At 41.9% G+C, this 72,089-nt stretch overlaps 2 protein-coding genes across 4 annotated transcripts in view; both read right to left on the bottom strand.

Annotated features, from left to right (window-relative positions):
• Window positions 1-26,071: 26,071 nt before the first annotated feature.
• DYNAP (dynactin associated protein) lies at window positions 26,072-39,899 on the bottom strand. Its single transcript, XM_068993557.1, has 9 exons — window positions 39,816-39,899; window positions 36,947-37,168; window positions 35,978-36,184; window positions 34,499-34,729; window positions 33,161-33,314; window positions 31,059-31,168; window positions 30,384-30,497; window positions 28,971-29,117; window positions 26,072-26,206 (listed from the first exon to the last, which is right to left on the bottom strand). Exons 1-9 carry the CDS (start codon window positions 39,897-39,899, stop codon window positions 26,072-26,074), a joined length of 1,404 nt encoding a protein of 467 aa, XP_068849658.1.
• A 30,723-nt stretch (window positions 39,900-70,622) lies between these two features.
• The window catches only part of C21H18orf54 (chromosome 21 C18orf54 homolog), a 17,622-nt gene continuing 16,155 nt past the window's right edge, over window positions 70,623-72,089 (bottom strand). For all 3 annotated transcript variants that reach the window (XM_068993944.1, XM_068993945.1, XM_068993946.1), the window contains exon 7: window positions 70,623-70,726. In XM_068993944.1, coding sequence (XP_068850045.1) covers window positions 70,654-70,726 — 73 coding nt within the window. In that variant the 3' untranslated portion in view covers window positions 70,623-70,653. The remainder of the gene's footprint in view (window positions 70,727-72,089) is intronic.

Genomic DNA, 72,089 nt, shown 5'->3' with positions numbered 1-72,089 from the left:
TCATGTACTTTAAATTTTGCCTTGACAGGAATAGATGTTTTCCTTGACTCACCTCGCTAACAGTAGGTAAGTTCTAGCTGCAAACTCAGCTCCCCGCACAGCTGTTTCCCCTGCCATTTCAAAGCCCATTATGATTCTGTATTTTATTGGGCTTCATTGAAATAATATTCATTAATTTATTTCTCAAACATTTGTGTGCTAAATGATAACCTGGAGTAGCACAAATATATAATTCTAGGAATTTCCAATCTAGTATAGTTAGATGGTTCACCTACTAGGTGAGCTTTAATATCTGTGCCTTACATCCCAAAAACAAATCCAGGAGAGGACAAAAAGCATCTGCTTCTGTTATGGGTCTACCTTCACGAGAAGGTATGAAGTGTCACTCAGCACAGGAACTGACAATAGAATGAATGTTTTGAGTGGCTGAGTCAATCTGTGTAAATCACTTAGAAAAATCCCCAGCAACACAGTAAGTATTTGACAAGTGTTAGCTACTATTAGTAGTATTATTCATATTATTTACATATAAAATCATAATATTCAATGTAATGTCGAAAAAAATTCAATCCCAGCTGTAAGTATTGACAACATTTGAAACCTAGATGAGTGTGGAGGTAAAAAGCAGAGTGTGATGAACTTGGTGCAGTTGTTCATAACTGGGAATTTATCAGTTAAACTTTCAGGAGCATTAATGAGGAACTCAAAAATTAAAGTGTAATGAATTTATTATGTAAATATATTCCTTATCCATATTTTCACTGTTATCACAAAAGAGCAAAAAGGAAACAACAATGTTCCAATAGGACACATTTAATGAAAAATATATGGAACTCTATACATTTATGAAATATTACAAATGTAAAAGGAAATAAATATTACAAATGTAAAAGGAAATAAATATCTCAAAGTCTCAGAGATTTTTTAAAAATAGACAAATGGTTAAGATGGTAAATTATATGTTATACATATTTCATGAGAAAAAAATTTTAAGTGTACATAAAACAATGCAACATTCTCAGAAGGAACAACAACCATGCCGATACTTTGAACTTTTGTAACTTCTAGATAAACTAAGTTTATGAAAAAGTGTTAGGAGTCCATCAGAAGAGGAACTAATTTTTAAGCAAAATGGGATTAGGAAGAATGACTTGCTGACAAGTTTGAAATGAGAGGAATTTACAGGTGCACAAGCAAGATTTCCTTGGCTTTGAAAGGAAGCCCTACACTAAATGTATAGTTAACTCGACTCTTCTGTTCTAGAAAAGGGGTACTGAGGAGATGTAAAATATGATGTCATAATATGAAACCATCAGCTATTCAAAAAGCAACGTCTGCTCACTAGTAAAACGAGTGGTGCAGATCTTAAGCACCACAGGAGTCTGACATGAGGGCGATGGGGCTGGTGGCAGGGGAGGCTTTTTAGAGGCAGGCTGTGAGCCACGTCCTTCAGGACGACAGAAGGGCAGGAAAGGAGGTGGAAGACGCAAGACTCTGAGGGACAGTGAGCATGCAGAGAATTAACAGATTAAAGCTCACAATGGTGCGGCTGAATTTTTCCACCCCTTTCCATTTCCTTTTCCATTTCTAGTGGCTGTAATCAGGTCCATGGGGTCCTGGGAGACCTACTAGTGTCTTGAGATTTCCACCCTGCCTCAACCCCTGCCATCGACCCGGAGAAAAACAGAGGCTGAGAGAGAAAAGCAAGAGCATTAAGTGAGACTGTACACACATGGTAAACCTGCCAAGCTTTACAAATGCAATCGGCACTCATTGCTTCAATCAGTGCTTTATTATTATATTACTTTTAAAAGAATTAAAAACTGTATTACCAAAGTAGCCTCAGTGGCACGACCATACCTTAACAGCAAAGCAAGTTGGTGAGGAAGAAAAGGTGTTTTTTCATGTTCTGATTGTTGGTGACTAAGCTGTGGCTCCAGAGCTCCTGCCTCGTGCCTGGTGATGGGTTCCCAGCTCCTCCAGGCAGTCGGCTCCAGGAGCCCTCTCCGAATCTCCCCTTCCCTCGCAGCCCTGTTGGACTCTAGTTCATCTTTTTACATTTGTGTTCCCTCCCACCAGCCCCCACCCCTCCTACTAGGTGAGGAGCTTAGGTCAGGGACCCTGTTAAGACCCAGGTTCCAGAGTCAGAATGCCCAAATTTGAATCCTGTCACTGCTATTCTCTAGCAGTGTGACCTCAGGTTAAATCACCCAACTTCTCTGGACCTCACTTTTCTGATTTATCAACAGAGATTGTGAGTCTATAAGTTAACTCATAAAAAGCACTTTAGATAGTTAGTGCATGCTTACAGTGAACATTCAAAATGTTAACTGTTTGATTGCCTCAGAGCCTAGCACAGTGTCTGGCATATAATGTGTGCTCAGGAAATACTCCTGGAAGGAAGGAAGGAAGGAAAGAAGAAAGAAAAGGAAGGAACGAGGAAGACAAGAAGGAAGAAATTTTTTACTGAGTAGAAAAAAACTTGTATTCCTCTTTGCATCTTTCCCAGAACCTAGCACCGCGATGAGTAGATCTGTGTTCAAAGAAAGGCTTCAAGGCAAAGATTCTACACAAAATGAAGAAACAAAGCCACTGCCGGGGTGGAATTCCAGGTCCCCCTGAGAGGTTTTTTTTGACCAGAGATCTTATCTTCAAGATGTTCTATTCAGGCACCAACACAGGAGTTACCCTTGAGAGCTCCCTGAACTTCACCTCCCGCAGGGGAGGGGTGAATATAAATGGGAGCATGAAGAGCTGCACTCCGAGTCCCGAAATATGGACCTGCTACAATAGGCACAACGCTGCTGTCACACCCTTCCTGAAATTCTGGACTTGTCCTTTCATAACAATTCGCAGAAGCATTAGAATTTTGGAGCTAATCACTGGCTTGTGAAACACACCCAAGAATCAGCAATTGGCAGGTGTAAACCTGTCCAAGATTTTATGGGTGGAAAATAGGTGGTATGGATAACTTCACTTGGATTAACACCAGTGTTATCGAAAAACAACTTATTCCCCACAAGACTGCACTGGTTTTCCATCAGACATATGGACTGTATCTCACCTAAACACTCCAACATATTGAAGAGAACTTTTATAAACATAAAGATGAGATTTTAATTTTAAAGACTGAAATATCTTAAAATTTTTGGGGGCAAAAGTCAGGATTCTAGTTCTAGTTCCATTACTTTCTGAACACTGAGGACAAGGACAAGTCAGTCAGCATCTCTGAAACGGAGCAGGAGCCCCTGCCGGGCCTACACTGGGTGGGGCACTGCTATAACCATTTATTCACGCAATAAACTTTTATTGGGTACCTACTATGGGCTTCCCTGCTGGCTCAGATGGTAAAGAATCTGTCTGCAATGCAGGAAACCCGGGTTTGATCCCTGGGTCAGGAAGATCCCCTGGAGGAGGAAATGGCAACCCACTCCAGTATTCTTGCCTGGAGAATCCCATGGACAGAGGAGCCTGGCGGGCTACAGCCCATGGAGTCACAAAGAGTGGGACACCACCAAGATCTGAAAGCACTGAGGCTGTGTTCTCTCCCTCTAAGAAGAAACCCAGGTTTGCTCAGGGCAGGTGATCTGTCCAAAGAACTTGCACTCTGGGTTTCCCTATAGGTCAGCACTGATTCTCGTGCCCAGATAATACCCTCTTTCTCTGGCTCTTTTTCTCTGCTTTTCTGCTGGTCTTTTCCGTCTCTGTAATAAAGCTGTTTAAAAGGCACAAAGACCAAGCAAGAAGAGACAGTGTCACTACATTGACAGAAACAGGATTTGACCTTCAACACAGCCTGAGCTGGGTGCTTTACAGTCGGGTTTGTGTGTGTGTGTGTATTAAACCTGCCTTTGGAGAACTGAGCTCTGGCCCAGATGTCTAAAGGAAATCAATCTGTCGTAGAATTGTGCAGACAACCACAGCTCTCCGCTTTGGTAAAAGAGAAACTTCAGACTGAGGCAATTTGTAAAAACTTCTCTAATGGTGTGTGAGCGCCATCTGACGCCCAGAGGCAGGGGTGGCTTCAGTCTCTAGTTTCAGGCTCAACATACTAACCACAGAATGCAGTTATCAAAATAAGGAGCCACACTCTAAGATCCATGAATTTTCTTGTCAATTTTCTTGTCAATAATGCATAGCTAGTAGCAGCCATTATGACTGCTAAAAACCTCGGTTGTAAGTGGGATGTTGATATTTTTCTTTTTAAGTCTTTATTGAATTTGTTATAATATTGCTTCTGTCCTATGTTTTGATTTTTGGCCATGAAGCACGTGAGATCTTAGCTCCCTGACCAAGGATGAAACCCGCTACCCTTGCACCGGAAGTTGCAGTCTTTACTACTAGACAGCCAGGGAAGTTCCCCCGTATTTTTCTTTATATCAATTTTATGCTATACTTGTGGCCTAAGTCTTATCAAGACATAGATCATATATTTCTATGTATATTATGTCACCTCCAATTTCACTGATTGAACTAACTTGCTAAGTACCTACTATGTGAGACATCCTTTCTTAGTACTTCGAGGAAACACAAATGAATAAGGAGAAAAAAACCTTGCACCTAGGAGTTTCCCTGCTTGCAAAGGAGATAAAACATCTTGACAACTTAGGAGGAAAAAGGAATATTACAAGTGTTATGAGAGGGAATGGAAGGAAGCTCAGGGAACACTCAGACAATGATCCACTCTCTTGTAACTGAGAGGCTGAGAGGGTCTGTGGAGGTTTTTTGAAAGGTGGATATGACATCGTTTGGGGCGAGTGCTGCTCTGTGGTAGCGGGCATTCCTCTCCTTGAGACCCTGGTGGGCTCGGCCAGGGGAGGACTGTGGCAGGTATAGATCAGGCTGCTACACTGAACCCTGGGGCGGGGGCGGTGGAGGGACTCCTGATAACAGACACAAGGGTAAAGCAGGAGAGTGTGCCTTGGGCACAGGAAGAAAGCTCAGGTGCTACTGACCACCCGTTCCCTGCCAATCCAGATGCCTATGACCCTCAGCTCTGGACTCCTCACCCAGCAGATTGATGCCCGCCCCCCAGGTGGGCTGAGACCACTGAACGTGGGCTTTGAATTCAGGAGTGCCTCCCGAGAAAGAACAAAGGTCGGGAGCCACTGCGTGGACCATGAACTTAAACGTGCCTTCTTTTCACTACTCTCTGGCGAGCTCACCAGTGGGGTTTTAACTGCATACAAGTATGCTAGGACCCTGAAAGGCTTTCAGGGGACACGCAGGCATGGACACTAGACCCTCAATTTCTGTGTGCTTCCCTAAAAGTGACTGCCCTGCACATGCTCCGGCCTGGAGCAGGGTCACCCCCACCTCCCCTCCCACAGTCCCAGCCCCCTCACAAAGGAGCGACTCGGCCTTCAGCCAGGCGGACTGGAGCACTGCCCCAGGTTACCAGACCGCGGACAATGTGAGAAAGCACCTCCCCTGACGGCAAAGCAGAGCGAGTGAGGCAGGAAATCCTGAAGGAGGTAAGCTTATAGATCCCAGGGACAAGTTCAAGGCCATCTCGAAGCCTTTTGTCTTCTATGGCTGCGCGCATGATCCCTCCACTCCATGACAAGAATTTAGACGTGGAGTGCTGTCAAAGGCAGAGAAGGCAATGGCACCCCACTCCAGTACTCCTGCCTGGCAAATCCCACGGATGGAGGAGTCTGGTAGGCTGCAGTCCATGGGGTCGCGAAGAGTCGGACACGACTGAGCGACTTCACTTTCACTTTTCACTTTCCTGCATTGGAGAAGGAAATGGCAACCCACTCCAGTGTTCTTGACTGGAAAATCCCAGGGACAGGGGAGCCTGGTGGGCTGCCGTCTATGGGGTCACACAGAGTCGGACACAACTGAAGTGACTTAGCAGCAGCAGCAGCAGCAGCTGTCAAAGGAATGCGTCTGAACGGGACTGAGAAAGAAAACCATTGTGTGTTAGAAAGATTTGGCTGTGTGGGGTGAAAATGAGGAAGCGTTTTGTCCATTGATTACATGGCGGGCATATTTTATGACTAGATAACTCAAAGCAGTAGCTTCAAAAATATCTTTGAAGCACACACGCAATAATCTGGTAATCACATAACTACTGAGCTTATGTTTAAATATCAAGTATGTATGTGAGAGGGGAAATATAGATTTTTCACATCATTTGGAGGCCATTGTTAGGACCAAACCGAAGCTAGGACAGGCTCTAAGGGGCAGGCTAGGCCTGAGGTTTAGTCTCTAGGAAAGCTGAGGCACTGGGAACTCCCGCAGGCAGTGTAGCTCGACCAATTAGAAAAAAATCCCCGTAGCCCCTGCCCGCGCCAGGCCTGAGCCAATCCGGATAGGGATGCGAGGTTTAAAAGTCCCGCACTCATGTATGGTTTAACTAATCAGCTATGCTGTTACAGGAACAAAGACCCGTCTGTATAAAAGCAGATGTGATTCAGAGCTCAGGGCTCTCGGCAAGACTCCGCTGTGCTGGATGAGACTTGAGCCCTAGCTCGAGCTAGCAATAAACCCCTTTATGCTTTTGCATTGCTGTGGATGTCTTATTCTCTCAGTTTTGGGGACTCAGACACTGGGCATAACAGCCATGAAATCAGAAAGAAAAGAAGGGGAAAGAAAGAAAGGAGAGAAAAAGACAAGGGCTCTGGAGGGTAGGAGCAATTCAGAATCTCTTTCCTCTCACCTCACTCCTATTTGGGATTTTTTTTTGGGGGGGTGCTGCTCTGGGTCTTCATTGCATCACAAGGGCTCTATAGTGGGCGGGCTCAGTAGTTCTCCAATTGCGTTCAAGGGCTTAGTTACCCCAAGGAATGTGGGGCATGAGTTTCCCAACCAGGGATTGAACCCACGTCCCCTGGGTTCAAAGGTGGGTTCTTAACCACAGACCACCATGGACGTCCCTATTTGGGCTTTATTGCTCATTTAGGAACCTTTTATATGGTGTGTATTGTTTGTTTCTTTGTTTCAACTTGTTTAATGTCCTTTAATCAGAGACCAGTTGGACACGACTGAAGTGACTTAGCAGTGACTTAGCAGCAACTTAGCAGCAGAGACCAAATAGCCATATCTCACCCTCTCCAGCTGTCCTTCCATTTCTTTTCCTTTGATATTTCAGTATCCCAAGCACGAAATGTGTTAAAGGTATTCCTCCAGAAAGGATTCATGGCATAAGTCTGGGGAACGCAGAATAATCCCCCCTTCCTCCTAGAAGTCACAATGCACAGTAGCTCTGTCTCCCCATCTAGACTCCCAGGACCCATGTCTATGGTGTTCACCACTGTATCTAGTTCATGGAGACTGAGTAGGTTCTCAGTGAATACGATTCGAATGGATCAGGATACCAGAGACCCTTAATAAAAGGACATATATATGAAAACCTCGTCAATGTTCTTTAACCCAATGTTTCCTGGATTATTTCACCCTAGAACTCGTGTGTGTCCTGCTGAAACACTTTTCCTGCAGAGACAATCCCAGCAACAGTGGCAAATGGTTGTCCTATTAGATCTATTTAGAGACAGTTTCTTCACCTGGCAACACATGTTGCCTCAGGTACAGCCTAGCTCTTGGGTACACAAGGGAACATAGGAATACTCACCACCCACATTTTGCTGGCTCTTACATTTAACTGCCACGCAAGACCATGCAAGACCTTAAACCCGTTGAGGCCCCTTTGTGTATTTCTGAGAATCCCCCAAGCCCCATCTTAAACATACTCACAGAAAAGCCTGGTCAGGTATCAGGTGGAGCCCCCCCGCCATCTCCTCTGATGACGTAAGATACCACTGCACCCCGTGGAACCTGCCTTATCTGGAAGGCACTGGTGTCATCCCCTCCAGGCACTGCTGCTGTCCCTAAGCGTCATAACCACGCCTGTTTCTTCTGCCAGCTACTGCCCCATTTGCCAAGCACTTCAGCCTGATAAACACCTTGTCCACTTTGCTGATGTTCTGGAACGACTGAGAAGCCAAAATTACTCTGCATTCTTTGGAATCTTCAGTGTGCCAATGCCACCTTGCATTCCATGTCCAAGTGGGGAGATCCTTGCTGGGGGTTATATTCTGTTGGCTGCCTGCCAGGGAAGTGCCTCATCCCCCAACAGAAGTAGGTTCAGATGTGGTCACCCAGAGAAGAGTTTCCCAGAGATATATCTGAACATGGATACTGCATGGGTTTGAACTATGAACCGCCCACCAAGTCAACAAAGAGCATGGCGTTCAGCTCTATCCTCCCTGCAGAGTGCTCTCTGCCTTCTCACCTCCCACTGGCCCAGCAATCAACCCTCCTCTCCCACCCTCCAGCGGTGGAGCCTCTCCTCAAGAGAGCACTTGAGAACTTCTAATTGCTGACATCAGGGCACTTTTCATTCCAAGCTTTAGACCACTCTGTGGCGTTCACCTCTGCTGATAACACTCTCAACCCTTGAGCTGTCTCCATTCTGGTGGCTTTCCATCTACAGTTTAGCTTCATACGTATTTCCCCTCCAACCCACCCCCCGGCCCCCCAGTTCCACAGACATTTTCAACTCAGTATGTTCAAATCTGAGCCTGTGTTCTCCCCCATCCACCAAAGCTCTTCTTTGTGTATTTCCTGTTCCTGTTCATTTATTCAGAAATTCTTCAAAATGCTCTTATACATATATTATCTAGTCTCTCCAAGAAACTCATAAGAGGTTGACTATTAATTTCCAGATATTCAGGGGAATAAACTGGAAATTTAGAAAGGTGATGTAAATTTTTCAAAGTCCCACAAGAGGTAGGACATAAAGCCAACGTTTGTTTTTATCCAACTCCAAAGTCCGTACAATATAAATGGACTTAAAGGGCCCTAAAGCTGGGGAATCAGGGTTTCCCTGCTGGATCAGTGGTAAACAATCCGCCTGCCAATGCAGCAGATGCAGGTTTGATCACTAGGTCGAGAAGTTCCCGTGAAGAAGGAAACGGCAACCCAGTCCAGTATTCTCGCCTGGGAAATCCATAGACAGAGGAGCCTGGTGGGCACAGTGGAGAGGCAGGAGTCAGACACGACGCAGTGACTAGAACATGAACAATGATAACAGAGCTGGGGAACCTTCTCTTAATCTTTGCACCACAGCTCCCTTTACAGCGTCCAACTCAAAGAAGGTCTACAGTAAGTATTTGGCCCTTAAGTTACTAAATATTTCTTTATTGCCAAATATAAGCAAGCATTGTGCTGCCGGGGTTCAGCCCCGGTGGATCCAGGGTAATTCGAAGGGGAGACAGAATCGGCGTCCTAGGAAAAAACTTATTTAATTACAGATATAAAGAGAGATTAGTAAAGGATAGTGTAGTAGGAAATAGTGGAGAAAAAGAGGCTGAATTACTTGGTTTACGTGGAATACCAATAAAACTCCAAGACAAGGAGTTTGCCGAGTATCCATGCTCCAGATGAGAATTCAGCCAGAAGGGGAAAGAAAGAACGACACGAGGGAACCAGTCTTTCCAGAAACTGATCCAATTTCTTTATTTTTCAGGTTTGCTTATATACTTTTTGTTATACATAGGGATGAACACAGAGTCACATGGGGGTCAGCAGACCTGACCCTTGTCACAATCAGGTGCTTCATATAAAATTATACAAAGGTCTCAGGGATTTTACATCATCTTATGGCCATGAGGCCTGCTGACATTTTATGGCCCTTTCTGGTCAGTCAACCAGAAAACTTATTTTCTCCAGGGCTGATTTTTTTTTAAACCAAGCACCACCCTTCAAATAAAGTTGCATTCCTATAGGGTGAGGGTGCAGTGGGTTACAATCAAGAAAGGAATTTTCTTAGCCTAAGGTTTAACATGATTAAAGGTTAATACTTATTTCTCCTATATACTAGTTATATTCATTATAAGGGTGAAAGGTTGTTGTTGAATCACGACACCGGGATTCTTGGCCCCCAGAGGAGAAGAATTCAATCCGGGGCCAGAGACAAGGCTTGATCGCTCAGAGCTTTTGTGTAATAAAGTTTTATTAAAGTATAAAGAAGATAGAGAAAGCTTCTGACATAGGCATCAGAAGGGGGTAGAAAGAGTACCTGCTTGTTAGTGTTAGCAATGAAGTTATATACTCTCCAGTAAATCCAAAGAATGTCTGGAGGTTGTAAAGACTTCACCAGACCTACTCCCATAATTTACATTTTAAGACAACAGAATTAGCCAGAAGGTTTAATCCAGAGACTGTCCTCAGGCAGAATACATTGTTGTTATATAACCCTTGTAAAGAGCAGGTCTACTCCCATAATTTACAGAATTAGCCAGAGGGTTTAATCCAGAGACTGTCCTCAGGCATAATACATTGTTGTTATATAATCTTAAGGAATGTAGAGAAGGAAAAGAAGTTTGTCCTTTCTTCCTCCTTGAGAATTCCAGACCCCTCTCTCCTTGGGGACCCCTAGACTTCTTATCAACCGGCCTAGGAAATGACTCTCTCAAGGGCAGGGAATATGGAGATTCAGCAGCAAATATTAGCTCAACAAATGAAAACCCTTTACCAATATAATTTCTAATCAATCTACTATACTGTACTAATAATTTTCTAACTTCTCAAAAGAGTCTGTATTTAGAAAGTTTTAAAGCATCTCATGCCTCGCACAGTTGGGAGGCTGTAAACAATCACATGTGGCCAGACGAACCCGCTCAGGCAGGCTAGAGAACCTTCAGAGGAGTTTGTAAGTTGAAACACTCTTGTTATGCCCAGGAAGTTTTATTAACTGGAGCTGCAAGTTAACTCCTTCTCCGAGAGAAATGGTGATGGGGGAGAGCCCCCTGTAAAGTCAGAGGTGTAGGTGAGAGCATAAAACAGACTCTGGTTTTGGGGGTAGATGCTCGGGAACAGGGGGTTTCCTGAGGCTTGATCCCGCCTTTGCCTATGCAGAAGCCTCCTTCCTCATGACCTTTGCCATGGGCGGAGTTCCTCACGCTGGCTCCAGGCATTGTGCTAAGAATCAAGGGATAAAGAATAAAAGAACAAGACATGGAACCTGCTCTCAAAGAGTTATTTTCTTGTTAAAAAAAAATAATACAGGCAAGATTCAGAAAAAGGTGACCCATCACCACTGTTCTTTAACATTACTCTGAAAGTGCTAACCAAAGTAATAAGGTGCAACAATAGAATAAAGAGGCAAACCCTGGAAAGGAGAAAAAGTCACCATTACTTGCAATGATATGATTTGCATAGCTGAAAAATCCAGTTAAAAAAAAACAATTTTAAACAATTTTCTAGAAACAGACAATTCAGTAAGGTGGTCAGTCACAAAATTAATATATTGAGATGGATAGTTTTCTTGAAAATCTGAAGTAATCATATAAAATATAATGAAAAAATCTTCCTTTTACTGTAAAATACAAATACCCAAGCATCAATTTAATAAGAACTATGAGAAAGCTATATAAGGAAAACTATAAAGTTCTTCTGAAATATGTAAAATATGACAATTATTCAAAATATTATATTTCTAGATAGCTCAATATTTTTAAGTCAATACTTTTCAAAGTTTATGTTTCATAACACTCCATTCAAAAGCCCAACATATATATTTTTGCAATATGAAACAATAAAACCAAATTCATCTGAAAGAATAAAAATATAAGAGTAGTTAAGAACTGTAGGAGAAAAGAGAGACCTATCCTTCCAGATACTGAAGCATATCATTGAGCAAATCTATTACACAAAAGACAGACAAATCAATAGAACATAATGGAGAACTTAGAGGCAGAATCAAGACAAAATATTTGGGAGAAGATGAACTATTAAGTAATGCTATTAGGCCACAGGCTAACTCTTGGATAAATAAAATAGAATTCCCTACTTCATACATCAGCTACCTTTTGCTATACAACCAGGAAAACTCCGAAGCTTAGGGGCTTAAAAACAGCTTCCAATTATTTAGTTCACTTTTCTGTGGGACAGCAATTCGGGCTAGACCCAGCAGAGCAGCTCTTCAAGTCTTGATGTTCATTCAACTCCTGCTGTCAGCTACTGCTCAGCTGATACTTTGGCTAGGGATGAACTGGTCTAAGATAACCTCACTAACATTTCTGGAAGTTGGCTTGCTGTCAGCTGGAGTGATGGAGAGCAATAAGGCCACACGCTCACCCAGCAGGCTTGATCACCTGGTGGCCCTGGAGTGTTCCCAGAGAGCTAGGAGAAAGAAGCACCAAGGGTCTCATAAGGTCTAGCCTTGGAACCATACGCTGTCATTGCCACTGATTCTATTGGTCAAAGCAAGCAGTGGGTAAACAGATTCCACCTCTTTATGGGCAGAGCTGCACCCTGACACTGCAGAAAGGAGTGGTCCTGAGAAGGATGGAGAATTGAAGATTGTAGCCATTTTTGCAACCTATCACAACTATTAAACCTGAATAAACATAGAACATATAATGATTTCGGTGAAACAATAAAATCACAGAAAACTTAGATGAAAATACGAAGAAATATTGATGGGAAGAGAAGTGAGAGACAGTTTTTAAGCAAAACAACAAAACTAGATCCTATAAAAGAAAAGATGGATGGTTAATTCTCTAAACATTTAATATTTTCAGAAAAATGCCATAAAGAAATAAAAAGTAAACAAGGGGAGAAAAATTAAAATTCTAGGAAAGGGTTAATGCATAAAGAGTTTTCATAATTTTCCAATGTTAAAAAAAAACAAAGAATAATTCATAAAAGTAAAAACTGCAAATTATCAATAAAGATGTAAAAATACGTCCATCCTCAACAGTAATCAAAGGTATATAAACTAAACCGGTAATAACATACAATTGTTGGCCTGTATCACAGTAAAGAATCTGCCTGTCAGTGCAGGAGAAGCAGGTTTGATCCTTCCCTGGATTAGAAAGATCCCCTGGAGAAGGAAATAGCAACTCACTCCAGTATTTTTGCCTGGAAATTCCATGAACAGAGGAGTCGGGAGGGCCATAGGGTCCCAAAGAGTCAGACACAATTTAATGACTTAATAAGAATCGGCAAAGATGTTTCTTTCTAATAAGACGGTGTAATCAAACACTTGGAGCAAGGCATGAACACACGGTTGATGAAAATGTGAAGAAGAATCTGGATAGTAGTTTGGCAATAGCTGGCCAAAAATTCAGGACATAATATTTGAACCCAGTTGTTCCTTTTTTCCTTTTTTTAAAAAATGAATACTTTTTTTAAAAATTTAACAAATGAGGCAATTTACTAACCCAGCATCACTTGCTCGAACGCTCCTTGCCGTCAACCATCACCTGTCCGGCGGTGCCGTCGGGCCCCTCCCTCCGTGAGGTGTCAGCCTGTGGGCCCCTCAGAGCTTTCCCGCCATTTTCGGCGGGCCCCGCGCTCCCGCCTGCGCAGAGGAGGCAGGACGGGTCCCTGCGCGCCGCCTACGCCTCAGTCTCCAAGCCGCCCCAGCGCCGGCCCACGGACAGGTGTGAAACCGGTTCTCACGGTCCAGAGCAAGCGCTTGAAGCCAGCCGGCTGACAGCGCCTAGCCGCTCAGTGATTTTGGCCTCTCAGACCCTCTAAGGAAGGCTGCCGAGCGCTGACGGACTCCCAGGGGCCTCTCCCAGTCACTTGGCTTCTCGCTGCCTTCGCCCCCCGACGGAACTGGGAGCAACAGCGTTTCCCACGCGTCTTCCGGGCATGGGGTCCCGCGAGGCTTCCCCGTGTTCTACCACTGGTCTCTCTCTGGACACAGCGCTGCGCCTATCCACAGACAGGAATGGGCAGGGAGAGACACTTGTGGGTGGCAGGATTTTTCCTGTTTAGCTAGAATTATTTATTTTCTTTTTAACTTTTTAAAATTATATTTTAATTGAAGTATGGCAAAAGAGTCAGACACGACTGAGCGACTGAACTGATAATTGCTGTTGAATATATGTACCACAGGGGTATAATGTAATGTGGTGTTGCAGAAAACTCCTGATAGTCCCTTGAACAGCAAGATCAAAGCAGTCAATCTTAAAGGAAATCAACCCTGAATATTCATTGGAAGGACTGATGCTGAAACTGAAGCTCCAATACTTTGGCCACCTGATGCAAAGAGCCTACTCCTTAGAAAAGACCCTGATAATGGGAAAGATGGAGGGCAGGAGGAGAAGGAGGCAACAGAGGATGAGATGGTTTGATGGCATCACTGACTCAATGGACATGAGTTTGAGCAAACTCTAGGAGATGGTGACGGACAGGGACACCTGCTGAGCCGCAGTCCATGGGGTCTCAAAGAGACATGACTGAGCAACTGAACAACAAATAATATGAGTCACAATTTTTAAAGGTTATATCCCATTTTTAGTTATTATGAATGTTGGCTGTATTCCCTGCAATGTACAGTATATCTTCATAGATTATTTTATACATAATAGCTTTTATCTCTTACTCTCCTCCTTTCTTCTCCCCACTAGTAATCACTAGTTGTCTATATCTGAGTCTGCTTTGTTAATATTCATTAGCTGTATTTTTTTGATTCTCTATAAAAGTGATAGTGTACAGTATTGGTTCTTCTCTGTATGACCTACTTCACTTGTCATAATGCCCTCCAAGTCCATTTATGTTGTTGCAAACCCCAAACTTTTGTTCCTTTTTATGTTGCATAGTATTCCTTTGAATATATACCATATCTTCTTTGTACGTTCATCTGTTGATGGACTCTTAGTTTGCTTCCATATCTTGGCAATTGTAAATCAAGCTGCTATGAACATTTGGCCACCTGATGCGAAGGGCTGACTCATTGGAAAAGACCCTGATGCTGGGAAAGATTGAGGGCAGGAGGAGAAGGGGACAACAGAGGATGAGATGGCTGGATGGCATCACTGACTTGATGGACATGAGTTTGAGTGAACTCCAGGAGTTGGTAATGGACAGGGAGGCCTGGTGTGCTGTGGTTCATGGGGTCACAAAGAGTCAGACATGACTGAGCAACTGAACTGAACTGATGAACACATTGGGGTAGTATCTTTTCAAGTTAGTGTTTTTTTTTTGGGGGGGGAGGACATTTCCAAGCGATACGATAGTTCCATTTTTAGTTTTTTGGGAAACTTCATACTGTTTTTCACTGTGGCTGCACCAATTTACACTCACCAACAGTGCAGAGGGTTTCCTTTTCTCCACATCTTCACCAACATTTGTTATTTGTGTTCTTTTTGGTGATAGCCATTCTGACAGAAATGAGGTGATATCTCATTGTGGTTTTTGTTTGCAGTTCCCTGATGATTTAGCAAGGATGATTATTGAGAAAGGGACATTGGAACAAAGCCCTAACGTTGTGAGGGAGTTAGCCATCTGACTAGAGCGACCCATGCAGAGGGGACCACCAATAAATCGTCTAATTCTGAAGCATGCCAAGAGTGTTTGAGGCTCAGCCTAGAGGCTGGTGTGGCTGGAGTGGAGTGATCAGGAGGAGCAAGAGTAGTGGAGGTGGAGCCATGAGCCCAGAGAAGTGACGGGGGTGAGGCAAGGAAGGGTGACCGTGAAGAGGAGGGGCATGGAGGGACTTGGGGGCAGCTTGGACAAGTGTGGCTTGGAGCAGTGGGATATGGAAGAGGGTAGGGGCCAGAAGGGGAAGATCTTTTAACTTCTGAGTGAGATGGGGAGTGTCTTGAAGAAAGGATGACATGACCTGCCTTAGTTATGAAAAGGACCTCTCTGACCACTTCAAGAATAGACTGAAAGCAAGAGTCATAGGCAGAAAGAAAGCCAAGTTAAGAAACTCAAGCTAAACAGGACAGGAAATGATAGTGGCTTAGTCTGAGGTGACAGCAGTGGAGGGAGTGAGAACCTGTCAGATACAGAGTGGACAGAGGACGGGAGACAGGAGCAAGATGACTCTGAGCATCTTGGCCTGAGTAAGCAGGACAGAGCTGCCACTGTGACATGACGTATGACATGTGCTCAGTGGCTCAGTCATGTAGGCCTCTTTGCAGCCCCACGGACCATAGCCTGCCAGGCTCCTCTGCCCATGGACTTTTCCAGGCAAGTATACTGGAGTGGGGTGCCATTTCCTACTTTAGGGGATCTTCCTGACCTAGGGATCAAAGCTGGGTCTCTTGAGTCTACTGCACTGGCAGGCGTGTTCTTTACCACGAACGCCACTTGGGAAGCCTGGAAAAGTTGCCATTAACCAAGATGAAAAAGGTTCAAACGGAATTGACTCCCGGGAGAGAAGACTAGAAATTCACCTTTTGTCATGTGAATTGGAGATGTTTCCTAGACAAGCAAACGGAAATGTCAGGCAGACTGTTGACAAGTCTAGGGTTGGAGAGGGAGGGTCTAAAGGAGAGATGAGTCCAGGCAGGGGGAGGGGTGACAGCAAAGATTTCCAGCACCATCACAAATCAAGCTGCTATCCAGGAACTAGGGACGTGGATTAGGCATACTTATCATTTCATCACAGCAAAGTGTGAAAAAGGAGCTTTAGACTAAAGATAGGCTAAAGTCACAATCTTTACCATAGTAGCCCATGTTTAGCCTCACATTGCCAGGAGAAGCACTAGCTTAAAGTTGCTATTGAATTTTTTTCCTGAAACAGCAGGTACAGTTCTCTAAGGTTGTATTCCCAAAACAGAGAATCTAAAGAAGGTGGCAAGCATATCCTTGGGAAGGTTAAAATCTCCAAAGGAAACCAAAACTTTACAAAGTTACCTTTTAACTCCCTCCTTCATTAGCGAGGGCTGGACTTCCGGTTTCCAGAAGTTCAGTTCAGTTCAGTTGCTCAGACGTGTCTGGCTCTTTGCGACCCCATGAATCGCAGCACGCCAGGCCTCCCAGTCCATCACCAACTCCCGGAGTTCACTCAGACTCACGTCCATCGAGCCAGTGATGCCATCCAGCCATCTCATCCTCGGTCATCCCCTTCTCCTCCTGCCCCCAATACCTCCCAGCATCAGAGTCTTTTCCAATGAGTCACCTCTTCACATGAGGTGACCAAAGTACTGGAGTTTCAGCTTTAGCATCATTCCTTCCAAAGAAATCCCAGGGCTGATCTCCTTCAGAATGGACTGGTTGGATGTCCTTGCAGTCCAAGGGACTCTCAAGAGTCTTCTCCAACACCACAGTTCAAAAGCATCAATTCTTTGGCGCTCAGCCTTCTTCACAGTCCAACTCTCACATCCATACATGACCACTGGAAAACCACAGCCTTGACTAGACGGACCTTAGTCGGCAAAGTAATGTCTCTGCTTTTGAATATGCTATCTAGGTTGGTCATAACTTTTCTAAAATGGTTCTGTCACTACCACGCTCAAGTGCTTAGTATCTAGGAAGTCAGCTCTTCAGGCTCCAATTTCCTTACCTGGAAAGGAAAGCAACTGGACTAGGTCACTGAGTTTCAAACCTTTTACTGATTTGTTTGAAGCAGGGCAGGTGAAAGCTGGTAAGGGCTTTGAGCAGACCCCAGTTTGGCTCACCTCTGCTCTGAGTCCCAACTCTGTGCATGCTTAGGCACCGCAGGAGCACAGCTTGGAATTACTCGACTAGCTGGTCCCTTCCCAGCTCTGAAGGTCTCTTTCTCTCTTACTACCTTCCTGAATATGGCTGTAGGGTGAAGTCAAGCAATAGTGAGGACCAGGAAGGCAGAGAGTGTAGCAGCACATGGGAAGGGGCATTGGTGAAGGAAGTGGGGTCACCACAAGCAAGAATTTTCCAAAACACAGTACAAGCCATGTGGCATTCCAGACAGTTGTGGTGACGTCATCGCAGGTGACAGAGTAATCTGGCCTATGACACTTAATGGATCGGGATTTTCTCTCCATTAAACAAAGGTACTTTGGGGAAAGGCTTCAGATACTAATTCGAGTTCATACTGATTTCTTACATGCCTACTGTGGATGCGTGACTGGCATCTGGACCGCAGCCCTATATCTAATCCATCGTTCAGATCATGACATCCTTACTAGGAACTGTCCCCTAAACCCGTCATACAAAGTAATTCAAATTTTCCACACATATTTTATAACAAGGCCTCAAAGGGTGAGTCTCTCTATTCTATTTAACCTTCACATCTTGGGTTTGGGGGATATTTAGTGCCCACAGATGCAGGATTCTCAACATTTCATTTTACAAATCGAAATCGTTCTCATGCCCCAAGCAGAGGCACACGGAGGGGCCTCTCCAGATGAGCTCTGCCTCTGGAGTCGCTTTTCCAATCAGGCAGCCAGGGTCAAGGACTGTGAGGAGGGACTTGCCAGAAGGCTTCAGCAGCCCCTGTACCATAATCCACCCCCGGGACAGCCCTTCTTGCAGTCACTGCAGAATTACAGGAGGGTCTGTATCTCCCTTAGCATCTAAAACCACAGCAACGTTACACTCTTCCTCCCACTTCCTCCTCCATTTCTCCCTGTCCTGCTAACACTGATCATAAATATAAAAAGAAATATCAGAAAACAAATGCACAATTCTCTTGTCTTTGTTATATAACCACTTTGACTGCAACCTAAGAATCTAAGTTGACTTCATTCCAGTGAATCAGTTCAGTTCAGTCGCTTAGTCATGTCTGACTCTTTGTGACCCCATGGACTGCAGCATGCCAGGCCTCCCTGTCCATCACCAACTCCCAGAGCTTGCTCAAACTCATGTCCATCGAGTCGGTGATGCCATCCAACCATCCTATCCTCTGTCATCCCCTTCTTCTCCTGCCTTCAATCTTTCCCAGCATCAGGGTCTTTTCAAATGAGTCAGTTCTTCGCATCAGGTGGCCAAAGTATTGGGGCTTCGGCTTCAGCACCATCCTCTGCCTTTGAGGTCAGAAGAGTAAGTTTGGAAGAGTGTTGAAATATCCTATTGATTTTCCAGATACTGCATTAGTAATTGAAGTAGACACATTCAGACAGCTATTGGCTTTACCTCTGCACAGTGCATGAAAATGAATGAACTGACACATACTTAGTAAAAAGAGGACCTTCAAAACTACAGAGCTACTATTATAAATTTCATTCTGCAAAGAGCCCTGGGGAAAAACTCTTGATAAAATCAATTGCTCAAACTTGAAAGGGTTGTTTCATCTAAGCTATATGTTTGTGAAGTTTAAATCTCTCTCTCTTGAAAATAGCTGCTGTTAAATTTATTTTTATAAAGAACTAGCTCATTTCTCATGGACAAGGAAACCAGGAGAGGGAAAACAGCTATGAACAGCTTGCCAACCAAACAAGTCATCCCTTTATGAAACCTGGTAATATATTCCTCGATCACCTTTCTTTACTTCTCCCTCGGTAATTAAAGAAAAATGACTTTTGTTTGGGGGAAAGTGTCGCCATGGAATTGAACCTGACTGGTGTAGCCAGCATCGACCACATTCCTCCCACCTGATGGACTGGGGTGGAAAGAGTTGGAGTAAGGAGAGTGTTAAAGGAAAAGAAACCTCAGACAAAGTGCTGAGTTTTTAGCACTTCTCTCTTCTTAGATCTCAGTTCTTCCCAGATAACAATCATGTAGAAGAAAAAAAGCAGGGACAGGACCAGCAATCAAGGCCACCAAGAGGATCTGACTTAGAGTCACTCTGCTTATACACAGGTCATGGCTCGCTACACTGAATCAAGGAGGGGACTATCTGAAGAAAAAGAAAAAAAAAAAGACTAAGTGAAGAGGAGGAGCAACAACATGAATGAGTTTCAAAAACATAATGTTATGGAAAATAAATCAAGTCCCCAAAAGCACACAGACTATGATCCCATGCATACAAAGTTCAAAAACTGCTTATCATATTGGGGGTGGTGACTGAAGCTGGCCCCACAAGAGGACTTGCAGGTAATATAATATTTCTTGATCAAAGTGCTAGATGAATGCACATGTTCTGTTTGCAGAAATCACCAAGCTGTACACTTGCAACTGGACATTTGGCTCCTGTATGCTTTATCTAAATAAGGAACTAAAAGTTAAAGAGCTAAGGGGTAGTAGCTAAACATACAGGCCAAAGAAGATTATATCTGGCTAGGAAAGTTTCCCAGTCAAAAGCAAGTATTTTAGAAGAAAATTGAACATGTCCCATGGAAAGGAAAGTCAAGATTTCCAGCCCTTAAAACCACAGCTTTCCCTTTTCTTCTGTGTGTTCCTGCTTCTCTGTCTGTGTATTTAAGAAAGCCTTCCCATACCCAAGCCAGGTGGGAGCTCAGAACTATATAAACTTATAAACCCATCTCCAGTGGTTTCTTTTACAACATTAGAGAAAGTACATTTGAAAGGACAATCCATCCTAGTTGACAGAAATTTCTTCTTCTTGGCTTTTACTATCTAAAACGCCTTACAAAGAGAGACAAAATTATCTCCCAGGACAGCAATCCTCTGAGCAGTGCTGATTCTGGAGGAAAAGTTATCCAGGTACTGGAGACATTTAAAGGCTTTACATGAATCACTTGAGACCAACTTTACGAGTAACTGTTCTATTTTTATTTAATTTATTCTCGACACTTACTAACAGCTGCAGCGTACTGCATGCTTAACACCAAAACAAAAACAAATTAAAAAACACTGCCTCTTAATTGTGCAATTTCCTGAAAAGACCAAAAAAAAAAAACCCAAAAAACAGATACGACTCTTTCCTTTGCAAATTTTTCCTAGGTGATGATTTAAATATCTTAATATCTTCATTGACCCTACATCCAAAGTGGTCTTTTGGGATGTGGGCTAATGCCTTTACTGAAGTTCCCTGAGTCCAGGCTCCCCCTCACTACAGCTGGCCCTTCTGGTACAACATCCATTTAGCTTGCACATCAAAGCCTGCTCCCTTTCATTGAGAGCTACTCCACATTCTGAACAAAGGAAGATGGAATTCAACAGGCTAACAGAATAAAACAATAGGTATACTGCCAGTAGGATGAAGCTGGGCATTCCTGAATCAAGATAAGAGATGTGAAGGACACCTGCTGAGGCTACATGGGGTTTCTTGTTAATGTTTAAAGAACAGAAGTCAAACACTCTTATCTGAATGTTTAAACTGCAGGGACTAGAATGAGGTGCCTTCAACAAAAAAAAAGTAGAGGAAAAGCAATTTCATGAGAGTTATGAAAAATTTGAGGACCAAGAACTGTTATGACAGTTTCTGGAATGGGAACTCCCAAAAAGACTGAGTGTTGCCTTCTCTGGAAATACGAATGCATAATATAGACTCACCTCTTTAATTTTTTTCAATTCTGCTACTATGTACTCCTTATGTGTGTGTGTGTGTGTGTGTGTGTGTGTTCAGTCATGTCTCTGTGACCCCATGGACTGTAGCCCGCCAGGTTTCTCTGTCCATGAGATTTCCCAGGCAAGAATACTGGAGTGGTTGCCATTTCCTCCTCCAGGGGATCTTCCTAATCCAGGGATCAAACCCTTGCATCTCCTGCATTGGCAGGTGGATTCTTTACCACTGCGCCACCTGGGAAGCCCCTTAACATAGTCTAAATGAATAAACATTCTTTTGAACTCATGATAAGGGCTTGGTTCATACAGGGGTGGGGAGGGAAGAGAAATATAGAACTAAATAAGAAACATTTAAATTATAAATTTGTAGAGACCACATCTTCATGTCTCTTGTGTATCCTGGCACAATGATAAGAATACAGTAAAGGCATAATTATTGAAAATGAGTTTAAAAAATTCATAAAAATAAGGCCTGAGTAAGATTGTATGACTCCACTTATATGAGGGGCCTAAAATAGACAAATTTATAAAGACAGAAAATATAGGTTACCAGGAGCTGAGGAGGAGAGGGGAATGGGGAGCTACTGTTTAATGAGTATTATGTTCCTGCTTGGGATGATGGAGAGTTCTGGGAATGGACAGTGCTGGTGACTACGCAACAAGGCAAATATACTTAATGCCACTGAATTGTACACCTTAAAATGGTGACTTTTACATTATGTACATTTTATCAGTGTAAGTGTGTTAGTGTCTCAGTCACGTCTGACTCTGAGACCCCATGGACTGTAGTCTGCCAGGCTCCTCTGTCCATGGAATTCTCTAGGCAAGAACACTGCAGTGGGTCACCATGCCCTTCTCCAGGGCATCTTCCTGACCCAGGGGTTGAACCTGGGCCTCCTGCATTGCAGGCAGATTCTTTACCGTCTGAGCCACAGTGTAAAAATTGTTTAATAAAACTCTAAAATGAAAACACAAGCAGGGAATCCTTGGCTAGATAGGGACAGTGATCTCAGGGGGCTCTGGTCACCTCTTTACAGAAGCTACAGGGGGTTGGACCCTGGGCACGTGCCAGGCTCAGAAAAGGAGAAGTGATATTGGCACAGGGGCTGCTGAAGTGCAGGTGGCAGAAGCCACCTCTCCCACTTGAAGACAGTCCATTCCCTAGTGGAGAGTTCTGCTTCAGGTGGAGGAATTTTTTATATACTTGAAAACAGTAATCAAAAAACTCTACAAGGATACCATGGAGCAACTAACCCCATGAGCGGTAACGACTGCAGCCTGTGCTCCACAACAGGAGAAACTACCGCCGATGAGAAGCCTGAGCACTGCAACTAGACAGTAGCCCCTGCTCCCTGCAACCAGGGAAAGCCCACACGCAGCAACCAAGACCCAGTGCAGCCAAACATAAAATAAATAAAAATAATTAAATAAAATATTTACTAGCTGACCCTTTACAACAACAAAAAAAAAACCTCCCCAGGGGAGGTGGGAAGCACCTCAAAAGATCCGGACTTTGTCTCAAATATCGTACTTACAGTCTGGGTACCCTACCCTTGTCAGGTATCACTTTGTCTCTCTGCACATTGAAGCACTGAGATCACACGATACATGGCCTCTACCAGCTGTACGTCACTGTTTCTACGTCATCCCTTAACTTCTTTTTTCCCGAAAGTTCCAACTTAAGTACACTGAAGAAAACGCAGGTTTTCATCTCTTTAGCATCACTATTCTTTCCTGGACTCTCCAGTGTCCTACTGGTCTGTACAAAGGAACAGTGCTCCAAAGTGAATATATGAGTTTGATGAAGCTATGGTGAGTGCAGAGCATGGAAGAAATACCACTTATGGTTTTTTTTCCCACTTTCTTTTCTTAGTTTTTTTTTTTACAGTAATAATGCTGTATAACTGAAAATCGCTTGCAACCGTTGGTTAAGAATCAAGTTATATAGTAAAAGTAACTATTTTCCTTTTTCTAAATTGGTTGGGTGGTAAAAAGCAGCCTGATTACTCTTCAACAGGAAAGGATAAGAATATGAACAAAGAAACTTTTTATAAACGCCTCGCATTATTTATAAGCAGTAAGGAACACACAGTGGTATTCACCTAACCTTGTAGCTCCTCTAGGCAAATTAATTCACTCCATTCAGTTATTCAAAGCTGCTGTTTAAAAGTTCTAAAGATTTAAGAACTTTTTATGTACAATTCAAACCATTTCAAATGAATCAAATGTAGCTGTATTATAGACTGGGTGTATAAAGTGAGTAAGGTAGGTTCAGTTTTAAAGGAGGTTTTCAGTCAAATGTCTGGGTTTTGCCTGAATGATGTCAAACAGTCTGATTGAGCAATTCACTCTTCAATCTATTGATCTGATAATAAATAAAGTAGGTATACCAAAAAGCCTAAAAGCACTTGAGTAGTAATGGATAAAATTACCCTAAGGAATAAAATGGTATTAAAATTAGACATCAGCTTTCCAAACAGGGAAAAAGGACTGAAATTAGAACAGCCAAGTGAAAACTAAGAATATATCCTCCCCAAGGAATCCCTGGTTGTCCAGTGGTTAGGACTTGGCACTTTCACTGCCGTGACCCCAGGTCCAGTTCCTGGTCAGGGAACTAAGACCCCAGAAGCTAAGCAGTGCGGCCCAAAAGAAAAAATCCCCCCATAAAATAATATACCAACAACATCCAATTAATATGTCTTCATTAGATCATTCATTTTTATTTTTAGTAGTTTTCTTTTTTAAATACATAGTAGGCTGGAAACCTAAGTCAGGAAACCCAGAGAGTTCCAACACCGTAATATATTTTCTTTAGACGATGATAGAGCATATTTCAAGGATGTACAGAAGGAATCCAGTAATGTGCCAAATTCATAAAACTGCAAGAACAGGTTTCATTTAAAATTAAATAACAAAACAGTGGGAATTTGCTGTATGACTCATAGAACTCAAACTGGTGCTCTGTGACAACCTAGAGGTGTGGGATGGGGTGGGAGGTGGGAGGGAGGCTCAGGAGAAAGGGAATATACATACACCTATGACTGATCCATGCTGATGTATGGCAGAAACCAACACAATGTTGTAATTATCCTTCAATTAAAAATAAATTCAAAAAAAAGAAAAAATTAAATAATTTTTTAAAACAAAATAATATGCAGATACACAAAATCTTTATTAAATGACCACATAGTAATCAGATACACTTCCTGATTCAAGAAAAGGGATTATCACCTGGTTTATAGTATATTTTTATAAAGTCCCAAAGTAAAACAAGATTTGCAGATAAGATCTGTCTACACACAGTGCCATTTCCTTTTACGATTATTTCCCCTCTCTTTGGACATCCACCTTCCACACACCTATTGTCCTATGCTCTTCCCTGCATCTTCTCAACCATGCTTCTCCTCCTGGATGCTGACGAATTCCCTACAAAGTCTCTTCAAAGCAAGACTACCACCACAAAATCCCCTGTGCTACCAAGCTCTAATCTCAGCTGGCTCTCCTGGAAAATGGCAATAAGGTAAATATAGCTTGGTAGCAAGGGATGATAGGCCTTTCATGACCTGATCATATATAATATGTAGACGACTACTCCCCCATCAAAGGGGGTTATTCCTGATTCTCTATCTTCTATACAGTCAACAGAGCTAATTATCTAGAGAGAGAAACACACACCTAGAGAGAGAGAGAGAGAAAGGAACATACAAACAGATTCCTTCTTCGGCTAAGAACAAACATCCTTAAAATACCTAAAAATTTCATTATGTGTCAGGGAAATATAACTGAAAGAGGGTGCTGGCTGAAAGCATTAACAAGCGTCTATACTGACTAGAGCTGTATATAGTATAGCCCAGAACTGACAGTGGTACCCAACGAAAACGCAGAGGTGCCAGATACCTATTAAGATAAACTGTAAAGAAAACTCAGGGCTTCCCTGGTGGCTCAGCGGTAAGGAATCTGCCTGCCAATGCAGGGAGCACAGGTTCAATCCCTGGGTTGGGAAGATCCCCTGCAGGAGGAAATGGCAAACCACTCCAGTATTCTTGCCAGGAAAATTGGACAGAGGAACCTGGTAGGCTACAGTCCATGGGGTCACAAAGAGTTAGAATGACTTAGTGAAAAAACAACAAAGAAAAATCAAGCACTGATTAGATCTGAACAAACTCTTTTCTACTTAAGACAATGACCCCCAACTTGGGGACCACCAGCTCCTACCAGTTTCTAAGTGATGAAAAGTAGTCTTCAAATCCACATACACACCCAGCCAATAGACTAAAGAAACACTTGCTTCTCAAATATAGGGATGACTGTTCCTCAAAGGTAAATAGTCTGTGATACCATTAGTAAAATTCAAATACATTCAAAGAAAATATTGAATTTATAATTAGTCTGCCATTAAGTATTTTCTCAGCTAATATACAATAAGTAAACTATTCGTCTGAGTTCTTGAAATTTTGAGCCTTATAAAAAGTATCTTCATGTCGACAAAAGCGTTGAGAGTGGCTACCCTAAGATTCTACACTAAACTCTCCAGACAAGGTTAGATGCACCTGGGTTCTTCTGGCTGCATCCATATGTATGTACATAAGTAGGCTGATCTCCATACTTCCTTCCACAGTGATGAATAGCAAAAATACAAACATGGCACTAAGTTTCACTGATGTACAAAAAAAAGAATGGATTTTCATTTGGTGTAATAAATCTGATGCAACAAAAGCAAAATAAATATATACATGCATACTAAAATCCATTAAAAAAAATAGTAATTTAATTGAGCAGAGCCCCTCTGTAGATAAGCTGCAGAGTACACGGGAATGTTCGCTTAGCACAAGTTGCCTATGATCTTAGCTAAATGAGCCCGTGGGGCTGCTTCACACCTGCTTGACCAATGTCATTCTGTAAAGAGCTACAAATTCATGAGCCAAGTGGACCTTCTTTAAAAACTGTAATAACATATGAAGAGAGAAAAATAGACATGAACACGTCAGCAAATCTAAGGCAGGTTGACTGCCTGGTCTTCCTTGAATTGGGGGATCTTCTCAAACTCACTTTGCTTCTTGAAGAAAAGCTGAGCCAGGATGTGGTCTGCGGTGGCCTGGAGATAATCATCCATGTCAAGGGTTTGCAACTGATAGTGGAAACCAAAAGAAGAGGTGTCAGCGCCAAAGTACAGCCACAGAGATCCTACAGCCATAAGGGCACTTTCACAACGTTAGCTGCATGGCTATGTAACACTAGGAGCTGTGAAATCCTGCAAATGGTCCCCTTGAGCTTGTCTTCTCTTGCCAGGGGGAGCTCACCTTTTCGACTCCAGGAATAAGGGAAGTGAGTGATGGCTACAGATGCCGAGGCATCTCTTTAGAAGAGACCTCCATCCCACTGGGAGCTAGTTCTCTTTAAAGAGGGAGCACGACCTTCTGTCCACCTAGAAGCAGGGATTAGTGCCCAAAGGGCCTCTCTGAGCTCCAGGCGCAGAGGCACGTGATGGAGGCTCACCTGGTGGCCAGGTAAGCACCCCTCCTCCTCCGTAGCCAGAGACAGTCTTTTGTCTCTGCCTCTGGGGCGGGGCTGTCCAGCTGGTTTGACTCTGTCCGCCCTCTCTGCATCACTACCTTCCTGTCCTTCTCTCTGCTCCCCATTCTCTGACACCACCTCCTTTCTCAGCCAGCCTCTCAATTTCTGCATGCATGTGGGTCTCTCTGTGTCGCTCACTGTGCTTCTCTTTCTCTCTGTCTGCGTGTGTCTCTGAGCTTATACGTCTTTGAATCTCTCCGTGTGTGTTTCTCGCTAGCTCGTCTGCCTTTCCCTCTCCTGTGTGTACAGGTCTGTCTGTGCGTGGGATGTGTGTGTCCATGTGTCTCTCCTCCTGTCTCTCCCTCCCTATGGGTCTCCGCCCCTCTCTGCGTCTGTGTTCGTGTGTTTCCTTCTGTCCGTATGTCTCTGCGCTGCTTCTGTCTGTGTCACTCTGCTTGTGGTTCTCCGTCTCTATTTCTGTGCATGTCTCTGTCTCTGTGTATCTCTCTATGTGTGTTTCTGGGCATGTATGTCTCTTCTGTGTTCCCATCTCTCATTCTCTGTTTCCTTCTGGGTGTGTGTTTCCATCTCTCAGACTGTCTCTCATCCTCTCTCCCTCCTCTCTCTTGATGTTTTTCCCTTCTTTTCCTGCTTATATTGGATTGGATTTTGCTTCGTGATTTGTTCTTATAGTAACTGTAGAGAATAAAGACCAAGGGGGTGGCGGTAGCAATGAAAGCACCAGCTGAGCTGCCAGGGAAGCCAGTGTGCACCTTGCTCTGCACCATGTCCCCATGGCTTTTTTCGTTTATAACTGGAAATTTGCATCTTGTGAAAAGTGAAAGTCGCTCAGTCGTGTCCGACTCCAGTGAGACCGGCTCCAAAAGTATGGGACACCAGAATCCTATCCCCCACCTTGCCCCGAGCAAGTCTACAGCTGTTAATAGTTTTCCAGTGCATATCTTCCTCATAGAGCTCTCCACAAACCTCACCCCAGGTACCACCAGAAAGGTTTGGAGACTCAGAGAAGCAGACTCTGGAGTTTTCCAGTCTCCTTTGAAGAGGGGAAGTGTCATCACGGAAAATGAGCATCACCCAGCAGGACAGGCTCGCCTCTTGGTACAGGTCTTGTTGATGAAACTGCAGAATCCACACCGTGCTCCCCGCTGGAGATCTTGTTGGGTCTCCATGTGAGAAGAACCATGGCCAAGAGAACCACGGCCTGTCATTTCTGGACCTGCCCCAGGGGTCCCAGACTCATAATTATCACCCTGTCTCGGCAGGGAATCTAGTCCTAAGACCTTTTTCTAAAATCTAAGTTCTACTACTTATTCTTGTCCTTCAAACACATTATTCCATCTAATTAAGGAACACTGGGGTGAATTTTTAAAAGCAAACAACTATTTAATCTAACAAATAATTTCTCTTAATATGTGTTTTATAATACAGATCATGGTATATCAGATTTGCTTAAAACAATGATGGGAGGGAATGCTACTCCTCAGGAGCACTGCTGAGTCACACTTCATGCTACTTCATGTCTCCTATAGTTTCTTTCCATATACAAGAGACTTTTCCTTCCTCCCTCTTCCTTTCTCTCTCTCTTTCTCCCTTATCTCTCTACCATAAATTTCAGAAGAATAAACTGGCCATACTTACTTCACCTCCTCCCTCTGTTAGGGAGCTGGCAAAGCTTCAAAACTCAGGCTGTGTTTCTCTATGCCATAAGGTGTGTAAGAGCTCACCTCAACACCAGTAAGCCAACCCAATCCTGGCCAACCCAACAGATATCAGGAAACCCACCTACCCACAGATGCTAATCATATTCCCAAATATCTTCATGATTAGTAACAGAAATGATTTTCTAAGTCTCTGTATGCTGCTCTTTGGGCTTCCCAGTGGCACCACTGGTGAAGAATCCACCTGCTAACGCAGGAGACTTAAGAGACACGGGTTCGATCCCTGGGTTGGGAAGATCCCCTGAAGAAGGCCATGGCAACTCACTCCAGTATTCTTGCCTGGACAACTCCATGGACAGAGGAGCCTGGAGAGCTACAGTCCATGGGGTTGCAAGGAGTCGGACACGACTGAAGCAACTGAGCACACACATGCTACTCTTTCATCTTTTTTCTCAGGTGGTTGAGAATTCGGGGAATTGAGAGAGAAATGTGATGTACTGGATCCCTTTATAACCAAATGAAAAGATTATTTGACCTCCAATTCTCCTCTTCACACGTTGGTTCAGCCAGTTCATTAAATCAGTCATCGATTCAATATCCATGTGCTGAGTCCCCTCTATGACCCAGACACACTACTTAGCAGAGGACTTTGCACATCACTGGCACTCACCAACATCTCCAACACTGGCTTATTCTCACCTGGTCTCCAGTGCTGAAGGCAAGAATGAGAAGCAAATCTTCATCGCATGTGCTCTTAATGTAATGCTGGGTTCCAGTGGGGAAAAATATCACATCTCCAATGTGAATGTCAAACTCTGTGGAACTCTGAGCATTGATAATGCCCACCTAAGGAGGGGGGAGAAAACAATGCTGAACTGAAGCAAACAAAATCATATATTCAATAAGGATAAGTATTCACAGTGAACAGATCAATAAAAGCACATAGTTATAAAGGGACTTCTTAGAGAAGGTAAACAGCAAAAAAGAGGCAATCTTTCACATTCACGCTCCTGTTTCTGAGACACAGTTCCACAAAAATTAGAAGATACTCTATTGAAGTAAATGTCCCTCAAAATGCATTAGTGAAATCAATACTGCAGAACTTCATACAAAAAGAGCATTAACTGCCATGTTCTAATTAAGGGTGTCAATGACCTTCATTCACTAATTAGGCAGAGGATTTAAACGCCAGCGCTTTACTACCCCTACACCCTCCTTTCCACTCATTTGGGAAAAGTCAGCCTCTGGGAGAGCAACATCCTAAGGGTCTTCCTTTAAGAGGGCTGGAGACTGAATGCACATAAACGCACACACATGCACACAAAGCACCTCACAAAGGACATCTGATCCTTGAAAGGAAATCTGTGGAGGATTAATGACAATGCCCTTTTCCCGTTTATTAGAGCTGTCGCCTCTAAAAACGTAAAACTTTTGCTCCGGATGACAGAAAAGGTGAATTTCAGACTGTTCTGATTCTATCTGTCACAACTGAAGCAGATATAAGCTAGAGAAGCCCATTTTTACCTGTAGATCTTCCCAGGATCCCTATGAAAGCCCAGAGGAGCTACTGTCAAATCACTGTGATAAGATGATACTTTGTGTGGCTTTTCTTATGGTAATCGTACAATTAATTGATCACCCAAACCAGGACTCTCTGTAGAGTCAAAAGTGGTGCTATTAATAATTTTACCAAGGGGATATATGGCCACCCTACTGGGGCTCCACACCTCCCCACCACCCCCACTCATATCACACTGAGAGACAAACAGCCAATTTCATGGTCCCCAAAGCAGAGCACACTAAATGCTTGCGTTACCAGAGAATGCAAAACTCAGAAAATGTAAGCAGGTATTCCAGCCCTTCACCATTAGTGATAAACCTCTCTATCAGTTCTGAATGTTCTTAGAACCCTCCTCGTGCTAACAGCAAACTTGGAAGTTACCTCCCAGGACATGCATGGTACCCTCTATGGAAACCATGCCCAGAAAGCCAAGTGCACAAAGTCCTATTCTATTACCAACAACTGAACCAAAACAAAGAAATACCTCCTGTTTGCTTCCTTCTGCACTGAAAAGGAAAGTACAGGAAAAAAACTGTTCACAGAGAAATTACCTTTGCACATCCACTTATTACGTATCCCATTTCATTTGCATTAAAATGAAAGTGTGGCTGTCGTAATCCATTGTTATAAATCCTGAGTGTACTCAAAGTGAGGGCTTTTTGATGCTTGAGAAAGAAAAAGAAAAATGAATTCCAACATTTAGCCAACATTCAACTCAGCAATTTAACAATTCATATAATCATTGTAGTAACTAATATTTATAAAGCCCTCACTGAGAACAGGCAATTTTTTATGTTCCTTTACAGTTATTATGTCACTTGTCCTTTATAACAATCTTGCAAGATTGCCACCAACCGTATGAGATGAAATTAAAGTCTAGGTTGCCTGAGTAAACTAGGGACACACTGTGGCAGAACTGGGGTTTGAATCACGGGATCTGATGCCAGAGCGGTGCTCTTAGTCATTAAACAATACTGCCAGTTGAGCATTTAAAACACATGAAAAGAGAAATCTCATAAGCCTCCAGTCTCTTCATTAATGTAACCATCCATGCCAAGAAGTTAACCTTCCAAATTCACAGTGAGGCCTCAATCAATAGTTTGCATTGATCAAGTCAACGAGTGTTTGACTAGCTCTTTCCTTTTGCTTTGTCCAAAAAAACTGACCCAACCTAAAGCTCATATTTCATCCATTTTGATAATCATCAAAACATTTTTCTCGATTACCTGGTTCAGGAATTCACTAAAAATTTTTTCATTGTGGCTCAGTTCACTACTATTTTTCCAATATTGTGCCAACTGTATTACTCCTCCAGGAAATCGATGTTCTTTTGAGCCTAAATCAGATGAAATTTAAAAAACAAAATAAGACAAAACTACTTCAAAACGGTACCACAAAAGGAGAGCCAAATGCAGTCCCAGGAACAGCCCTTCTGTAGTCACAGAAGTTTATGTGGTAGGAAGTACAAGAGCACATCCTGTGTGCTGCCAAGATATTGACCTGATACTGCCAGATGCTATCCTACCTTCCCAAGTTCTCCTGAAATTTCTAACATACAGTGACCTCTTTTAAGAGGTTCAACTCAGGGGACCTGGTTGTACAACTAGCCATTCAGTTGTCTCTAACTCTTTGTGACCCTATGGACTGTAGCCTGCCAGGCACCACTGTCCATGGGGATTCTCCAGGCAAGAATACTGGAGTGGGTTGCCATTCCCTTCTCCAGAGGATCTTCCCGACCCAGGGATCTAACCCTGTCTCCTGCACTGTAGGTCAATTCTTTACTGTCTGAGCCACCAGGGAAGCCCATGGAAAACATGAGACTCATCCTAAACCTCTCTCCTAGATCAGTCAATGAAGTCCTGTCAGTTAAATTCCCTGCTTCTCAACAATTCTTTCTGTTTTACAGAGTGAGGCCACCATCATCCCCTACCTGAAAGACTGCAAGAGTCCCTGACTCATCTCCCTGCTTCTCAGCTGGCCGCTTACAATCATTCTCCACAATTCTGCTGGTCATCACTCCAAAAACAAAAACTAACACCAACTCAAAGAGACAGCTGCACCCTCGTTCACTGCAGCATATTTACAATAGCCAACATACGGAAACAATCTATGTGCCCAAGCTCACAGGTACAGGGAACAGAGTGGTAGCTGCCAGAGGCAGGCAATGGGGCTGGTTGAAATGGGTGAAGAAAGGCCAAAGACATAAATTTCCAGTTATAAAATAAGCAGGTCATGGGGACATGATGCAGAACAAGGCGCCATAGTTAACAACACTGTAAAGCATACACTGGCTTCCCCTGTGGCTCAGCTGGTAAAGATCCACCTGCAGTGCGGGAGACCTGGACTCGATCCCTGGGTTGGGAAGATCCCCTGGAGAAGCAAAAGGCTACTCACTCCAATATTCCAGCCTAGAGAATTCCATGGACCCTATAGTCCATGGGGTTGCAAAGAGTCAGACATGACTGAGTGACTTTCACTTCACAATGCATACATTAGAGTTACTAAGATCTTGTAAGTTCTCCTAAGAAAAAAAATTGCAACTATTAATATGTACAGTGGTGATGTTACTAATAACTGGACTTATTGTGGTGATCATTTCATAATACATACAAGTATCGAATCACTGTGTTGTATACCTGAGACTAACATAATGTTGTAAGTCAATTACACCTCAATAAGATAATATAAAATAAATGATAAAAATAGGTAAATTAAAAACCTTACTGTATCACTCTATTTAAAACCCCTTAATTGGGACTTCTCTGGTGGTCCAACGGTTAAGAACCCACCTTGCAATGCAGGTTCAATCTCTGATGGAGGAACTAAGATCCCACAAACTGCAAAGCAACTAAGCCCAAGCACCTTCACTACTAAGCCTGTGCATCACAACTGGAAAGCCCATGTGCCTCAACAAAAATCCTGCGTGCAGAGACCTTCACAGGATCTTCACTGCACAAAGATCCCATGTAGCCAAATTAATCAATTATTAATTTTAAAATAAATAAAAATAAACCACTTAATTACTACATGGTTGGACCCCCTCCTCTATCATCAGGCTCTTCTCCTACAGCATTGCCCAGCCCCAACACACACCCTCTCACGCTCTGAATTTTTTTCCCACATTCTCATTTGCTGCCAGGCCTTTTCTCTCATTTCCTACTCTGTTGAGAAATGTGTTTTTTCAAAGTTCTCTTGACTATGCCTTGCTATAAAAAAAAATAAATAAAACAAAAACACATTACATCTTAATCCAATACACCTATGTAATCATACATATATAAATACTTAACCAAAAAGTAAAAAGCCTTCATGAAATAACATACTATACCTTTCAAGTCATAAAAGTACCTCCACACAAAGTTATCTGGAGACTGTGAGTAATTAGCATTGACAACAAGTTCTGCCAAGTTGGGAGGAAGATTGACCCCCTGATCCTCCTTTTGCTTATGGAATGTTCTAATGAAATTAATTCCACCTTCAGGCTGAAACACATAAGAGACCGTATAAGATACCTGCAAACTAAGACTCAGCACAGCCGAATAAATAAATATTTTAAATTTTAAAAAGGAACAAAGTCCTGATACATGCTACAACATGAAACAATGGAAACAGTGGCTGACTTTATTTTTGGGGGCTCCAAAATCACTGCAGATGGTGACTGCAGCCATGAAATTAAAAGACGCTTACTCCTTGGAAGAAAAGTTATGACCAACCTAGATAGCATATTCAAAAGCAGAGACATTACTTTGCTGACTAAGGTCCATCTAGTCAAGGCTATGGTTTTTCCTGTAGTCATGTATGGATGTGAGAGTTGGACTGTGAAGAAGGCTGAGCACCAAAGAATTGATGCTTTTGAACTGTGGTGTTGGAGAAGACTCTTGAGAGTCCCTTGGACTGCAAGGAGATCCAACCAGTCCATTCTGAAGAAGATCAGCCCTGGGTGTTTTGGAAGGAATGATGCTAAAGCTGAAACTTCTATACTTTGGCCACCTCATGCGAAGAGGTGACCCATTGGAAAAGGCTCTGATGCTGGGAGGGATTGGGGGCAGGAGGAGAAGGGGACAACAGAGGATGAGATGACTGGATGGTACCACCGACTTGATGGACATGAGTTTGAGTGAACTCCGGGAGATGGTGATGGACAGGGAGGCCTGGCGTGCTGCGATTCATGGGGTGGCAAAGAGTCGGACACAACTGAGTGACTGAACTGAACTCAACTGAGAGGCACTAAGATCCCACATACCACAGAGTAACTGCTGAGTAACTACATGCCACAGAGTGACTACTGAGCCCATACGCTCTGGAGCCCACGCACAACTAGAGAAGCCTGTGTACTGCAACGTCTTCGAATGCCACAACTAAGACCCAATGCAGCCAAAGAAATAAATATTAAAACAAAATATTTTTAAAAAATACTTTCCTATAGAAGCCCTTCATAGGGGAAAATAAAGAGCAATTCAACTTCGAGGCAGTTTATGTGTTAAATAGGAAGCAAGTCATGTTCTTGAGCCCATTACCCAACTGTTACTTTGTTGACTGCCACCTTAGAAACTCGAACAGCCATGCCTTCTTGGTGCCCACGGAATGCACACCCTCTCAGGATTTGTTCTCAGCAGTGGTACACACCTTTAATTGACCTGGAAGTATTCTCAGCAGTGATACAGACCTTAAGTGACCGGGAAGCAATATCCTCAGGTGTAGAAAAAAATACATCATCAACATCCAGGGTCTGAAGTTCCTCATGTGTAGAAAAGAAGAGCAAAAAAAAGCAGTCTTCACTCCCCACATTCTTTATCCAGTGCACTGTGTTTTTTGGGAAGAAGATCACTTGGCCAGCTGTAACATTGTACGTGGTAACGACAGCACCGTCGTCAACCACCCCAACCCATGCCGTCCCCTGAAATGGAAATGGAAGAGCATATCCCAACGTCAATTTAGAGCAGTGCTTTTCAACCTTTTTTCATTACCTGCCTTCTAAGGTACCATGTTAGACTGTTCTTCTAACCCCCACCCTATGAAACGTTACCATTACAGAGGTGCTGAAGACCTGTATATGGCATACACATACTGCTCACGAACTACACGTACATCTATGCTGTAGACATAAAGAGTGATACTTTCACCCTGCTAACAACCAGTTTTTGCCCTCTTTGGGATAATACCACCCCACTGAGCATTTAGAGCTCTAAGATCATGCTAGTTTGAAAAGACTGCAAGCACATGTGTGTGTTCATAGATGGTTGCATAGACATACATGTGTACGCTTGTGTATGTTTGTGTGTTTGCAAACAGATGTGTATGTATTCACCAGGTAAGAAAAAGCCTACATATAATTTTAATAATAATAATAGTAATAACATAGTGGATTTACTGTTATGTCCAAGTATTCTTCTAAGGAGGGTTTAATCTCATAGATGAAGCTCTAATCTCTCTTCTTGTAAATTCTAAAATCGAGTGAATTGTCCAAGTATAAAAAAGGAGTTTTATTAGCAATAACAGAAATATGTCACACACAAAAATTGGCTCATCTATTAACAAGATTACCAGGGTAAGACCAAACTCTGAAAGTTCTATGAAAGCTTAATCACTCCAATTTCCCCAGTGTCTGGAACACAGAAGCCATAAATACATTTCAGAATTAATGAATTATTTGCAATTCAGAGAAGTACACTCATTTCACTTCCAGCTTTATTTCACTTTACTTCCAAAGAATTCTGGAAAGTAAAAGCCACAAAAGGGCATACCATTGGTGGATCTCAGGGACTCCAGGTTGTACATCAGCAAACTAGTTCGTTATTCCAGTCCCTGCTTTTTTCCCTAAAGGGAAGCTGTAGTCTCTTTGATCATTAGATCAGAGCTACCAGTTTTAGCTTTGGCTCAAAGGATGGAACAGTGATCTGAGCTTAACAATGTATGAAAAATGATTTTATATTGAAGAAAGAAGTTCAAAGTGATGCCATGAATAATTAAGACAAACAGTCTAATGTTCCAAGGCACTGCTAACTGGTCTAATTGGGTACACAGCCAAAGCCTGGATGTTGTCCATCATCCTATTAGTTAAGTAGGTTTTGCAACAACCTAAATAATAGCCTGAGGACACAATGCACAAATGCTCAAGCACAGAATGTGGGCAAACCAGTTATACCTGTACAAGATAGCCATGTTCGTTGGCATTGAAGTGCCAGTGAGGGGCCCGGAGGCCACTGCTTTTTATTCTCAGGGTCCCCAGGCTTATCTGTGATCTCTGGCTGTTTAAGCTGCTGCCAAAGGCCTCCTCTTCAATGCTGAGGTAGTCGTTGGCATTGTTCCTGTACCGGGCCCACTGGATTGTGCCACCAGGGTACTCAAACACCTGGAAAGTCGTAGGCGAACCATCAGCATGGAGGCCATCTCCTGAGGAAAGTGAGGCCACCACGGCCCCCAGAGTGAGAGGGCAGCACAGGGAAAAAGGAAACGGGGGTGAGTGGATACGGGGGTGAGTGGATACGGGAGGTCCCCCCAAAAAAGAAGAGAAAGAACAGGTCTACAAGGCTCCAGGAGACAACAGTGCCATCAGTGCCTGTTAGAAAAACAAACACCTATCTTGACAAGAGAATACAGGGCTTTCCATCTGTCCTCCTGTACCTCCCAGAGAACCAGCTACTAAAGCAAAGTTCAGCCCGGAGCCAACATCCACCCACCTTTCCCCTTCTCCATCCCTCACTTCCCTTCATCCAAACAGCCCACAGCTACTTCTTTCCAATGAAGAGAGAACACAGCTTAGTAAACAAGCAATAGAAACTTCATTTTGAAATCATCATTTATAATAGATGATTCTTTTTCTTAATAAGTGTGATCCATACCACAGAGAAGGCAATGGCACCCCACTCCAATACTCTTGCCTGGAAAATCCCATGGACAGAGGAGCCTGGTAGGCTGCAGTCCACGGGGTTGCTAAGAGTCAGACACAACTGAGCGACTTCACTTTCACTTTTCACTTTCATGCATTGGAGAAGGAAATGGCAACCCACTCCAGTCTTCTTGCCTGGAGAATCCCAGGGACAGGGGAGCCTGGTGGGCTGCCATCTATGGGGTCGCACAGAGTCAGACACAATTAAGTGATTTAGCAGCATACCTTGGATTTAGGTAAATGATAAAGAAACTGAAATTTTGGATCAACAGCCTTTGGCACCACAGGAATTGCTGTTTGCAGAGATTGGGCTCCGGGTTCTGAATGAGGCTGAGGGTTGTTGACATAAACCAAGGAGACAATCAGGACTCCGATCACCGTGGTAATGGTGCAAGCCAAAAGACACACCAGGAAAATGCTCATCAGTGACCACTGCCTCGTCTTTTCCTAGAAGAAATTAGAAATTATTCTCCACTCTTGAGGCATCAGAAACATTGCCAACTATCTGTTTGGTTTATTTCCTCTTTTATTAAAAAAAAAAAAGCACATTTGTGGGACAAACGAACTGAGTAAAATGAGAGATGTGTAAATCAATACACACACACACACACACACACACACACACACACTCACAGCATGGTCAGGCCCCATAAGATGGCTGCTCTCCTGCTCTCTGTACAGCCCTTCCCCACTCTGCCTCACCCTTACCTGATGCACACAACTTCCTCCCCTCCTAAGGGGAAACGAATCAGTAACCACGTGCGTGATCGGCCTGACCCCCACTAATGATTGTTCCAGCCCTCGGACCACATCGGCTCCGGTATGTTCAGTCATCACGGAGGAACAGTGGCCCTTGCAATGGTTGCTAACCCAGAGCTGTGGGGAGATGCATTCCAACAGTCTCCCTGCAACCCAGGAGCCCTTCTAACATCAGGCCCCTTATAATTGATAGCCCCCCTCCTCCCCTGTGCAGGGAGAATCGAGCCTGTGTCCTGCCTGCCCTCAGCAGTACCCGGTGGGTGTCCTTCTAGGCCCTTGGCCTCTGACCTGTAAGACGCCCTGTCCAGTGCACCACTGATGTGTCTGCTGCTGGCTCAGGTTCTCTCTTCAGTCTAGCAGCTGGGCAAGTGCAAGGACTGTAGGACATTCACACATGGCCCATACCTCAGATAACACCCAAATGAACAAGAATAAAAATAAACATTTGAGGACTGGGGCACACAATAAATTAAGGAAATTAACTACCCAACTAAGTACTTCCAAATCAGTCAATTAGCCCCTATTTACCAGTTTCTTCACCTGAAAATCAATGAGATTATAAGGAGCTATTTTCTAAGAATGTTTTGGTTCCACAATGTACAAATGCATTTATGTGTACAGGTACATGCATGGGAATAAGTAACATATCAGTAATCAATGGGCCTGACCTGACAAGTCTCTGTCTCCCCCTCCCTCCCTCATTTAAATAGCTTCAGTAAATTCCCTTTAGCAATAATACATACTATTATCTGTATTACCTATATGACCTAAGTCATCACTCAACTCTAAGTCACAGTATTTCCATGTATTTCTATGTTACTACTTCCTGGTTTCATATCACAAATATATGCTATACACTTATTTCTGAGTTACAATCCACATTACTGAAAGCTGCCAAGAAAATACTCACCCCAACCTTTGAACCAACTTGCCCTTACTCCTCTGACCACTAAAATGATGACTATCCTCAATGACAGCAAGGAGTCCTTTTCCACTGCTCTCTGAGTTCCTGGTCTTGCTCTCTGATCAAGTATGTTTTTGATCACTAATAATTCTAACATAGATAGTCTTACTTTGAAAGTGAAAGTGAAGTCGCTCGGTCGTGTCCAACTCTTTGGGACCTCATGGACTGTAGCCTACCAGGCTCCTCCATCCATGGGATTCTCCAGACAAGAAAACTGGAGTGGGTTGCCATTTCCTTCTCCAGGGAATCTTCCCGACCCAGGGATCAAACCCGGGTCTCCCGCATTGGAGGCAGACGCTTTAACCTCTGAGCCACCAGGGAAGCCTTACTTTAACACTCATAAACATTCAAAAGAACACGAATAACAAATGTTGGCAAGGATGTGAGAAAAAGGGAACCCTGTACACTGTTGGTAGGAATGTAAACTCTGCAGTCACTGTGGAGAACAATATGGAGGTTTCTCAAAAAACTAATGATGGAACTGCTATATGACCTGGAGATTTCACTCCCAAGTATATATTTAAAACAAAAACACTAATTCAAAGGGATACATGCACCTCAATATTCACAGCAGCATTATTTACAATCTCCAAGATATGGAAGCAACCTAAGTGTCCATTAACAGATGGCTGGATAAAGAAGATGCAGTATATATATGATAGAATACTACTCAGTCATAAAAAAAGGAACAAAATTCCTTGCCATTTGTAGCAGCATGGATGGACTGGGAGGGCATTGTGCTAAGTGAAATAAGTCAGACAAAGAAAGACAAATACTGAATGATATCACTTATATGTGGAATCTAAAAAAAATATAACAAACTAGTGAATATAACAAAAAAAGAAGCATACTCACCATATAAAGAGCAAATTAATGATTACCAGTGGGTAGGCAGGGGAAGAACAATGGATTGGGGAATAAGAGTACAAACTGTTGAGTGTAAGACAGGCAACAAGGATGTATTATTATACAACACAGAGAATATTGCCAATATTTTGTAATACCTGAATGTAATTTTTTTAATGTGTAAAAAATTTTTTAATGTTTTAAATTATTTAATGATATGTTTGGTATAGCATAATCATTTACCAACATATTCAGTTTAACATTGTATAAGGGTATTATATTGAACAATAAATAACTCACTAATGCCAGGAACAACAATTCATAGAAAGCTGGGCCACTAAACAGCTACAGGAGTTAACAGTTTACGAGAGAAAAGGCAGGTCAGATTTTCAGAATAGGACACGCTAGCTTTCTTTAGAAGGTCACTTGAAGAAAACTGGTCTAAGGAGGGGCTCTTTCCTGAGATCTACATAAAGGTTTTGAGGCAAGTAATCTCAAGATGTAAATCCCCATTTACATTCTTACCATTCTGGAGAAGGTGTTCATCTTCCCCTCAGACACAACCTTTTGCTCTGCATCTTCATTCATTTCAAATGCTAAGTTGTCCATTGGCTAAGAGGGCAAGCAATCCACTGAAAAAAACAGGCGGGGGATGCAACTTTAGCAAAGGCAGAAACCCCTGAGAAGAATGATCATTCTTAAATAAGGAAGTGCTTATATAAAGCTGAAAGTCAAGTTGAAAAAAAAAAAAACCATAGAAAGAATTGCCAAATTAGAGACCAATAAACATTTCTAGTTCACCACTCTTTGCTCACTGATGACACATACAACAGATAATAACAGAAGCTACTAACGTTTATTTCCTCCCTTCCACTAAGTACCGAGCACAGTACTAAGTGCTTTCCACACATCATGGGATTTAATTCTTACAGCAATCCTGTGAGGTATTCCGGTGATTCTTCCCATTTTGTAAATTAGAAACCTAGGCACCAAGAGGTGTGATACCTGCCCCAAATCACACACCTAGTTTTAGAGTAGGAGCAAAGATACCCTTTATCAAAAGATTCTCCCATAACATCAGGTTCTCTGCAGAGTTTGATGTGGGTACAAATGTTTTTTCACCCATATCAGTCCTGCCAGACAAGAATACTGGAATGTGTTGCCATTTCCTCCTCCAGTGGAGCTTCCAAACCCAAGCACTGAACCCATGTCTCTTGTGTCTGCTTCACTGGCAGGTGGATTCTTTACCACTGGTGCCATCTAGGAATCCCTGTCTCTTGACAGTGTGATTGATTGTTCCATGTGGTTTGTTTATTGGATAATGCTGTTAAAAGTTAAATCTTTAAAACTTGTTTTACATCATCTTTCCTGAGTAAGCTAAAAATCTACTACTATAACCCACAAAACAATCAACCATCTGAAACCAGTAGGTGGTGTTTTGGGGGTTCTAAGGAGCTCTGGTCTCTCATGTCTCAGTGCAGAAAGAATTCAGCGAGGGGCAAAGTGACTAGAGAAAGTCTGTGAGCAGCAACCAAGACCCAGAACAGCCAAAAATAAATATTTTTAAAGGATAAGTTATTTATTAGAATAGGACATTTGTGAGGCTTACACACAGCTGGGTGAGAAGGTGCCACCCTAGGAACTTGGTGGCCTACATTCTTTTCATCAAAGGGAAAGTGGGCAGGGGGAATAGGCCGCCTCCTCCCTCATTCTCGAGTGGACATCATGCTTCCATCATCAGCTCCTTCTCCAGGCTTGGCACAGGAGTTTTCTTGTCCCTACATGGTCAAGCCAGGACTGTCGGGGCTCCATGGAAAAATTATTTCAGGTCTCAGTACAATGAACGTCTTTCAAGTGTCACCTTTCCATAAATTATTGAATTTTAAGTGTGCAGAGAGCATATCATAGGGGTCATTTACTTACTGAGCTCACTGAGCAGAATGTGGGTCTCATGCCACCATTATTTTATTGTTTTGAGGCATATCTTGTGCTTCTGGGCACAAGAGGCGTATCTTGGCATGGTTTGTTGCTAAGCAAGCCTGCTTAGTTTTGTGGTTAAGCAAACCTACTTTCTTGAGTAACCATTAACTTACAGGGGTCTCCCATACTTTCTTCTTTATCTACTACTCTCTAGAGGAATTAACTATTTAATTATCTACTTTGTCCCTTATTCCTTCAATAAACAGGACTGAATGCCTACTCTATTTCAGGCTGTATACCACTCTACACATTAACAAGGCTTTTATTAGCATGTAACCTAGTAGGAAAAACAAAAAGGAAAGCAAATAGTTTTCCCCAACAATATGCTGAGTTATGATAGCAGTATGCACAAGATCTTGGGAGGACAGAATTAGAGTAACTCTGTCTGAGACAGAAAGAAAAGACAGGGCCAATCTGAAAACATAATTTTGAGCTAAGACTTCGAGTCCTGGCACAATTCCACTTGTTAGGCATTCTTACTTGCATTCTATTTTATATGTCTGGCTGCCAGGAAGTAGCTTATTAAGAGAGCATGTAGTAAAAATATAGACCCTATCTGGGTCAGGTGGCTCTGACTCTGACAAGGCTGAAGGTTAACCTGTGCTCAAATGATGGGAAGTGACTTTGTGACTTTCCTACCATATCTCGTCAAATCTAAGACTTGTCAGTGACTCATATCAGTTTAGCCTTTTCCCATAAAGACCTGGAATTTAAATGTATGGCATTTGATTTTTCAGATAATAAAATGTTCAAAATAATTTATCTGTGGAGCTAGCAAGGTGATTTTCTCATTGTGCAATTACAGTACCATAAAACATATTTTCCTGTTCAATTTTCCTGGTGCATTTGTCGGACAGAAAATTCTACATTTTAACATCTCTAAAAAGGGAATGTGCTTTACCATGAGTGGTCAATAAGATTCAATGGAAATACAGTTGGTGCGGCCTCACCAGTATATACTATATGAGTATCAGTCCCTAACCAGGGCACAATTCTATAGTGTATGTTTCAGAGTAAAAATTCTGGAGCCAGACCATCAAGGTTTGAATCCTAATTCTGCTACTTAGTAGCTGTGTGACCCAGGGCAAGTTATTTAACCTACTGTGCCTCAAGCTCTTCATTTTTTTTGTTGTTCGTTATTTAGTCGCTAAGTTGTATCTGACTCTTTTGCGACCCCATGGACTGTATAACCTACCAGGCTCCTCTATCCACAGATTTCCCAAGCAACAATACTGGAGTGGGTTGCCATTTCCTTCTCCAGGGGATCTTCCCAAGCCAGCGGTCAAACCCATGTTTCCTGCACTGGCAGGCGGATTCTTTACCACTGAGCCACTTGGGAAGTCCTCTTCATCTTTACAATGGAGATAAAGTTGGCTTAAAGCTCAACATTCAGAAAACGAAGATCATGGCATCCAGTCCCATCACTTCATGGGAAATAGATGGGGAAACAGTGGAAACAGTGTCAGACTTTATTTTTCTAGGCTCCAAAATCACTGCAGATGGTGACTGCAGCCATGAAATTAAAAGACGCTTACTCCTTGGAAGAAAAGTTATGACCAACCTAGATAGCATATTCAAAAGCAGAGACATTACTTTGCTGACTAAGGTCCGTCTAGTCAAGGCCATGGTTTTTCCTGTGGTCATGTACGGACGTGAGAGTTGGTGCTCAGAAGGCTGAGCACTGAAGAATTGATGCTTTTGAACTGTGGTATTGGAGAAGACTCTTGAGAGTCCCTTGGACTGCAAGGAGATCTAACCAGTCCATTCTGAAGGAGATCAACTCTGGGATTTCTCTGGGAGGAATAATGCTAAAGCTGAAGCTCCAGTACTTTGGCCACCTCATGCGAAGAGTTGACTCATTGGAAAAGACTTTGATGCTGGGAGGGATTGAGGGCAGGAGGAGAAGGGGACAACCCAGGATGAGATGGCTGGATGGCATCACTGACTCGATGGACGTGAATCTGAGTGAACTCCAGGAGTTGGTGATGGACAGGGAGGCCTGGCGTGCTGTGATTCATGGGGTCACAAAGAGTCAGACACAACTGAGCGACTGAACTGAACTGAACTGAACATAAAGGTTTGAAAAGATTGAGCAAGTTAATGTAAGTAAAGTGTTTCATACAGAGACTGCACATAATAAATGCCCAATGAATCCTTTTTCATAGGCACAAGTTGACTCACTACTTTAATAATTTGCTTATTTTAAAATGGCAGAAGGACATCTGAATTCAAAAATCACCTATTGCCCCTCCTAGTAAGTCAAAGTGCTACATCTTCATCCACTACCTTGAATGATTTATAGAACTGTCCTTATTCTACAAATTAGAAAATCACAGTAAAAAACCTGCTAACATTAAGATAACAGAACTGTAACTAAAACCTGGGTTTTCTTATTGCCAATACAATGAGCCTTCTATCTAGACCAGCTGGATATAGTGATGCATTGGGGTGGGGGGCGGGGGGCGGGGGCAGAGCCGCTAGAAGGGAAAGAATCTACCTCTCTGATTCACTATGTAGAAGAAACCCACCTGCCAACCAAGAACACTCATCTCAAACTCTTGCATGAAAAAATAATAAATTTCTGACATATTGCAACATTCTACATTTGGGCAATCTATTTTTTTTATCACATACTGAAACAAACTTGTATCCCTATAAAGTTATATCTCTAGTCCTAGTTCCACTAAAGTATGCTGCCAGGTTTATTCTTTGAATGTTTATCTCCATCACAAGGGCTAGGGGCATGCTAAAAGTACATTTGCAAGTGCAAAGAACTGACTCATCAGAAGAGACCCTGATGCTGGGAAAGACTGAAGGCAGGAGAAGAAGGGGATGACAGAGGATGAGATGGTTGGATGGCATCACCAACTCGATGGACATGAGTTAGAGTAAGCTCTGGGAGTTGGTGATGGGACAGGGAGGCCTGGCGTGCTGCAGTCCATGCAGACCGTGTTGGTCTCAAAGAGGCAGACACAACTGAGCAACTGAACTGAATAACTGCTGATTGCAGTATCTATCAAATGAATACATATTAAGATATAACTCTTCATTAGATGACTGGAGTTTATTTTCCTGGAACACATTCAATCAAAAAATACTGTTTGTCCTTGAAAACCTGAGTCAACTAGGTTCTTCCTTTATGCCATGTTGGTGGAGGAGAAAAGGAGGCGCTTCTATGTTCCAGTAAGAACATTTCCCCAGCTTCCCCCATCTCCAAGTTATCTGAATTATATAACAATTCAGGTGGAGAAAGCTGATAAGACAAAGTTGGGCAATCAGTTTTGATTACTTCCTTTGAAATGTCTTTGAAATGTCTTTGAAATGTCCAAATAGGCAAAGGAGTACGTCAGGCTGTATATTGTCACCTGCTTATCTAACTTCTATGCAGAGTACATCATGAGAAACACTGGACTGGAAGAAACACAAGCTGGAATCAAGATTGCCGGGAGAAATATCAATCACCTCAGATATGCAGATGACACCACCCTTATGGCAGAAAGTGAAGAGGAACTAAAAAGCCTCTTGATGAAAGTGAAAGAGGAGAGTGAAAAAGTTGGCTTAAAGCTCAACATTCAGAAAACGAAGATCATGGCATCTGGCCCCATCATTTCATGGCAAATAGATAGGGAAACAGTAGAAACAGTGTCAGACTTTATTTTTCTGGGCTCCAAAATCACTGCAGATGGTGACTGCAGCCATGAAATTAAAAGACACTTAGTCCTTGGAAGAAAAGTTATGACCAACCTAGATAATATATTCAAAAGCAGAGACATTAACTTTGCCGACTAAGGTCCGTCTAGTCAAGGCTATGGTTTTTCCTGTGGTCATGTATGGATGTGAGAGTTGGACTGTGAAGAAGGCTGAGCGCCAAAGAATTGATGCTTTTGAACTGTGGTATTGGAGAAGACTCTTGAGAGTCCCTTGGACTGCAAGGAGATCCAACCAGTCTATTCTAAAGGAGATCAACCCTGGGATTTCTTTGGGAGGAATGATGCTAAAGCTGAAGCTCCAGTACTTTGGCCACCTCATGCAAAGAGTTGACTCATTGGAAAAGACTCTGATGCTGGGAGAGATTGGGGGCAGGAGGAGAAGAGGACGACCCAGGATGAGATGGCTGGATGGCATCACGGATCGATGGACGTGAGTCTGAGTGAACTCCCAGAGATGGTGATGGACAGGGAGGCCTGGCATGCTGCAATTCATGGGGTCGCAAAGAGTCGGACACGACTGAGCGACTGAACTGAACTGAACAAGATGGATCAATGCTCTTACTATGCAAATGTTTCTTATCTATTGCTCAGCTTTCAGATATCCAGACACTGGAGAGAGTTACCAGCGTCACAGAAGATATAGACCCTCGCCTCAAAGACAACAGAGTAATGATTCACACCAGCTAACAAATGCACCAGGAAAATCAAACAACAAGAAAATGATGTTGTATAGTATCCTGATAACAAGGTGAGGCTTCCCAGGTAGTGCAGCAGTAAAGAATCCGCCTGCCAGTGCAGGAGATGCAAAAGACAGGTTCAATTCCCTGGATCAGAAAGATCCCCTGGGGAAGGACATGGCTACCCGCTCCAGTATCCTTGCCTGGGAAATCCCATGGACAGAGGAGCCTAGAGGGTCGCAAAGAGTTGGACACAACTTAGTGACTGAGCATGCACACACGCACGCACAATAACAAGACAGGGACATCACCTCACTAGCCCCACAGATAAAACATTTTAAATATTTTGTCACCTCAAAATCAATGCCATACGTGTAAATTTCAGCTATTTGTGGGAAAAGGCTCAATACATGTTCCCATTGCTCCCACTGCTACCCATTCCAGAACGTTCTCAAGAAGAACTGTAAGTGTTTGGTGGGTATGGGCCCCTAAAATAAGTGTCAGCAAAGGGCAGGAGCTAGGCAGGAGCTCTGAACTTGTACAGAAAATGAAAACATTCTATTCATGCAGCTCTACATGACGATCTGATCCTGGCCTAGCTCCTTAACCTTGCTAAGTCAGTTTTCCTCATGTGCATAAAATTAAGCCTGGATTAAATAACCCTTAATACCGTCTAGCTCTACCCACTTGAATTGGAGGTAAAATTATCTTGAGAAATAATATTCCTGGATTCCCAACACTCCCATGTTTTCAAGATTCTACTGACATAATTCAAGATATTCAACAGTTCAGCTTTTGTTTGTTTGTTCCCCAAAAATAAGTGCTTTATCTGTAATTTTTACAAAGTCTGTAAACATTATCTGTAAAAACTGATAATAATGTTGGATAATGTCAATCCAACATTAAAAGAGAAGGCCACTGAGTGTTGACATGGACAACAAAATCAGCTGAGTCCAACCCTAGAATCTGTTACAGCTCACATGAATTCATGTAACAAATACTGACTGAATGCTCACGATGCCCAGGCAATGTTTTAAGTGCCTGAGATAGATAAGCACACCAGACAGTAATTCCCTGCCTGATGTGCAGCTTACATTCTATTAGAGGAGTCAGGACAAATAAACCAATAAACAAAAAGAGGTGACATACATACTGTACTAGAAAGTGATAAGGACTACGAGAACAGACTAAGCAGGAGCAGGTAGGAGGGTGTGGGGGTAAGAGGGAACAAGTTTAACAGAGTGATGAGAACAGGTTTTGTCTGGAGTTGGGTAAAATTTCCTAGAAAATGGAGTTTTACGCTAGTCTCAGCTTCATCATGGACAAGCCACGTGCCCATGGATAAGAAATACAAATTCTTTGTGTCTTTCTTACTCTTCAGGTAAATGGGTAGGGTCATAAGACCTTTCCAACAATACACTTCAGAAGTTAATGACAAAAATTCAATGACCTATAGAAGAAAATGTTTTGGAAAACTTTTACACTCACCATAAAACTAAAGAGATTTGCAGTTACCTGTCTTCCCCCTTCAGAGAGAAATAAATATACATCTAGGTTTCTCACTTCCCTTGCAGTGCTTCCACATCACTTTTCCTTCAAATTTCACCTGTCCTATCTGCTTTATGTCTACTCCAGAGAGATGTGTTACAATCAATCCTTCAAATAAACTGGAGAGAGGTTTTAGGTGATCCTTCTGACAGATGATCTCTAAGCCAGGTTAATTTGCAGATATGTCATACATTTCATTTGGTGCCACACACCTGGAATGGTCTCTGCCTCTGACACAGTCTCCTGAACTTGCGCACCACAGACAGAATTTTTTTATTAGAAAAAAGCCAAAAACCCGCAGTATTAAGAATGAAGCAAATTACTGTGTACAAGGATCAGTCCATGGACACCCTCGGCCAGAAACCATTACAGCAAACTAACAGATCAACTGATAATGCATCAAGCACTTGTCTTATACAAACAGTGTGCTGAGGGGCTGAGAAGAATGCCGGAAAACATGCACCACGATTCCTGATAGCTGTACACCTGGAACGAACACAACACTGTCCATCAATTACATGCCAACAAAAGTTAAATAAATAAAGTAAAAAGACAGAAACTGAAATTTTTCGTTTTCATAACAGCTGACCCGGGGAAAAAAGAAACATACCCCAAAAACGTGTGCTTCATTCTAAAGACCTGCCGACTAGTGATTCAAGTACCTACTGTGAGACCATGGGTAAGGAAGGCAACATCTCTGAAGCAACCCTATACTCACTCAAGGAGCTTGTTTTAAACAACAGCAGTCCACGTTTGCTGACAAGCAGTGACACTATGATTGCCAATCACTACAGTGGTGCCAGGGTCCAGCCCCTGCAGGATCCAGGGGAAACGAAGGAGAAACAGTGTTGGCGTTGGCGAATGATTTAGAGACAGAGATAAAGAAAGAATGTTGCAGATAAGAAAATAGAGGAGAGAAAGAGGCTGATGTTCCTTGGTTTACACAGGAAATCAATACAGTCTCGAAACAAGAGACTTGCACCGTCTATGTAAGGCCACAGGTGCCCTCCCGGTCTCCCGCGGGAGTGAAGACGCAGGGCGCCTTCCCGTTCAGGTCTTAGAAACCCAGGCAAATAAGTAGACATGGCAGACCTCTGGGTTCCACATGGGAACTAGCCTGAAAGAGAAAGAGAGAGAAATTAAAAAAGAGAGAGAGAGAGACACGGGGTGACCAAGCTTCTTCGGTGAGCGAGGCCCAATTACTTATATTTTCAAAAGGGACTTTTATACCTCAACTTGTATATAGAGGGAAATGAAAAATGCAAAGTCATACAGAGTCAGCCCAAACATTCCAGCAGTTTTGCCCTTATTGAAACCAGGATTCTTTTCTGCAAACCTTTCCCACCAATGATGTGTACATTATCTTCTGGCCTTGGAGGCCTGTAAACATTTTATGACCCTCTTTTTATAAAGCCTGCTCAACCAGAAAACTTATTTTCCCTCAAAGTGTTTTTTCTTTATATTTCTAATCTATGTCAGCCTCAGAAAATGCTAAACAGAGTTACATTTCTCACAGAGTAAAGGTGCAGTGAGTTACAAGAAAGAACCAATTAGCTCAAAGATCTGATGTGGTTAATTTCAAGGCTACACTTGTTTTTCTTACATTCCAACTATGTTAACTAATGCACTCCCAGGTACACAGTGGATAAGGCATATGGGAACTTGGCAGCAAGCATTGGCTCAACAGCGAAATCTTACACCAGCACTATTCTAATAGCTTTTAACTCTTTGAAAGGCTCTATGTTTTAGGCTTCCCGTGCCTCTCACAGTTGAGGGGCTGTAAACAATCACATGCCTAGTTGTAAAAGTCTGGGGAAACCTGTCAGGCAAGTTAGAGAGCCATCAGAGGGGTTTGAGCTGAGACACTCCTTTTATATGCAGGAGACTATTAACTGGAGCGCTAAGTTAACTCTTTCCAGAGAAAGGTGGTCGGGGATAGCCCCCCTGTAATGTCAGAAGAATAGGTGGAAAGCATAATGCAGTAAGGCAGGCAGACTCTGGTTTTGGGGGTAGATGCTCGAGAAAGTCCAGGGGGACCCCTGAGGCCTGATCCCACCTTTGCATGTCAGGCCCCTTCCTCATGACCTTTGCCACGGGCAGGGTTCCTCATGCTGGCTCCCGGCACAGTGGCACATCCGCAAGTCTTTTGCATCCTTAGTCTAACACAGTCTGTAAACTTTGATCCTTTTTTAATTCACAAAGATTTGGAACAAAATGTAATAAACTATTTCTTTAAAAACTATGAGGGGATTTCCCTAGCAGTCCAGGGCTATAGCAACTGCCTGCCAATGCAGGAGGCATGGGTTTGACCCCTGATCTGGGAAGATCCACATGCCACAGAGCAACTAAGCCTGTTCACTGCAACTACTGTGTCTGTTCATGTCTGTGCTCTAGAGCCCTGGAGCCGTAACTGCTGAAGCCCCCACACCCTGGAGTCCGTGCTCCACAACAAGGGAAGTCACCACAGTGAGAAGCTCACACACCACCCCTGGAGTAGCCAATGCTTGCCCCAACTACAGAAAAGTCTATGCAGCTATGAGGACCCAGCACAGCCAAAAATAAACAAATAAAAAAGAAATTATGAGTCTTCAGCAGCTACAATTTTATTTCCTGTCTGTGTGGGCCTTCTAATGTCTCCAAATACAGCAAGTTCTTCGGACCTTACATCCACCTGCCAAGCACCTTTTCCTTTCTCCCATCTATCTAAACTCTACTACCCCAACTGGGTTAAGCACTCCTATATGCTCTCAGAACACCTGTGAGTTGACAGTCTCATTTCAGTTATATGTAAAATTATTTGTAGCATGAATAGCTCCACTGCCAGATTACAGATTACAAAGAGCAGAGGCATCATCATTAAAGTTGAACACTAGGTGTGACACTTAGTAGGCTTCAATGAATAAATGCTCAACTCTTACATGATCTTTACATTCAACATAGTCACACCTCTTTCCCCCAAACCATCACCAACTAGTGACTAGGCTTTATCTGTCATCCTTTATCTTTACCCTTCTACAATGTTGTTAAATAGGATAACATCTAAAGGATCAATGAAATCATATTACAGAACTGTTTTTTAAGAAAACAGAGTATAGGAATGCACGTGTCCCAAGTTACTTCAGTCATGTCCAACTCTTTGGAATCCTATGGACCGTAGCCTACCAGACTCCTCTGTCCATGGGAGTCTCCAGGCAAGAATACTGGAGTGGGTTGCCATCCCTCCTCCAGGGGATCTTCCTGACCCAGGGATCAAATTCACGCCTCTTATTATGTCTCCTGCACTGGCAGGCAGGTTCTTTACCACTTAGCGCCACCTGGGAAGCCCACAGTACAGAAATATGAGGAGCTAAAGAAGAAGTACAAATGTGAATTCACGTAAACGGTTCCAGCTCTTCACTACCAAAAACAGCCCAACAACACCTTCAGTCGCTGTGCTTTTGCCCTCCATCCACTCTCTTTTACTTCTCAAGTGTCCAGACTTTGATCTCTAATGGTTCCTTGGGAGGAGGTTATAAATATGTCGTATGGCAGGAAAAAATCAGGAAGGTCTTGAATATGCAGCTGTTTCCAGAAAGCAGTGATGCTATCAAGAATGTCAACATGAAGGAGGCTTTCAAGGGACCTCACAGGCCAGACTGTGATAACTGGAACTTCAATAATAGTCTATTGGGCTTAATTAGATTGTATTACACCTATAGAAGGTTCTAAGGTCATAATGATGCTCAAAAGATAAAAGGTAATATAAAATGTTGATAATAATAATAGAATATATTTCTATATTGTAATAAGAGTGCTAAGTTGCTTCAGTCATGTCTGACTTTTTGTGACCCGGTGGACTGTAGCCCACCAGGCTCCTCTGTCCATGGAATTCTCCAGGCAAGAATATTGGGGGTTGCCATTCCCTTCTCCAGGGGAATCTTCCCAACTTAAGGATCAAACTCACATCTCTTACATCTCCTGCACTGGCAGGTGGGTTCTTCACCACTAGTGCCACCTGGAAAGCCCACTGTAATAAGCAGAAGAATATTAATACATAGGAACCTTGTTTATTCTATTAATGGTATATCTGTTTAGAAGGGCATGGTAAACATCTCCAAGTAGCAGACAACAGAAAAATCATGAGGAATAACAATGATCTTAGTTAAGTATGATCAACAATCTATTGCTCCGATGCAAAAGAGACACAGAAACACTATGCTGCTGCTAAGTCGCTTCAGTCGTGTCCAACTCTGTGTGACCCCAGAGACGGCAGCCCACCAGGCGTCCCTGGGATTCTCCAGGCAAGAACACTGGAGTGGGTTGCCATTTCCTTCTCCAATGCATGAAAGAGAAAAGTGAAAGTGAAGTCACTCAGTCGTGTCTGACTCTTAGTGACCCCACGGACTGCAGCCCACCAGGCTCCTCCATCCATGGATTTTCCAGGCAAGAGTACTGGAGTGGGGTGCCATTGCTTTCTCCATAGAAACACTATACCTAGTTACTAATAACAATAATAATATTGAAAAATAATGTACTAGTTAACATTTATTGAGGCTTCCTTTATGATCTATTTTACTGTTCCATGAGATATTTATGACAATCCTAGGCTGTAGCTACGATCACTAGTCCCACTGTACAGATATGAAAGGCAAAGTGTAGAGAAGTTAACTAAACCAAGGTCATATAGCTAGCATGCAGTAGAGCCTCAAACAAAGACAGGTCTGACTCCAGAGTCCCCACCTAGCCCTTAGAAACAAAGATATCCCCAACATTTCTTGTTAAACACAACCCTGGTTTTCTGAAACATATGTAACTATGAAGATCTCATTGGTCAGCATTAAAGCATGAAAATTTACAGCATAAAAGGGGGTGTCAACTTCTTTTTGTCTCCAGAGACTGACACGTGCCACATATGATCCTTCCTCACAACCCAGTGATGGAGTTGAGGAAGGAATACCACCTAGCCAATCCTGATACACCTATCTTGAGAATTCCACAGTATACACGCCCATCTCTTTATTTGTGAGCAGTACTACTCATGAAAGTGAAAGTGTCAGTCGCTCAGTCGTGTCCAACTCTTTGCCATCCCATTGACTGCAGCCCGCCAGGCTCCTAAATCCATGGGATTTCCCAGGCAAGAATACTGGAGTGGTGCCATTCCCTTCTCCAGGTGATCTTCCCAACCCAGGGATCAAACCTGGGTCCCCCACCACTGCAGGCAGATTCTTTGCCATCTGAGCCATGGAAGCTCAAATACTACTTATGGCTCTACCCAAATCTTGCTTGTGGCTCTAAAAGACTTTTATACAAAATGTATATTCAAAGATTTTTGCCACATTTCTCTCATGCAAGACTCATGTTAAAAAAAATTTCATCACATTTTTCAGTATCAACTTATATGAAAGAAAACTGAATTAATAGAACATAATCTTAAAATGATATATCAGTTTATAAATTACAGGTATATTACTTCTACGAAGATACTGAACTAAACATAAGGAAAAGAACAACGAATGAGATGAGGAATCCTGAGACAAATAGATACTGTACCCAAATCAGGAAGGGCTGAGACGCACCAATGGCCACATAATAAGTAGAAGGAGGAAGGTTCAACAGATAATCAGCACCTATCATTACACACCAGAGAAGGCAATGGCACCCCACTCCAGTACTCTGGCCTGGAAAATCCCATGGATGGAGGAGCCTGGTAGGCTACAGTCCATGGGGTCGCTACTAATCGTACACAACTGAGGGACTTCACTTTCAATTTTCACTTTCATGCATTGGAGAAGGAAATGGCAACCCACTCCAGTGTTCTTGCCTAGAGAATCCCAGGGACGGGGGAGCCTGGTGGGCTGCCGTCTCTGGGGTCACACAGAGTTGGACACGACTGAAGCGACTTAGCAGCAGCAGCAGCAGCAGCAGCAGCAGCATAATTATACACAATTACTTGTCAAAAGAAGGGTTCCAATTCTGTATTTCAAAAATACTGGTTAGCTAAATTTCTGAAGAGAATAGATAATTACAGGGCCAATCCTCATCTACTATGAGAGGAAAAATCCCTAGGTGGCCCTATTAATCACAATAAAATTATTGGAGGAACGTATGTTTTTAAAATGTCAACATACCAGGTCAACAAAATTTAACAGGACAATGGCTCAGGTACTGCTGGCCATGGGAAATTTAAAGACTGAATTATTTCTGGGATAAATACCAAGTTCACAAGTCAAATCTGTATGGAAAAACAAGTACTTTAAGGTCTCATAATATAACAGGCAAAACTCATGAAAAGTGAAGTCACTCAGTCATGTCCAAGTCTTTGGGGCCCCATGGACTATACTGTCCATGGAATTCTCTAGGCCAGAATACTGGAGTGGGTAGGCTATCCGTTCTCCAGGGGATCTTCCCTACCCAGGACTCAAACCGGGGTCTCCTGCATTGCAGGTGGATTCTTTACCAACTGAGCTATTAGGGAAGCCCTATGTAACCATTTAAAAAATAAAAAAGAGGACTCCCTCTAATGCTCCTATAAGTAGGCCCATTATCACAACCAACAGTTGACTGTTGATACTCAGTTCCTACAACATTTTGCTTCATTAGGATCCAAAGTTATTGCTCCTTATCAGCAAAACCAATTACAAACGTTCATTTGTTAATGCTGACCTATTTGAGATTCTACATATTTCATCTTTAAATATATCTTTTCACATAGATAGTTACTGACAAACACTGATACCAAGCACACTATTTTAATTGAGAATATTCACCATTTGGAAAGCATGTAGATAGTTCTATTAGTGTCTTTTCCTGCTAGTTGCCTTTTTAAAATACATTCAGTTCAGTTCAGTCGCTCAGTCATGTCTCTGCCACCTCATGAATTGCAGCACACCAGGCCTCCCTGTCCATCACCAACTCCCGAAGTTCACTCAAACTCATGTCCATTGAGTCGGTGATGCCATCCAGCCATCTCATCCATCCCCTTCTCCTCCTGCCCCCAATCCCTCCCAGCATCAAAGTCTCTTCCATGAGTCAACTCTTTCCATGAGGTGGCCAAAGTATTGGAGTTTCAGCTTTAGCATCATTCCTTCCAAAGAAATCCCAGGGCGGATCTCCTTCAGAATGGACTGGTTGGATCTCCTTGCAGTCCAAGGGACTCTCAAGAGTCTTCTCCAACACCACAGTTCAAAAGCATCAATTCTTCAGCGCTCAGCCTTCTTCACAGTCCAATTCTCACATCCATACATGACCACTGGAAAAACCATAGCCTTGACTAGACAGACCTTTGTTGGCAAAGTAACGTCTCTGCTTTTGAATATACTATCTAGGTTGGTCATAACTTTCCTTCCAAGAAGTAAGCATCTTTTAATTTCATGGCTGCAGTCACCATCTGCAGTGATTTTGGAGCCAAAAAAAATAAAGTCTGACATTGTTTCCACTGTTTCCCCATCTATTTGCCATGAAGTGATGGGACCAGATGCCATCATCTTCGCTTTCTGAATGTTGAGCTTTAGGCCACCTTTTTTACTCTCCTCTTCACTTTCATCAAGAGGCTTTTTAGTCCCTCTTCACTTTCTGCCATAAGGGTGGTGTCATCTGCATATCTGAGGTTATTGATATTTCTCCCGGCAATCTTAGATTCCAACTTGTGCTTCTTCCAGCCCAGCGTTTCTCATGATGTACTCTGCATATAAGATAAATAAGAGTGAGTGAAGTCGCTCAGTCATGTTCAACTCTTTGTGACCCCATGGACTGTAGCCCACCAGGCTCCTCCATCCATGGAATTTTCTAGGCAAGAGTACTGGAGTGGGTTGCCATTTCCTTCTCCAGGGGATCTTCCTGACCCAGGGATCAAACCCAGGTTTCTCACATTACAGGGAGACGCTTTTACCATCTGAGCTAGCAGGGTGACAATATACAGCCTTGACATACTCCTTTTCCTATTTGGAACCAGTCTTGTTCCATGTCCAGTTCTAACTGTTGCTTCCTGACCTGCATAGAGGTTTCTCAAGAGGCAGGTCAGGTGGTCTGGTATTCCCATCTCTTTCAGAATTTTCCAGTTTATTGTGATCCACACAGTCAAAGGCTTTGGCATAGTCAATAAAGCAGAAATAGATGCTTTTCTGGAACTCTCTTGCTTTTTCCATGACCCAGCAGATGTTGGCAATTTGATCTCTGGTTCCTCTGCCTTTTCTAAAACGAGCTTGAACAGCTGGAAGTTCACAGTTCACATATTGCTGAAGCCTGGCTTGGAGAATTTGGGGCATTACTTTACTAGCGTGTGAGATCACCTCCCATTGACGACCAGGTGAAAGCTCTTCAGCTGTACAATTAAATAGGTTTTTAAATTTGGAAGTTTTCGTAAGTCAAACAGAGAAGAAGAAATACTGTATGGCATCCCTTATATGTGGAATCTAAAAAGAAATGATACAAATGAACTCACGAAACAGACTCACAGACTTAGAGGATGAACTTACGGTTGGAGGGTTGGAGTAGGGAAGGACTTGGGGGAAGGGATAGTTAGGGAGTTTGGGATGGACATGTGCACACTGCTATATTTAAAATGGACAACCAACAAGGACCTATTTATAGCACATGGAACTTCACTCAACGTTATGTGGCAGCCTGGATTGGAAGGGACTTCGGGGGAGAATGGATACATGGCTGAATCCCTTTGATGTTCAGCTGAAACTATCACAATATTGTTAATTGGCTATACCCCAATACAAAATAGAAAGCTTTAAAAAATGAAAATAAAATACATTTTAAGAGCCTATCAAAAAAAAAGTGGAAATCTTTGTACTTGCAGGGAGGTCCAAAAAGTGCTGCTGCATTAAAATCTGTCTATTAAATTTGTGGAGGAGTAGAGTTCTCCTTTCTTGTGTTAACGTTTGAAAGCACGAGCAGTGTTTGATATTAAAATGCAAGCCACATTAGTTGCCATCAAAATGATGATATCACATATAAGATTTGCATATAGCTGATGTTTTACCTTGCAACTTTAGGTTGAACTCATTAAACAGTTTAACTGTCTCAAAAGCTAATTTCCAAAGCCATTCAGTGCTTACAGTAAAGGAACACTGGCTCTTCTCATCAACAAATTTCGATTTGGGCCCTAAGATTAAAAAAAAAAAATCACAGTAAAACTTTATCACTGCTGAGTCATCAAATTGAAGTGTGATAGGGCAAGAAAGAACATTCTGCTTCTATTTCTGATAAAAATTCACAGAACTGATAAAGGTTAAGTCCACAAGAGCAAATGGTTCACCATTGATGCTACTGGTACAGTAACACGTGGTAGACTCAAATATTTTCTGCAAAGTACCTGTTAACGAATAACACCACAGGCAAGCTATAAACATCTTACAGTTCACAACGTTTGTCAATTTGTACAACTAAGCTTTTTTCCTCTGCTTGAAGCATGGTTTTGTCACTGTAAGTTGTAATATATCTTAGCAGATTCCACTTCATGTTTGCTGATTAGTTTTTCTAAAATTCTTTGAACTATTCCCTTTTTAGTTGTAACATGCAGACTATTCATAGAAGCTAATTCTTTGACACTTTAAACTTATCTTTGACCCCTGGAATAAAACAGCAAGCAATTTAATAGTATCAATAATACCTTTTGGACTCATCAAGAGACAAGAAAAACCAAAGAATCTCTATCAACCTCACTAAACAAATTTTTAACTACCAATGTTGCTCCCCAAAATCATCAACTCTTTGGTCAACTGCTCTCCCTAAGAGGGTAACAGTATTAGACAAGTTTATCTCCACTGGACACATTTCTTCAGTTGTTTCAATTAAGTAGAATTTAATAAACCCACTGTCAGTAAACAGTTTTCCTTATTTGGCTAACAAGCCATTCTAAACTTACTATGACTTCAGCCTCATTTTCATTTTCTGTATTTTTGAAAAAATTATGCTGTGATTTTTAAAAAAATTGTTTCTAATTTGCTTTTCTGTATAAGTTGGAAATATTGAGTGCTTGGTCTAGTAATGTTGACAGAGGCTGCATTCTTTATGTGTCATAAAATATTCATCTTTTAAATTTTATTCAATCATTTAAAAACATACATTCTTAACTATGGACTGTACAGAAAACCAGCGGCAGGCTAAATTCCAAGAGTGAGCCATAATTTGCCCACCCCTACTCTAGACAACAGGCTTCCCTGGTGGTTCAGTGGTAAAGAATCCACCTGCCAATGCAGGAGACATGGTTCAATCCCTGGGTCAGGAAGATGCCCTGGAGAAGGAGATGGCAAACCAGTATTACTGAATCTGAGACTCTGGGTCATGGAGAATGCTATAAAAATTTCATGCTATAAAATCTAGAGATTTCTAAAATCTAGAACTAGAATACAGAGACTCCAATTTTACAATTCAGAACTCTACAAAGGTGACTCAAAGGGGAGCTCCCCGTCTATCCCTAGTGGACAATAGAAACTGCCACCTTTTGAACATCCTTGGAAGATCCTTCCCTCTTCTCCTCATCCCTCACCTCTATACCTTACTCACTCTTTCGTGTGTGGGGGTTCCTCTTTGTGGCCATGGCCAAGTAGAGACCTGACATAGAAACCAGGACCCTCAAATTTGACATTCCATTGTATATGGAAAACAAATCCTAAGTCACAAGCAAACTAGGAGGTTATAACCTCCCCTGTGTAAGGTTACATTGTAGGCATGGTCACTAGCTAGCAAACTGAAGTTTCTACTAATCCATGAAAAGATTAACCTAAGCAAGGTCTGTTAGTTCCAAATAGTGGTGTTATCAACGTTTGTTCATATTTCACCTTTCTGCGTTTTTTTTGCTTTCTCTCCTTCCCCAGGGCTTCTCAAGTGGCTGAACGGGTAAAGAATCAGCCTGCAATGCAGGAGACAGAGACGTGGGTTTGATCCCTGCGTCAGGAAAATCAACTGGGAAGTGGGCATGGCAACCCACTCCAGTATTCTTCCCAGGAAAATCCCATGGACAGAAGAGCATTGTGGGCTACCATCCATAGGGTTGCAGAGTCAGACATGACTGAAGCAATTGAACACACACACACTCCTTCCCCATCTCACACCTTTTCTCTGACTTGAAATTAAGACTGTTGGGGAAGCTATGGTCACTGGCTTAGTCTACCAACTAAACTTGCTTTATGTATGGGAAAGAGGCCTGAAGGATAAGAGACAAGGGTACTTCCCTTGAACCTCCATTCCCAACTCAAGATGTCAAGCCTGTATCTTGTTGAAGACCCAAAGCCAGGTGTTCCTTCTAAGGGCCACCACTTTACAATGGCAAATGCCTGAGCCTAGGCTAAAACACCTTTCCATCATGTGTGTTGGGACAGTAACTAGGGAGAGACAGAACACAAAGGACATTAGTGGTCTAACAGGAACCACTTCAGGACTGAAGCCTCCTGCAGAGGGAGAAGAGAACAGGGGTCCTAATCATAATGACTACAGTCTAAAGAATACATCTGGTTTACAGACTGGTGAGAGATGCTTCTTTCTAAAAGGCTGTAACTCGATGTGGGAAGGAAGAGGGAGATAAGATCGTCTCCTAACACCCCACAGCTTTCAAGAGCTGTAACTGAGAATGAACGCCAGACACTAAGCTCAAAACCCTGGAGAAGGGAAAGGCCACCCACTCCAGTATTCTGACCTGGAGAATTCCATGGACTGTGTATAGTCCATGGTGTTGCAGAGAGTCAGACACAACTGAGTGACTTTCACAAGCTCAAAACCAGATTAAGGAGTAGCAGGACTCATCGGAAAAGACCCTGATGCTGGGAAAGATAGAGGGCAGAAGGGGATGACAGAGGATGAGATGTTTGGATGGCATCATTGCCTCAACAGACATTGAGTTTGAGCAATCTCTGGGAAGTAGTGAACGACAGGGAAGCCTGGTGTGCTGCAGTCCACGGGGTTACAAACAGCTGGACACGACTCAGCGACTGAACAAGGCCAATGACAAAATTTCTCAATCTTGTTACTGCCAAAGCAGGCAGTGCCCTCTAGTGGGGAAAAAAAATTTAAACAGTCCTTACTAAGACGGATTGGCTTCTACAAAATCAGACAGCTAAATGGCAACAATTATAACTAGCTGAAATTCTCAAAACAAGTACTGACATAACTGTATTTAGCAATAATAGTTTACACTGGGCACTTCCCTAAGGTGAGGCACTGTGCTAAGAAATTGTTTTACAGGCGTTCTCTCAATCCCTTCAACTGTGTTCTGAAGCATCCCCATTAGCTCTGCTTTATAAATTCAATCTTACAGCTCTAACTTGCTCAAGGCACCCCAACTAAGGGGCAGGAGGGAATAAGACATTTAAAGCTTAAGCCCTCGTAAGAAATCTCAGAAACACACACACAATGAATGAGAACCACAGCAGAAAGTTGGGAAACGTTTGCTGAACTTTGGTCACTTTTAATAGAAAATTGATACGCTTTAACTGGAGATGATGAAATAAATCTAAATAAAACTTTTCATATGTCCCTCAGGTCTAAAAATAAGTGAAGACTGAAATGATTTGAGGGAGTGCTGAGTGGCCCGTTTGTTGGGGACATTATCAAGGTCCTTCCAGGACTCCTGTCATGACTTCTGGATCCCACTCCAACAGACTTCTTTGTGCTTCTTTCTCATCTTCTTATACTCGTGTCCAAAATCCCACATAAATCATTCAGTAAATCAAATAGCGTCTAGTACTTCAACCTGAGACAAATAAATAGTTCTCTAAACATTATTTAAAAAACACACAACCTATATTCTAGGGACTTATTTTACAATAAAACGTCATAGGAACATCAGTAAAACTAATTCTGAGCAAAAAACTAAATAAGGCCTGCTTTATAGTTTTACTTCCTAAAAAAAGTTACCAACATAATGCATTTATGCTGTGGTATCAGATTTTAAAGACTTAACTATCAGAAGGAAGAAAAACTGTTGGTTTTAGTTATTTGGAAAACAGTTCAGTCTGACTGCAGCCATAAATCAATGTGGAGACTAACAACAAAAATTAATATTCACTCAAGGCTGCATCAAAAACATAGGTCCCTTTTGCCTAGGGAATAAAATCCAAAATTCTCAGCTGAGCACACTAATTGCCTCAAAGGGTCCCCAAGCCACTCTCTGGTCCTCATTCAGAGAAATATTTATGTAGCTCTTTAAATTACTGCTAGGCACTATCCTAGTTGTTGAGGAGTAAATAGTGAATAATACAAAGTTCCGGCCCTCAAGATTCAGTGAAGAAAAATAAGGTAGGAGTTTCCCTGGTGGTTCAGTTGATAAAAGAATCCACCTGCCAAAGCAGGACACACAAGAGATGTGGGTTCAATCCCTGGGTCAGGAAGATCCCCAGAAGGAAGTGGCAACCCATCCCAGTATTCTTGCCTGGGAAATCCCACGGACAGAGGAGTCTGGCAGGCTAGTCCATGGGGTTCCAAAAGTCAGACATGACTTAGTGACTAAACCACCACCACCACCAGAGAGTAAAGTATAATAGCGGGGCGGGGAGGAGGGCAGGCTTGTCTGATAAAGCAGCATTTGAGCAGACACCTGAAGTGAGGGAGGGAATTAAGAGGCATTTGTGGAAAGACTGACAAGATGGAGAACACTGCAGAGGCCTGGATGCAGAGGCATATTTGTGGTTATTTGGTAACAGCCAAACCAATGTGACTGAATCAGAGCAAGAAGAGTGGTAGCAAAGGTTTCGGCCTTGAGGAGTCACGGGAGGGGCGTTGGCTTTTCAGGGTACGGTGGGAACTTCACAACTACTCTTCCAGCAGGAAGCCACTGGAAAGCTTAAGAGGTACATCATCAGACACGTTTTTCAGTAATTCTCCCTGTAATGTAGAGCATATAGCTCTACCATAAAGCAGGCAGAGCTCTGAAAACCTGCCTTCCAGCTGTGGTGTTGAAGGCTCTTGAGTGTCCCTGGGACAGCAAGATCAAACCAGGCAATCCTAAAGGAAATCAACCCTGAATATTCACTGGGAAGACTGATACCCAAGCTGAAGCTCCAATACTTTGGCACTTGCTGCGAAGACCCAACTTATTGGAAAAGACCCTGATGCTGGGAAAGACTGAAGGCCGAAGGGGACAACAGTGAGGATGAAATGGCTGGATGGCATCACCGACTCAAACTCTGGGGTTTGAGTTTGAGTCTAACTGATCTCATGAGTTTGCAGTCCATGGGGTCGCAGAGTTGGACACAACTGCGCAACTTAATAACGTAGAGTAGAAGGGGGAACCACAAGGGTAGAATCAGCCTATGCCTTATTCCTAGCACCTCCCTTACCTCAGTGTATTAGCATTATTAGCAGCTAGTGTTTACTAAGATCACAGATGCCAGGTGTTGTCATTCAATCCTTGAAATAAAACTTCGAAGCAGCTGTTACAAATGAAAGGGAAATTTTAAATGAAGCTTCAAGCAGGATCAAGGCGCTTGTTCACAAGTTAATAAATGGTAGAATCATAAAACACATCTGCCTGATATTAAAGCACAGGTTTCCTCCACTATCACACACAATATACCCAACTCAATAAAAAATTTTGTTATCAGGCCTTTTTAACAACTCAAGTCTTTGCACGTCTTGTTACTGTTGCTTTGTAATCATTATGTCCGGCTCCTCTGTCCATGGGATTTCCCAGGCACAAATACTGGAGTGGGCTGCCATTTACAGGGGATCTCCCGGCCCAGGGATTGAACTCACATCTCCTGCATTAGCAAGCAGATTCTTTACCACTGAGCCACCAAGGAAGACCCTCTGAATGTCTCACTCTGTCTAAACATCCTTCAGTCCAATTTCTTTGATGACAAACTTATTCATTTTGGAGATCAATTCAGGCATCCCCTCCCAAGTGAATTTGTTCCTGATTCTTCCAGCCACTTAGCTGCTCCATCGTCTGTGCCGTAATAGCTATCGCTCCAGCTTCATTTCCCTGAAATGATACTTACCTGGTGGTAATATAACTGTATCCGTTTACATATTTCCATCAAGTTCCTCTTGGTAAGTCATACCTTATTTGCCATCATCTCTCCTACCCCTAGCCTCTCCTCTCCTCCTTCCCACCTCCACAAAGAACCAAATGCATGCTGAAAAGTCAAAGTGAAGTCGCTCAGTCGTGCCCGGCTCTTTGTGACCCCATGAACTGAAGCCTACCACGCTCCTCCGTCCATGGGATTTTCCAGGCAAGGGTACTGGAGTGGGTTGCCGTTTCCTTCTCCAGAGGATCTTCCCGACCCAGGGGTTGAACCTGAGTCTCCCGCATTGTAGGCACTTTACCGTCTGAGCCACCAGGGAAGTCAAATGCATGCTAGCTGAATGGAATTATAAATCATCGAAGAATCATACGTAGATATTTCATGCACCTATCCTGCACATCTTGGACATCTGATGCCATATTTTTAAAAAATTAACTGTCAAAAAAAAGTAATTGGTGAATATATTAACAAGATGGGAGAATCTTTTCACAATGTGTATACATAACATACACTTTAAATATCTTTACAATTTGTCAATTATACCTCAACAAAGCTGGAAAAAATTAGCTATGGGTGGCAATAAGAAAAAATAAAGTGGGTGGATATTAACTATATTTACACATAAATGTTCAATCATTATGTCATACACCTGAAACTAATATGTTAATCCTCTTATCAATGTGCAAAATAAATACGTACTCCAGCATTCTGTTAAGCAGGGCTCTGGATCACCTGTACGATTTAGATATTTAAACAATAAAAGGAAAGCCAGATGGCATTACAAGTGAGGCAATTATGAACACAAAATTGTGTCTGAAGTATTTACAAATTAAAAACAGCCTGAAAGATGGAAGTAGCATTATTTTTGCTGGTTTCTGTATTTTAAGACCAAAATGTGTATATGAGATTGCCTTGAAAGGCAAAATTAAGTAAGGGTAATATGTGGAAGACAGAGAAAAAAACAAATCATGGCTTAATTGAAGCAATATACTACAATGCAAAGTATCCCAATTGCAAGAAATGCTCCATTTCAAGAAACACTCATATAAAACTTATGTGGCTACCACAATGAAAAACTGAATGTAAACTACTCCTCTGAAATTCTGATCTTCATTTGTATAATTCCAGAATGTTTATAATAGTCCCAGATTTCTAATTGTTTTTTCTATGAAATTATCAAATTATTTTTAAAATATTGACCCAAGGTTTCTTATTGGGCCTGTTTCCTAAATGAGCTGACATTTTTGTTATTTTACCTTTATGCCAGGTTATTGGTTTGGACAGGCTTTACTGCAAAACAGGATGTCAGAGATGGACAGGTGAAGCAATTTTAAATTTCCCTTTGTGAAGTTTTTTCCCACCAAAACCTTTCAAGAATCTGACAAGTTTCCGAGCCAGTCATCAATTCATAGTCTCTCAGCTCCAAATTCACCCTGAAGGGGCTCATTCGCGGCTTTCCAGCAGCTCCAACATCAGTTATCTAGACGGCTGTGAAGAAACCCAGTGGTTCTCTGGCCCAGTCACAGTCCCAGAATGTATGGTTCTCCCTGGCAATGTCACACAGACCTGGCCCAGGCTGGTGATCACCTTCTTTCAACATTCTCAATACAAACCCCTTTTGCTCCTGGCATCCAGCCAGCATCGTCCAGCATGTGGAAGGCTCCCTCACTCCCTCTCCAGGCCCACACTTGGTCACTAGCTGCAGCTTCCCTGAATCTTCGAGGGTGGCTTCTTGCTTGCCCAGTGACTGCAAACAGACTCTGGTCTGGGCAAGCCTGTAAACTTCTCTGCCATCCAGTGGGCTGCCCCTTCAACAAGATCAGACTCCCATTTGAGATCCCTTGTCCTTGAGTACTTGCAGGCTTGTCCCTCCTTGAGTCCTCTCCCTTAGTTCTGGGGTACCAGGTAAGATTTTGTCATAATTTAGAACTTTTCCCCCCACTCTGCGGAACCTGGGAGGCAGGCAGGCAGCCAGGTCCAGGGAAACTTCGCTTCATCAGCTGCTGCAAACACTGAACTCCAGTGGGTCTGACTAGTTTAAAACTTTTGTATGTTGAGTTGCTCCTGTTTAAAATCACTGTGCGGTTTGTTTCTAGACTGGACCCAGACTGACAGGTTCCCGTCTAGCCAGGCTCACAGAAGCGACACAATGAAAACCAGCCACTGAAAGTTTCCCTAGACTTAGTCTGGGGAACAGATTTGAAACATAGGTCATGTACCTGATGAAATGCAGAATACAGAAAAACCCCATCTATTAGTGTTCTCTTTGATTTCTTTCATCAGTGTTTTATAGTTTTCGATATATAGGTCTTTAGTTTTTTTAGGTAGGTATATTCCTAAGTATTTTATTCTTTTCGTTGCAATGGTGAATGGAACTGTTTCCTTAATCTCTTTTTCTACTTTCTCATTAGTGTATAGGAATACAAGGGATTTCTGAGTGTTGATTTTATATCCTGCCACTTTACTATATTCATTGATTAGCTCTAGTAATTTTCTGGTGGAGTCTTTAGGATTTTCTATGTAGAGGATCATGTCATCTGCAAACAGTGAGAGTTTTACTTCTTCTTTTTCAATTTGGATTCCTTTTATTTCTTTTTCTGCTCTGATTGCTGAGGCCAAAACTTCCAAACTATGTTGAATAGTAGCAGTGAAAGTGGGCACCCTTGTCTTGTTCCTGACTTTAGGAGAAATGCTTTCAATTTTTCACCATTGAGGATGATGTTTGCTGTGGGTTTGTCATATATAGCTTTTATTATGTTGAGGTATGTTCCTTCTATTCCTGCTTTATGAGGAGTTTTTATCATAAATGGATGTTGAATTTTTTCAAAGGCCTTCTCTGCATCTATTGGATAATCATATGGCTTTTATTTTTCAATTTGTTAATGTGGTGAATTACATTGATTGATTTGCGGATATTGAAGAATCCTTGCATCCCTAGGATAAAGCCCACTTGGTCATGGTGTATGATCTTTTTAATGTGTTGTTGGATTCGGATTGCTAGAATTTTGTTGAGGATTTTTGCATCTATGTTCATCAGTGATATTGGCCTGTAGTTTTTTTTGTGGCGTCTCTGTCAGGTTTTGGTGTTAGGGGGATGGTGGCTTCACAGAATGAGTTTGGAAGTTTACCCTCTTCTGCAATTTTCTGGAAGAGTTTGAGTAGGATAGGTGTTGGCTCTTGAAATTTTTGGTAGAATTCAGCTGTGAAGCCGTCTGGACCTGGGCTTTTGTTTGCTGGAAGATTTCTGATTATAGTTTCAATTTCAATGCTTGTGATGGGTCTGTTAAGATTTTCTATTTCTTCCTGGTTCAGTTTTGGAAAGTTGTACTTTTCTAAGAATTTGTCGAGTACAGCCACTATGGAAAACTGTGGAGATTCCTTAAAAAATTGCAAATAGAGCTGCCTTATGACCCAGCAATCCCACTGCTGGGCATACACACCAAGGAAACCAGAATTGAAAGAGACACATGTACCCCAAAGTTCATCGCAGCACTGTTTATAATAGCCAGGACATGGAAGCAACCTAGATGTCCATCAGCAGATGAATGGATAAGAAAGCTGTGGTACATATACACAATGGAGTATTACTCAGCCATTAAAAAGAATACACTTGAATCAGTTCTAATGAGATGGATGAAACTGGAGCCAATTATACAGAGTGAAGTAAGCCAGAAAGAAAAACACCAATACAATATACTAACACATATATATGGAATTTAGAAAGATGGTAATGATGACCCTGTATGCGAGACAGCAAAAGAGACAGATGTATAGAACGGACTTTCGGACTCTGAGGGAGAGGGAGAGGGTGGGATGATTCAGGAGAAGGGCATTGAAACATGTATACTATCATGTAAGAAACGAAGTGCCAGTCTATGTTCGATACAGGATACAGGATGCTTGGGGCTGGTGCATGGGGATGATCCAGAGAGATGATATGGGGTGGGAGGTGGGAGGGGGATTCAGGATTGGGAGCTTGTATACACCCGTGGTGGATTCATGTCAATGTATGGCAAAACCAATACAGTATTGTAAAGTAAAATAAAAATAAAAATTTTTTTAAAAAAGAAAAACCCCCAAACCATAAAAGTCTTGAAGGCTCAAGACGTTAGAAAGCTTACAGCCAAGTCATCCAAAATACATAAATGTTAATCTTGTTTGATAAACTGCAGTATCAAAAAAGAAATCTCTTCCAAAATAGGTTTAAGTTACCTCATTTTAAAAAGGATTTGTAGGCCACCACACAGAGGATGTGGTTTCTGCCATGATGTGGTTTCTGCCATGAACTTACAATCTTATACAGGAAACCTGGCTCAAAATAATCGATTAACATGTCTCTGGTTATTACATCACTATGTAAGAGACACTGTCAAGAAGACAAAACAAAATCAATCTTCTAATATTTTTTAAGACATTTTCTCCCCTAGGGATACAAATCTTACTACAAGAGGTACATCCAATACTTAAAATAAGAAATCTAACAGTTAAACACGTGATGGGGAAAGAAAAAGGAGAGCCAGTCTACCAGTTTGGAAGGTTAAAGTGTCTGGGGAATAAAGGATAAGCTCTGTCAGAGCTTTAAAGAAATGGCACAGTATTTCAAGTACGGGAAGCAATATGTACAAAGATGAAAATGAAAACACACATACTAAGTTTGGGAGAATCTGAGTAAAGCAATTTAGCTACAGCAAACTTGCTGAAATAAATCAGTAAGATTATAATAGTGGTATGTATAACAGTGTCTTGCAAAGACTAGTCAGGATATCTTTGAACCAAAAATGAGAGGAAGAATGGTTAAGGTTGAAACAGCTATTAGGAGGCAAATGGACTAGTCTCAGCAAAGAGGCTGCTACACTGTGAATTGGTCAGGTCTGGTCTACAGTAAGGACAATGTAGAATAAACTGGGAAGATAAAAAACTAGTTTTTGTTCAAAAAATATCTTGGCCATAGATCAGTTTTGCTCCCTTTCATGCTACTTGCCTTTTAGCCATTTATTTTTAATTAGTTTTATTGGAAAAGTTGCTTTACAACGTTGTATAAGATTCTGCTGAACAGCAAAGTGAATCAACTGTACATATCCCCTCTTTTTTGGATTTCCTTCCCCTTCACTGAGCAGTTTCCCTGTGCTATATAGTAGGTTTTCATTAGTTACCTACTTTATACATTGTAATTATATGGGCTTCCCTGGTAGCTCAGCTGGTAAAGAATCTGCCTGCAATGCAGGAGACTCCCATTCCACTCCTGGGTCAGAAGATCCCTTGAAGACGAGATAGACTACCCACTTCATTATTCCTGGGCTTCCCTGGTAGCTCCGAAGGTACTGAATCCACCTGCAGTGTGCGAGACCTGGGTTTGATCCCCTGGGTTGGGAAGATTCCCCTGGAGGAGGGCATGACAACCCATCCAATATTCTTGTCTGGAGAATCCCCATGGACAGAGAAGCCTGGCAGGCTAGTCCATGGAGCCACAGAGTCAGACATGACTGAGCAACTAAGCACAGCACAGCACAATGTATTACACAGGTCAATCCCAACCCCGCAATCCACCCCCTTGGGAAGTTTACTTCTGAGAGCACTTCTACCAAAGAGATTTTGAGACATTGTAAAAAGCGGGACAGGAAAAGAGGAAACATAAAATCAAAACTATGAGTGATTCCACAAATTCAAAACACTGGGGGAAGAAAGTCTTGCCATGACTTGACTTAACTTCAGGCAACATTTTGGTATAACTACATATGATTTAACATTATCCCAAACATTAAATATACAAAATACCCACCAAAACCCACATTTATAAACTTCAACAAAAAATAACAAAACTAGAAACATGTAACCCAAATTAACCCAACACAGAGTTCCTCAATGTGGTCAGAAATCTCTACAAATCTGAAATAAATTATCCCAGAAAAAACTGGAGTTCCTACTGATAATAAAGAAAATGTAGTTAAGTTCAAGTCTTCACATATTCATCACAGTTTTATCCCTGGATCTCAGACAATTTTTGTAATTAGGTTTGTTCAATTTTTTCATACTCAATTAAAAACTTGAAATGTCATTAAAGTTTTATCACTTTTTCTATTCAATATTTTCCAATACACCTAAAAGAGAAAAAGGTTGATAAAGCCTTATATTCACAATGCTATCTAATTGCCTTAAATTCCCAACTCAGTTGTCTCAATACTGTTGTCATCTTTTTTCCTTTGGAAATCTCAAAATAATAAATGCTAAAATATTTAATTAATTAAATTCCTTAAATAATTTATTGAACATTTATCATTTACATTTTTCTTATTGAGTCACTGATATATTTTTAAAAGGTTACAATTAATCATTTAAAGTTTTCTCTTTTTTGCTAAAAACTTAAAACTTCCATATTTAGTACAAAAAACACTTTGGGATAAGTATCATCAAGTTTCTTAAAATATTAGTTAAAATTCTAGAACAAGTTTATCTTATTTAGTATTGGAGATATGTTTTTGCAAATGAAGCACTAACCAAATCAGTGTTAAGAGTCATTAAGCACAGTCCCTTTGCAGATTCCTTCTATGTATACTAAATATATCACATCTGATCAACATGTAATACACAATTATCTGGTATCTGCTGTGCCTTTAGAATTTGTCAAATCCTGGATTTCCCTGAAACATGCTCAACTCAGATCCATTCATTCATCCACTTAAAAAGCTCAATTTATCCAACTTAAAATCAACCCATCCACACTTAACAGTCAACCACATTACAATCATCAAAGTAATGTCTTGTTTCATTGTATGCAAACTATTTGCTGTGAAGCAAAGGACCATAACCAGAAAATTGAACGTCGGTGGCAAAAACATCCAGAGTAACCAAAACAAACTTACTAGCAAGTGAGTCTCAAACTGGGCAAAAAGAACAGTAGTCAATCTGACTCACTAGGCAAGGGAAAAAAGACACGATTCACTCCACCGTCTTTGACACGTAATTTCTGCAACAAAGGTCTTATGTGGTGTTTTAAATTGAGGTGGTGGGGGCGGGGGGCAGGAATTCTTTCACCCAATATGCTTCAAAATTCTTATTTGACAGTATAGGTACTAGCAAAAAATGCTCCAAAATCTGAGTAGTGTTAATTTGTATACATACATACTCACTCTTTAATTTCATCAGGCTTTTTAAATATACTTTGCCACGTATTATGACATTTCTTCATTTTGTTAGTAAACATGCCTCTTGCTTATCAGAAGTCCACTTGATAGAAGTTGCAAAATTAGAGAGTTCTGTTTAGTTCTAGCTAGTGACAAATCTTCAAGACTATAGATTGCTTTAAATAAAGTTCAGCATTTACAAAATAGCTTTAATATAGTTACTCATTTTCCATAGTCATTTCAGTTACCAAATTTCATAAAGCAATCGGTCAAATAGTTTTTACTAGTTTGAGCTAACCTCAAAATTTAAATCTAAGAAATATCAAAATGTTAAATTCTTAAATACCCCCCGCAAAATGTTTTAAAAACTGTCAAGTACTGTCAAATATTCTCACATAAAATCAAAGCATTAATTAAATGAGGTTTTCCTGGAATTCACAACATAAAACAACATTCCTGGCGGCGCCCAGCAACAGGACTTGTTCCAGTATAACCCGTACAGCAGAGAGCCATATATCATGTGTAACTCACATGACCCTTGGTCAGGCCGAGGGCTGAGTTCACCACCCTTGGCTGGCTCCTGGATCTCCACGTATAAAATTGAAGATGCTACCCCCCAGTGCTTGCCTTGCTGCTTATTTTAGAGCAGGCCTCTCCAAAGTTTGTTGGCTGTGTATTTCATCAGTAAAAAAATTTTAAGTGCATATGTGTATATTTATAAAATATTTATGCTACTGTATATAAATGCCATATGTAACAAAAATGTATAGTTATTACTTGTAAATAAAATTTATGTGCTCTCAAAAAAAAAAAACATTCCTTTTAGCACTGCATCAATTAATGTTATTTGCAAATACAACATATTCTTAAATGTTTGCTTTATGAAACTTGAAAGTAACATATTTCCATATGGATAAGATACATCAACAATTTTGATATTCCTTAAGTTCCTTACATTGGATATTACCTTTATGAGTCTATTTAACTTCAAAGATTTTGTATAGAAACCAAGAAAAGCTTCTAAATGATCCAGAATCAGATAAGAAAATCATGAGGATGCTGAAGAAGGTTTAAGTCCATGTAAGCTTCAAGAACAGAAATCATCCATCTTTGACTATTCGACACATATAGCCTGAAGACCAAAGTCAGACTAGGACTATGGGTCCTCCCAATTCACCTCTGGTATTTTGGCACAAAATGAGGAGAGGCCACAAAAAAATATACGGACGTTTTCAAGTCAGGTTTTTAAAAAATATGTAATACTTGAACCAATCATAGAATAACATATGGCTTATAGTTAACTGTCAGTTTAAGCGATATGAAAAAAATACATTTTGTTCTGTGGTGACTATTTATTGGTTAAACTTTTATTTTCCTCTTCATATTTTCGGTGACTGTTTCCCACTGGTATCATCAACCAGGTCTCTCAGGCGAGATAAATGGTGCAAAGCCCTTCATTAAAAAGTATAAAACACATTATCAACCAACATCAAGGACTGAATAGGTAATGCAGACAGTAAGAAAGGGTCATTACATTGTTTATTAACTTCAAAATCAGTATGAGAGATAAACTTATGGAAAATGTTTAGCATCAAAACTATGAAAGTTTTTCTTTACAAGACCTTGCAATCTGAGTTACTCAGGGCTAAAATAACTCACCTAAAATTCTATACACATATAAAAACTTATGTATGACATTTAAAGATTTTCTTTTTAAGTGTACCAAGTAGCCTAATAAAAAACAGTAACAGGTATCATTTGTATCACACTTAAAACATCTTTTCCATGTGATTTTCAGAGTGAGATGATGCCTTTTGATATACTATGTATAGCATTTAAGAATAAAGGACATAATTCATTTTTAACATATACATTCAAGGCAGCTAAAATTTTAAAAATAGCACTAAAGAATCAGTTACAATTGAGGAAAACTCATTTTTATTGAGCATGGGGAAAACAAATGAAAATTACATTCAATAATACCAGCAACCTGGTCTTCCCAATCATTCCTCAGACAAACCAACAAGACAGGGACCCTTAGCTCTCCAGTCTTCCACTCAAAGTATTCTTCCAGCTTTCCCTCTCCCCTACCCTTCAGATCCTTGAGGATCACTCAGAAAATATAAGTTAATCAACTATCCAAAAATATGTCTCTGATAAACAAGAGACTAAGAAAAACAGAAATAATATAACAATTATGAGGTACAGTAATCTTTAAGGTGAGAAATTAGTGAAAAGTTGCAATGATGTATAATAAATAAAATACATCCTCCACTTTACCAAGAGTAAGATGGAGAAAACAAGTAGTGTTAATTACTGTATTACATCACATCTATTTCTCCGTACTCTATTTCTCAGACACTCAAAAATGTAATAAGAATCTGAATTCTGGCACCCATTCAACAGCTTCTGTTAATTTTTGAGATTGTCATCTTCATTAACTAAATGACAATAACTTACCCAGGGTTATTACTAAGCAATTACAGGTCAAACTAGACTTCATTATTTCTACATCCTATAGTAATCTCTCTCTACTTAAAGAATTTTCTTCTTCCTAGACACACATTTATGAGGAAGAATATAACCTGTAAATATAATACTTGAGGCTTATCTTCCTTTTTCTTTTCAGGCTGTGATTCAAGAGACAGAAAGACAAGTGGCTAGAATCCGATCTTATTGTTTACAAATTGGAGGACCACAGATTCTTTAGATTTTAAGGATCTATACAAAGGGATGGGGGGGAATTATCTTTATTTTCACTAAACGCTATCTCTAAATTAGCATTGCCTTCCATTATGAATGTAAGCCAACAGAC

The sequence above is a fragment of the Capricornis sumatraensis genome, chromosome 21 (assembly GCF_032405125.1).
Source record: "Capricornis sumatraensis isolate serow.1 chromosome 21, serow.2, whole genome shotgun sequence".
Lineage (NCBI taxonomy): Eukaryota > Metazoa > Chordata > Mammalia > Artiodactyla > Bovidae > Capricornis > Capricornis sumatraensis.
Note: the sequence above shows the minus strand (reverse complement) of the source record. Positions and strands in the feature narration are given on the sequence as shown.

Excerpts from the sequence above, each read along its gene's own strand:
- DYNAP (XM_068993557.1), bottom strand. The coding sequence starts at position 39,899 with ATGGACAACTTAGCATTTGAAATGAATGAAGATGCAGAGCAAAAGGTT. Across the intron at positions 37,169-39,815 it reads TGAACACCTTCTCCAGAATG|GAAAAGACGAGGCAGTGGTC; the intron begins GTAAGAATGTAA and ends AATTTCTTCTAG. Across the intron at positions 26,207-28,970 it reads CCTTCAGCACTGGAGACCAG|TTGCAAACCCTTGACATGGA; the intron begins GTGAGAATAAGC and ends TTCCACTATCAG.